General features: G+C 42.7%; 2 protein-coding genes across 3 annotated transcripts; both read left to right on the forward strand.

Moving 5' to 3' along the window:
* The first annotated feature begins 2012 nt into the window (after positions 1–2012).
* Positions 2013–60037, forward strand: Acsl3 (acyl-CoA synthetase long chain family member 3). Of its 2 annotated transcripts, none has more exons than XM_036172717.1 (15): positions 2013–2286; positions 28913–29330; positions 36335–36512; positions 38374–38483; positions 40767–40905; positions 41252–41402; positions 42526–42649; positions 43232–43303; positions 43789–43928; positions 45832–46004; positions 47761–47835; positions 49625–49816; positions 51770–51884; positions 54057–54214; positions 58454–60037. In XM_036172717.1, exons 2-15 carry the CDS (start codon positions 28953–28955, stop codon positions 58609–58611), a joined length of 2163 nt encoding a protein of 720 aa, XP_036028610.1. In that variant the 5' UTR covers positions 2013–2286; positions 28913–28952; the 3' UTR covers positions 58612–60037. The 2 variants fall into 2 exon arrangements, with proteins under 2 accessions (XP_036028610.1, XP_036028611.1); XM_036172718.1 differs by lacking the exon at positions 2013–2286 and adding an exon at positions 7111–7264.
* Positions 7202–12658, forward strand: LOC118572896 (U3 small nucleolar RNA-associated protein 14 homolog B-like). Its single transcript, XM_036172716.1, has 2 exons — positions 7202–7264; positions 8910–12658. Exon 2 carries the CDS (start codon positions 8971–8973, stop codon positions 11326–11328), a length of 2358 nt encoding a protein of 785 aa, XP_036028609.1. The 5' UTR covers positions 7202–7264; positions 8910–8970; the 3' UTR covers positions 11329–12658.
* Positions 60038–71394: the final 11357 nt, after the last annotated feature.

Below are 71394 nucleotides of genomic sequence, written 5' to 3' on the forward strand. Positions count from 1 at the left end.
TGTCCTGGAACTCATTGTGTAGACCAGGCTGATCCGAACTCACAGAGATCTACCTGCCTCTGCCTCCCGAATGCTGGGATTAAAGACATGGCCCCCTGCTGTTTTTAAAGCAACAATAACAATAACAAATAAATAAACCTAGTGGAGGCAGGAAGATTGCCTGGAGTTCAAGGTCAGGCTTCTGGCTCTGTGTAAGGCCTGACACCTGACATAAACAAAGCCTAACTAACATGGTGGATCACACCTGTAATTCTAGAACCACTTAGGATCACCATGAATTCTAGGCCACCCTGGTCTGTATAGTAAAAATCCAGGCCTGTCTGAGCTATCCAAGGAGATCTTGGTTTCCATTCTCCACAAGTAACGAAACAACCACACTAAGAGGCCTAGCCAATAGAAACAATAATAAACAGCGAACAGTGTTTGCATTACAAGAGTATTTTCTGATAGACAGAAATACATGTCCATAAAACACTGTCTAACATATAAAGAGATAAGGAAGAAAAGACATCCCTGGGATCCTATACATGTGTTTTGTGTTTATTAATGTGGGAGGAAGGTTCAATCTTCCTTCTTTCCTGTCTCGAGGTTGCTTAGCTTTTCTAGAGTTCTCTTGTGGCTCTAGGATGACCACGTCTATAGAGCAGAAATTCTGCATTCCACTTGTTGGCAGGGTTTCCTTGGACAAGATGAAAAGCGACAGATATGTCGATTTCCTAGTCGGAACAGGTTGCTTGAGTCAAGCACTGTCTGTTCTTTCAGGCAGTTAAGACTGGCCAGGGGCCGAGGTGCGCGAGCTGAGTGCTTGCATCCAGGCTCCACCTAGCTCAGGTTCGGGCAGCTTCCTGCCCCCCCCCCCCCTTTTTTTTTTTTCAAAGATTGTCCTGGGAAGTGAGCCTCTGCCTTTGCTTGAGGCTACCTCAGCAACTCAACCTTTCACCTACTTCAAGAAAAGTTCACAGACCAACTAAATAATACGTTGTGTTAAGGAGAAAAAAAAAAAAAAAAAACAACAAAAAACCAGAACCAAAAAACAACCCTGCCATGAACAGTCTTCTAATAATACACCGGTTGTTTCAGTCATTTGTGCTTCGATCTGTGTGTGTTTTGTTTGAATGTGGGGGGCGGGGCGGGGGAGAGGCAGCTTTAATAAATGCCTTTCCCTGGTGCGGTATCCAAAAACGATATACAATGGCTAGCTAAACACACACACACACACACACACACACACACACACACACTTCCCGTTCATAAACAATAATTTGGAGTAAACTTTCGCCCTTTGAAAACAAACATGAAACCTGTGGTATGCGAAGATTTGTGTGTGTGTGTGTGTGTGTGTGTGTGTAGTAAACTGGTTACACACTGCGTTAAATGAAGCCCATGCAAGAGAAATAACCCTGGGCATGCTTTGAGCTTTAGAGACTTTTCCCTCCACAGGCATTGCCAGACATCATTTCTTCCCCACCCCCCACCCTCGCCTTGCAAGATTTTGCTAGAAATTCCTGCTCCATCTAGGCTAAGGAATCCATTCCAGAAAAGAATAAAAAAAACACCAAAAAACCCAAAGCATGCTTTTTCTCTCTCGCTCTACATTGAGATTTTTCTGCATCAGGGCAGTGAAAGCGCGTTTTGCAGTCTTCTGCGGGGGAAGGGGGGCACCCTCGTCGCCGCCTCTCCTCTTCCCTCGCACCGCCCCCCTCCCCACCCTCCAGGTCCCGCTCCCCTCGGCCGCAGCAGCAGCAGCAGCAGCAGCAGCAGCAGCAGCCGGAGCAGCCGGTCGGGCCCGCCGCTCCCCTCCCGGAGGGTTCCATCCCCCCACCCACCCCGTGCCCCGCCCCGCCCCGCGCCGGCCCCAGCCCCGTCCAGCCGGCGGCGGGCGGCTGGGCAGAATGACCTATAGTAACCTCGCCCCGCCCCCGGCCGCCAGCGCCGCGCTCCCCCGGCCCGGCATTTGATAGGCCCAGCCCCGCACGCGCCACCGCCCGCGGGCCAATGGGCGGCGGCCTCTTTGCATATGCAACGAGCGCCGGCCCGGGCTGCCGCGTCCTGGACTGCGGCTCAACAGACGCTGTTCAGCCGGCTCCGGGGCAGCGACGCTGCGGTTGTGGCCAGGCCTGCGGGCTGGGACGGAGAGCCGCCAACGACGGAGCAGCGGGGAGGCGGAGCAGGCGGTGGCCGGTCGTCCTTCCGAGTCTCACAGGACGGCCGTGGTAGCTCCGTGGCGCTGGGCAGGAACCGCTCCGGGAACCAAGCCAGGCCTGCCTGCGTGGGTCGGAGCCCACGGTGAGTGCGCGCAGCGCCCGTTGTGAGGAGACGGAGGGGCGGCGGGATGGCGGCGAGGCCTCCCCCTCGGCGTGCACGCGGCCCCGCCGGTGCCTGAGGGGGGAACGGCCGGGCCGCGGCGGGGTCGGGGTCGGGGGAAGGGGTTGGTGGAGGAGGGTGAGGAGTAGGGGGCGCCCGCGCGGGGTCGGCCGGGGAAACCGCCGGCGTGGAGCCCCGGCCGGGGGGCGCGGGAGGAAGGATGCACCGCGGCCTCCGCTGCAGGCGCGGGCGCGGGGGTAGGGTCGTCCCGCTCCACACGACCGCGCGGCGTCCGTGGGAGGAATCGGCGCCCAGCGGTCTCCAGACACCCAGGCCGGGGGCTTGCTGCGGGCGGGGAGGTGGGGGGGAAGCAGAACCTGCGTGTGCGGGGCGGTGGGACTGGCGTGGGGACCTCTCCCTCTCTGGTTTACCCTCCGAAGAAGTGGGTTTTAGTCCCCCACGAGTCAGTCTTGGCGATGCACACACCAGCAGCCCCCTTCCCTCCCCGGGGGTGGGTCAGGTGTGATGGGGTGAAGGGATTTCACGGATGAGGAGCCCACTGCAGTGCCCCGTCTGGTGCTAGAACAGGCAGGCACTCTGATCTCTTCTCCGCAGACCCCCCTCCGAGATAGAAAGGGCAGGGTAATTCTTGGGAGTTATCTAGACACTAGAGAGGGGGCCGGCTTTGAGGAAGTGGTGATAACTAATCAGAATGACAGAGCTGAGATTATTGAGCCTTTATTAAACGCCACACACCGAGTACTTTATGCACAGGTATGTTTACATTGTTCGTTCACCAGGACGGATGCTGGTTCCCGTTTTACAGCCAGAGTTCGCACCGTGGACACATTTAACTTACCCCAGATCTGAGCTAGTAGGAGAAACTGGAGCCTCAGGAGGGCCCGTCTGAATCCAGAGCACTTATTCGGATGGCTTTAGTAGCTTGCAGCTGTTGGCAGCACGAATGAACAGTTTCCACCGTGGCTTTGGGTCTGGGGCGTGGTGGGGGGGTGGAGGTGGGGGTGGGGGGGGTTGGTGGTGGTTCTGCTGGGCTCTGCAGAGTTCGGTGTTTTTCTTGTGTGTGGTAGCCAGTTTTCTATGTCCACGTTGGTTCTGAGAGCTGTTGAGTGCTGTTGAGTTGCCTGCCTCCAAAAGCACAACACGAGAAGCTTATTTCAGAGAGGAAGTGTTGGGACGCCCGTGTCAGTTGCTCAGACTTTGTGTTTTCTGGTATCTTCCTGTGCATTCCTCAGATGTAGAGATCAAGGCTGATTCTCTGATTCTTCTATCATAAAGTGCCTTGATTGCAGTGATGTAAGCCATAGGAGAGTGTCACCAGGAGCCTTTGGAGCCCAGTTACTGGATTTGTAGGACATTTGTGCGGTGTGACTTAAAGCACAAGTATTCTGAGTCCAAGATGTCGTCCTCAAAGAAAGAAGGGCAAAGTGAAGGACATTAGGGGGAACACCACTGGCTCATTCCTGATTCAGTTAGTTGCTCATGAGCCTTCCCGTTTCTGTTATGTCAGACACCTTGTCAGGTGCAGGGAAATACAACAGTGACAGAATTGATGTGATCCTGTGCCCTTAGGCAGAAATTAGACGCCAAGCCAATGATCTGGTAGATTGCAAGCCACGTTACATGCAATAAAGGGGAGGTATTGAGTGAGTGGAGATTATAACCAGGATTTCGATTGAGATGGAAGTCTGGGGAGCTGCCTTTTCAAAATTGATAGTGGGAGATTTTCCTAGATTTCAGCCTTGTGTTCCGAGGCTGTAGTTAAATGTACATAGCACAATAGCTTAAACTCTTTTTTTGAGCAACTATAATTCTTTTTCTTTCAATATCTGTTTCCAGCAGATTGTCATTTCAGCTCACGTTGCAAGATATCTGAGTGAGATAGGGAATGTTTCCAAGCATTTATTCTGCCTGCCTTTAGGGTGCTTAAAATTTAAATATTCCTATAGTACTTTGATTTTCCTCCTGATGAATAGTTCAGGAGCAAGAATCTTTTATATGAGCTTTGGATCTGAAGGTATGATTTAGACAATTCTCCCAATGCTCATGCTAGGCCCAAAGTGACAGGCTTTTCTAATTTTCAGTAAGCAGCATCATAACTTTCAAAAGTATTCATTGTAGTTTATATTCTGGGTAATTTAACATAATTTCAACTCCTAGCTAGAGTTGAAAAGTGTGGTGGCACATACCTTTTATCCCAGCACTTGAGAGGCAGAGGCATGTAGGTCTCTGAGTTCAATGCTAACCTGGTTTTACATAGTTCCACATAGTGAAACCCTGTCTCCAAAACCAACCAACCAACCAAATTTTAGTTCTTAGGAAGCAAGAAAAACCAGGCATGAATTGGGAAATATAAACTGTTAACTATATAAATATTTCAGTCAAGCATTTAAAACTGTCAAATGTTAGATTAGTTGAGCCTTTAAAGAGGTTAATATGATGAGCAGAATTTGAAGAAAGCGGAGGGAGATGTTAGATGTAAAGTGATATAGGGATGATAAGGACATGAACTTCGAGAAGGCACTGTTTCAACTCAGGCCCTGGAGGGTGGTGCCTGCCCTCTGATTCTCTGACCTGAGCCTTCTTGTGAGAGAACTAGGTTTTGGATGTGGGAGAACATGTTTCTAGGTGTAGAATTGTTCCGTTGGAGTTGCCTTTTCTTTAGGGTACTGGGTTAGTATTCAGAAGTAGAATGGACCTTCTGTTGGAGAGGTGATAGTTTCTGAAGCCATGTGCATGTCAGGCTGCCTAGAGAGCTCACAGAAGAGCAGGAAGAGGCTTGTGTTAGTACTGACCAAAAGAGGCAGTTTGCAAAAAGAGCTAGGAAGGTTTGGCGTTATTGTGACAAAAAATGTCTGCTCAAAGAAGGCAGGAAAGATTTCTTTTGGCTCATGGTTTCCAAGATGTCATTGTGTTTTAGTGGGAGGAGAGGGCTTGTTGAAAGAGCATTTCATGTCAAGGTGGCCAGGGAATAGAGAAAGGGAGATATAGGAAGGTTCTAGGGGAAGATAAACCCCCAAGGATGTCCCCCCAATGATGCATGACCTCCAAAGACACCTCCTAGTTATGTTGTGCTATGAATCCATCAAGGATTAGTGGGTCAGTTAGGCTAGAACTCATTGTCTCTGGAAATGCCTTCTAGACCCTCTCCCCTAACCAGAGGTATGCTTTACTAATCTTCTAGGTATTTATTAATCCAGTCAAGTTGACAATCAGGATTAACCATCTCAGGGCAGTGAGAAAATTGCCAGAAGTAATTTACCACTGCAAGGAGGCAGTCAGTACTGAGGAGTGCTCTCTCCTATGAGAAGTTCTTGGTGACCCTTGCCAGTGTGGCAGGATGGGTCAAGCCATAGGTGAGGAAACCAGACAAGTAGATAGATAAATGTTTCCCAGAGGGCCCCCCCCTTTTTGTTTTAAGACAGGTGGTTTGTTGGACAGGGTCTCTCTGTGTAGTCCTGGCTGTCTTCCAGGCTGGGCTTGCCCCAGCACACAGATAGATCCTCCTGCCTCTCTGCCTCTGGAGAGCTGGGATTAAAAGCATGCACCACCATGCCCCACTACTAACAGCTTAAAAATAAATAAATAAATAAAAACCTCGAGACAGGGTTTCTCTATGTAGCCCTGGCTATTCTGGTGCTCACTGTGTAGACCAGGCTAGCCCCAAACTTGGAGATCTTCCTGCCTCTGCCTCCCAAGTGCTTGTATTAAAGGAGTGTACCGCCACTGCTTGGCCTGTTAATAGAGGTTTTGATCTTATACTTTAAAGGGAGGCTTGGTGGAGAGGGTGCTGTTGGATTATAGATGGTTACTTATTTGAGTAAGTTGCTGGGGTATGGGAGGAATTGATACTTTTGTCCTTATAATCAAGAGTACAAAATCTCTAGTAAATCTTTTCCTTTAAGGCTCTCTTTTTGGTAATTTTTATTTTAATCAGTCTAGCTTTACTTTGTTTCTAGTTTTCAAAGTGTTCTTAGTATTTTTCCATTTGTGCATATCTTAATTATTTCACAAAAGACTGGGAAAATTCACAAAGAAACAACTGTTTCTGTTGGTGGCGGCGGTGGCGCACGCCTTTAATTCTAGCATTCAGGAGGCAGAGGCAGGTGGATCTGTGAGTTCGAGGCCAGCCTGGTCAGGAGAAATCTGGGAGGAGATAGAGGAGCAAGAGAAGGAGGAGGACTCCAGGGACCAGCCACCTAGCTACACAGCAAGCCATGAAGTAAGAATAAGATTTACAGAAGGGAACAGGAAATGCACAGAGCAAAAGGTGGATTAAAGTTAAGAAAAGCTGTCTAGAAACTAAAACTAAGGTGGGACATTCATAATTAAGAACAAGCCTCCATGTGTGATTTGTTTGGGAGTGGGTAGCAAGCCCCCCCCACCCCCAAGACCAGAAAACAAATGACATGTGTATACATGATTATGTGTGCCTGTCACAGTACACACGTGAAGGTCAGAGGACAGCTTTGGAGTTGATTCTCCCCTGCCTTTGTGTGGGTTCTAGACAGCGAACTCAGTTCCCCAGGCAAGCCTTATTGGCTGAGCCATCTCACGGACCCCATGATTTCATTCTCTTTTATTTAGCATTAGTTATTTTGGACTTGTGCTTTAATTTTCTTGAGAAAATTAAATTTCTGTGTGTAGCACATTGCAGGCAGGCTGACATTGTGACGATCTGATTTCCTCAGGTAACAGGCATCTACTTTGATTAATTATAAGACTTATGTCATATGACTGATACTAATTCAGGCGGCATTTCTCTCTTTTTATTTTGAAACAGGGTCTCACTGGTAACTCCAAGGTGGCCTTGAACTTGCTGTGAGGCTCAGGTTGGCCTTGAATGTGAGATCCTTCTGCCTTAGCTTCTGAATGCCATATCATCAACTTTTGAGTTGCTGAGTGGAGAAGGCACCATTGCCATCCCTGTATATAAAACTTGGTATGTAAATTGGAGCTAGTCACTTCTTTCTCAGACTTTTTTGTTTTCTTTCTAAAAAGTTTTGTTTTATTTTGTTTTTTTGTTTTTGTTTTGTTGTTTTTTTGTTTTTTTGGTAGGGTGTGGGCAGGGTTTTTTTTTTTTTTTTCTTCTAAATGTAACCCCATACTATCAGCCTTGACCTTAAAATCTGTCTCAGTCTCCCAGGTGCTAGGATTACAGACATGTAACACCGTGTCTCTTAGCTTTCCATTTCAATTTTTTTAAAAAAAGATTTATTTATTATGCCTGCAGGCCAGAAGAGGGCGCCAGATCTCATTAGAGATGGTTGTGAGCCACCATGTGGTTGCTGGGACTTGAACTCAGGACCCCTGGAAGAGCAGTCGGTGCTCTTATCCTCTGAGCCGTCTCTCCAGCCCCCTTTCAGTTTTGTATTATGACAGTTTAAATTCTTACCTCACAGAGTTATGTGGACGGGGAAGAAAACAGTAGTTGAGGGGACACAGCTGAGTGCTTGCTGCTTTCCTTCCGCTGCCTTTCTCCTGTTTTAATCTGCTTTTTTCCTTTCTTCTTCTCCTGTCTCCGTTTCTTATATTACATAGTAACAAGCATTCTAAATCTGGCAGGTTAACAAACTTACAGAAAGTCTACATTTTAAAGGGAATTGATTGGAGGTGTTCCTTAAGTTTTTACAAGCTCCATGAAGGTAATATCAGGCATGGGAAAGGCCAAGTGAGAAGAATGCGGACAGGGAACCCCTGTTTGGTCAGAGTAGCCAGGGAAGGGTCAGCTAAGGAAATGAAGTGAGCCTTGGTGGGTTGGAAGTGGACAGAAGTTTAAGGAAGGTGCTCACAGTGGATGTTGAGGGGCAGTGGGGTTTGGAAGAGCACATCGTCGGCCAACACTGAGGGTCAGCTGCTGAGGACTAAGGAGAGGGGAGTACATCCTTTGGGGGAGGCATGGAGCAGAGGCTTGAGAGACAGATCCAGTTAAGATCCTGCATGCATTTCTTTCAGCGAGTCAACTCAGAGTAATTGTGAACTACAGTTGGATGAATTCTGGGGTCTAGCAAGTGCAGAAGACTGGTGGTCCTTTCACTTGTTCTCTACAGGAAGTACATTGAGAAGCTTGTCTTGAGTTGGTCACCATGATGCCGCTAGGACTGGTGACAGGCCTTGTCCACAACCTTTGGACTTCGTTTCCTGTCTGACTTCTCTTGCTATAAAATCTTTTTTCGTCATGGCTCTTTATTTTCACTTCCCCTTTCCTTTTCCTTGGCTTGAGATTTTTGTTACCTGTGCCATAATTTTTAGGTGTCCATATATATATATATATATATGCACTCATGAGAGAGACAGACACAGAGACTTGAGTCTTTTTTTTTTCCCTGAGACAAGGTTTGGTTATATAGAGACAAGGTTTCTCTATAGAACAGTCCTGGCTGTCCTGGAACTCGCTGTGTAGACCAGGCTGGCCTCAAACTCCAGGCTGGGATCAAAGGCGTGCACAGCCGCCACCCCGACCTGGCGAGACTGAGTCGTATGTAGCCTAGGCTGTCCTTGTATGTCACCATCCTGGCTGGCTTGTAAATTTTATGTTGACTCCATGGAAATTGCCGGGGTATTTATATGGGTCTTTTCTTCTTTAGACATCTCAATAATTAAGATTCTCAGAAAACATCTATGTCAGAGACAGTGGGCAATAAATAGATGGAGCCAAAGAGGAGTGAGACCGGACGCTTCTTCAAGAGCGCACAGCCTGCTAACGGAAAGCAGGCTGCTACCATGAACATGACCAAGAATGTGGCAGAGCTTCTGCCTTTGAGCCACCAGGACGAACTAGTGGATTTGCCAAACCACTACCCATTGAGTACAAGTGAAGATGAGGGGGACAGTGATGGAGGAAGAAAATGTCAAAAGCTTCTGGAAGCAGTCAGTTCCCTTGGCGGAAAGAAGAGTTGGAAATTGGCAGAGAGATCTGAGGCCAGTCTGATAGTGTCAGAGTTCAATGTCACTTCTGAAGGGTCAGGGGAAAAGCTGGTTCTTTCAGATTTGCTGGAGTCTGCTACAGCATTATCTTCGTTGGCTGCTGTGAAAAAGCAACTGCTTAGGGCCAGGTCAAAGACTCTTGCGGTACCCCTGGACAAAAAAGAGGCTGACCAGATCCTCAGGGAAGCAGCATTCAGCAAAACCTCACAGATGCTCTCCAAGTGGGATCCTGTTGTTCTGAAGAACCGGCAAGCAGAACAGCTGGTTTTTCCCATGGAGAAGGAGCCACCCGCTGTTGCTCCCATTGAACATGTATTCACTGACTGGAAAGCAAGAACTCCCCTGGAGCAAGAAGTTTTCAACCTCCTTCATAAGAACAAGCAGCCAGTAACAGACCCTTTATTGACGCCCATGGAAAAAGCCTCCCTTAAAGCCATGAGCCTGGAAGAAGCTAAGATACACCGAGCAGAGCGTCAGAGGATGCGGGCTCTGCAGTCCTACTATGAGGCCCGAGCTCGAAGAGAGAAGAGAATCAAGAGTAAAAAGTATCACAAAATTATAAAGAAAGGAAAGACCAAGAAAGCCTTAAAAGAGTTTGAGCAGCTGTGGAAGGACAACCCAAGTGCTGCGTTGCAAGAACTGGGAAAAATGGAAGAGGCTAGAATGGTGGAGCGCATGAGCCTTAAGCACCAGGGTGGTGGGAAATGGGCCAGGTCAAAGGCAATTAGGGCCAGATATGACCTGGAGGCCCGCAAAGCTATGCAAGAACAATTGGCGAAGAACAGAGAACTGACACAGAAACTCCAGGTGGCTTCAGAGAGTGAGGAAGAGGAGGAATGCACAGAAGAGGGAGTAATCCCTGCCTCTGATGGAACGAGCGACCTACAGATGGATGCAGCTGGTCGAAATCCCTGGATGCTCAGCAGTTGCAACAGTGATGCACCAAGGGGTGAGGTCAAGACCGACCCTGGACAGCTGCCCGAACTGGCGGCTGATGGGTCTTCTGAAAGGGAGAGAGATGAGAAAGCAGTGGCAGAAGAGCTTTTGCTGAAAGAAAAATTCTTTGAAGAAAGAGTTGAGCCCAACAGTGTTAAGCCAATGGGTGGCCAGGAAACAGAAGACTCTGATAGCCAGGAGGTAGTATCTGAATCGAAGTTGCTTCTGAAACTCCACAAGGAAAACCATCAACCTGAGCAGCAAAAAGGGAGTTCAGTGGGAACTGTTCTCCAGACCCAGAGAGAGGAACTTGCTGCGGAGGAGAGCCTGGTGCTTCAAAGGCTAGAGAGGGCACATGTTCTGGAAGAACAAGGGGAGTTGAGCAAAGGGGGACATTATTCAAAAAAGGGGCTTCCTAGACCTATGGGAAAAGGAGAGTGGAAGGAGAGGAACCCACCCAGTATACCTGATGCCTCCAGAAAGAAGAGAAAAATGGAACCAATGATTGATCTACAGAATCTCCTAACTACTAGGCCTTCTGTGAAGTCTTTGGCAGTGCCCACAGTGGAGGAGTTGGAAGATGAAGTGGAGACAGACCACAAGCAGATAATAAAGGAAGCTTTTGCTGGGGATGATGTCATCAGAGAATTCTTAAAAGAGAAAAGGGAAGCTGTAGAGGCGAATAAACCAAAGGACTTGGACCTGACATTGCCTGGATGGGGTGAGTGGGTTGGTATAGGCCTGAAGCCCAGTGCCAAGAAAAGACGCCGTTTTCTTATTAAAGCTCCTGAAAGTTCTCCAAGAAAAGACAAGAATTTGCCAAATGTGATTATCAGTGAGAAGCGCAACATCCATGCAGCAGCTCATCAGGTTCGTGCTGTTCCACACCCATTCACCCACCACCAGCAATTTGAAAGGACTATCCAGAACCCTATTGGGTGCACATGGAACACCCAGAGGGCCTTCCAAAAGCTGACAGTTCCCAAGGTTAGCACCAAATTAGGCCATATTATTAAGCCCTTAAACGCAGAAAATGTGGGCTACTGCTCTTCCTCAAGGTCCGACCTTTCTGTCGTACAGAGCAATTGGAAGCAGCTCTCCAAAAGTCAGCAAAAACAGCTGAAGAAAAGCTCTGCAGATTGAGCTGCCAGGGGACTAGCATCTTTGTTCCTGGGATTAGGAACCTTGAGTGTTTCTCTTGGTTGCTTCATAGGGCTTCAGGGGTATTTCCTAAATTGACAGAACACTTTGTAGTTAAACCACATTGCAGAAATAAGACATTTTTGTTGAGTAAAGAGCTTCCATTCCGTTCTGAGATAGATGATAAAGACAGAAATGATTCATTCATGGGAAAAATGACTACCATAAGTTAGAGTACCTATGTGTAGTACCTGTTCTAGGATTAAAGAGGGATCAGTGAGTGGACAGAGAAATTCAGGCTGGGATAAGGCAGAGGAAATATGAGCAGCTAAGAATGCTCAATTAGTTTAGATATTAAGTTAATAGCTTCTAATGTGGCTCATACATGTAATCCAGCGTTCTGAGAGGCTGAGTCAAAAGAATTATTTACTTGAGTGAGAACTTGGCTTTACAAAACAAAACAAACAACCCCAAAAGCATTTTAGGAAGAGGTAACAGACAGAAATGAACAAATTTAGAGATTTGGAGAACACAATGAGAATAGATAGAGGTGACTAGAGTTTATTTAAGAATAAAGTGTAACAATTGGGGAGGATTGAAAAGTCAGTTTTGGAGGGCCTTAATTGCTTTGCAGAGAAACTTGGAATTACATTTTATTTCTTTCCTCTTAGGCAATGTAGAGGAAATAAGTTTTGTATAGGGGATAGATGTGGTGACATTTATGTTAAAGGAGTATGCGTGCCAAGCTGGCAGGCAGTGTGCATGCAGGATGTATTGATGGGGGTGAGAGTTAAAGACCTCAGTTAGAGAACTTATAAATAGATGATAATGCTAAGAAAGAAATTTATATATTTAATATTTTTATATATTATATTTTATAATTATATATAAATATAAATAAAAGGATTATAGGAAAAGTTGTCATCTAAATTACTAAATTTTGTTTTTTCTTCTCCCACTAATTGGTCCTCAAATCTTGGCCTCAGCCAGTCTAGGCAAGTGCTCTACCACTGAGCTATATCCTCAATTTTGTTTCGTTTTTTTTGGAGAGGGTCTTAATCTGCATATTAGACTGGCTTTGACCTTGATGTGTAGCCCAGGCTGGCAGGCTGGCCTTGAGCTCTCCTGCCTCCCCAGGAAACCTCTGGGATTAGTAATCTTTATGATACTGGGATTGAACTCATGGCCTTATGTATGCTATTTATGAGCTCTGTTGATGAGCTATATCTGCAGCTGCTTACCTACATTTAGAACTGTATCCTACCCTCCTCAGGGAACCCCTCTCCCCTCTTTTTTTCTGTTTTTGGTTTTTCCAGACAGGGTTTCTCTGTAACAGTAGTGACTGTCCTGGAACTCACTCTGTAGACCAGGCTGGCCTCGAACTCCCAGAGATCCGCCTGCCTCTGCCTCCTGAGTCCTGGGATTAAAGTCTGGTTCATTACTGCCTGGCTCTTTTTTTTTTTTTTTTTTTTTTTTTTAAGACAGGGTCTCATTAAGTTGCCCAGGCCAGGATTGAGCTCATGATGTATGTAGTTCAGGCAGTCCTTGAATTTAGAATCTTACAGCTTAAGCTTTCTGAGTAGCCAGGCTTATAGGCATGTATCACTGTGCCCAGTAACTCATTCATTATTCAACATCTCTAATTCACCCATGTGTTTGTTTTTCCATGCCTGCCTTCCATCTATCCATTCATTTATCCACCCACCCACTCCTCCATGTAATTTATGATTCACCAGGTTCTGTGATGATGGCCATTAGGGATAGAATAATGAGTAAGAGACATTTGTTCCTTCATGCATAGAGAAGATGGACATTAAACAGTTTTATAAGCAATCATTTAATTATATAGTATAATAGGTACTGCTAAGGCAAAATGTAGAAGGTGGTGAGAGTGGAAAACTTGGATGAAGTGGTGTTGCACAAATCCAATAGGAGAGGGGTAGTAGCAGGGAGGTAGGGCAGAGTGGGCAGTATACTAGGCCAGAGACTCGCCAGTGCGGATAGTTAGTACATAAGGCCCCCAGAGGGTAAGTACTTTGTGGAGACTCTGTAAGATAAAACTGGGCCTGAAGTATAAGGCACCAGATAAGAGAAAAAAGTAAAAATAGTCTCAAAGGCTATGAACTGAGAGTAGGCTGGGAAAGTTAGGGAGTGTGGAGATTGTGCCAACTGACCAGCAGTGTCTGTCTCAAGTCAGTTAACTCTTTGATCTCACTACAAAAAGGTTAATTTTATTACTGTAAGACATGGAAGGAGCTAACATTTTTCTTCCTGTGGTTCACATTATATAATTAGAAATGTTAGAATTTACCAGTCTTTTTTTAGTCAAAGTATCTATGAAAGCTTAACTATTATGCATAATTATAATTTATTGTGTTAGTTTTGGGATTACTCACTTATTGAGGCATTAGGAAACTTTTCAGCCAGACTACATAAAATTAAAAATTTTATATGTATGCTTTGCTTTTTCTTTTCTTTTCTTTTTTTTTTTTTTAATGTATTCAGGCTGTCTTCAAACTCAGTCTCAAAATCTGCCGGCTTGTGCTACCATACCTGGCTTGAGTTGTTTGTTTTGAGCAAGGTCCCACTATGTAGCCCTGGTTGGACTAAAACTTGTTATGAAGACCAGGCTGGATTTGAACTTAATAGCTATTCTTCTGCTTCACTCTCTCCCTCCCTTCTTCCTTCCTTATGACAAGGTCTCTCTGTGTAACCCTGGCTGTCCTGGAACTTGTATATCAGCCAGACTGGCCTAGAGCTCACAGAGATCCACTTGCCTCTCTGCCTCTTAAATGCTGGGATCATTATGAGCCACATTTCAAGTTGTATGTTTAGAACAGAAATATTTCAGGTTAGTGTTGGATTTTCCAGGTTCTATTTTGTTTCTTGTTTTAAAAAAAAAAGTCAAAAATTGGCTCAATGTTGTGATTTTTAGTATATAAAATTTGTTCCTGTCTGAATGTGTAGAAATCATTATGTATGTATTTCTTTAGGATTTTCCTGGGTTATAACAAATATGGTTTATATGAAAAACAAAATATGTAAAAGCATTAAAGATGAAACATTAACAATCAGTACTAATTTTGCATCTCAAATATGGCCACTGCTGATATTTTGGTGTTTTTGGTTAACAAGTGATACTATATTGTGTATATTTAATATTCAGCCTACTTTTCCTTATTATGTCACAAGCAATACTGTGTTATAGATGTTTGAAATATTTTTAGTGGCTATATAATAATCTAGTGAATGTACATGTCATAGTGTGTTTGACATTCCCAGTTACTGTGTTTGCTTATTTCTTTTTGAATGCCTGTTACAAATGACTAATGGAAAGCTTGAAATGTTTTCTTTATTAAAGATTTCTAGAAGTGAAAATACTGGGTAAAGGATATGAAAAACTTGAGTGCTCTTAATAAAAATCACAAACTTGCTTACAAGTGGTGGTGCTTCATTCTTGTGGCCTCATCATGAGGGTGACTTAATTTTATTGGTGCTTGCATTTGTGTACCCAAAGCCAGAAAGAAGAAACTTTATTTTTGGAGACAGGGTCTCTATTATGTAACCCTCCACAAACAATTTGGCCTCTTGAGTATTCTACTGAAAGATTTGAAAAACAGTACTACTAAGGTGACAGCATAAACCCTTCAGTGATTTGCTGGTTGTTGAGTGAGTTGATAAGAGGATCCAGGTTAACCAGATTTCATATCCCCTTGCTTTTCTTTGAAAATTCTAACCTTTTTCAGAAGCAAAGACATAAGACTCCTTACTGTGTTTTCTGTGATGTTTCTTGTTTTACTCTTTTGGAAATAAGTTCATAAAGCGACAAAAACAAAAAAGTAAAACTAAAAACAGACAGCTGGCAGCCTGGACAGTCATTCAAAGTTCCTCTGTGAAGTTGGGCATCTGTCTTCAGCCCACAGGCCTAGAGTCTCAGTCATTTCTCTCTGTGTCCTGTGTCTGGCAGTTTCCTCTTCAACCCTGGAACCTGAAGGACCATTTCACCAAGCACAGTTCAGTGGTCAGCTTCCTATGGGTCCTGCATGTCCAGTCAATACATCATTTGTCAAGCAGTCCAGGCAAGAACAGTTTCTTGCCCAAATGTCTACTTTTGCCAAGAAGAAGATAAACTCCATATAGTGTTGATGCCCATCCTCTTCTCTGAACTAAATCCGTGCTGCCAGGAGCAGACATGTCTCACTGTCCAGAAAGTCTAAATATTTTAATGCTATATTCTGTAGGTCTTTGAAGTGTTAGATTATTTACCTAATTGAATTATATCTATGTATACCTAGAAAAATTAACATGACTATAAGTTTGACTATTGTAGAACATTCATTATTAATCTGTATTTTTAATTATCCATTATAATCTAAATGAGTTACATAAACAATACCTCAAACAAGAGTAGAAATATATAGTGTAGCAAAATTAAGTTTAAACTTGTATCAATAAAATCCATAGCAATGTAAAAAACATTTCTAAACAAGTTGTTGCTCTTTAAAAGGTTCATTAACCTACCCTTTTATCTGATCATATCTATACTATCCCCTTTTTTTCTTTAGAAAGAGATCGTATTTATAATCAACCTGTTTTAAATAAAAATATTGGTTTTCCTCTGTCCCACACCAGAGGGCTCTTTTGATATGGGACAGAAGAATCTCTCAACCTTTTGTTTTACCAATATGCTTGGATTTAGAGGAGGAGTGAGCCAATTCCATCTCCAAAGCCAGCTTGGTATATTTGGGAATTTGGGTGTGGCTTCTCATACTACTGCTGGATGAGGGCGCTATATTCTTATGGGGACACAAAATTTTAGAATTATGGAGTAGTCAGTGAGGCTGTATTGTCTGAGCCAGTTGCCTTGAAACCGTTCTGGATGTTGGATCATGTGGGCCACAGTGTCATCTGAGACCTTTCAGGCAGTCTTGGCTGGTCAAACCTGATGTATCTTAATTTTGAACAAATGCATAGTCTCTTGCTTTCTGTGGAAACAAAAGAAGAGCCTCCTTTCCAAAGCAACATATCCTTAGATCTGAATTTGAAGTCAAAATACCATATATATTGGTTTAACTGAGCAGCCTTCACAAATCAGATGTCGTTCTACAGTTAAACTTCCCAAAGACAACACAATCCAGATTCTCTGTGATATCCATCTTTATGTGACTTTAAAAAAATATTTTACTTTCTCTTTAAAGACTTTATTTTTTTAAAGCTATTTGTTTATATAAAGCATATATTACTTTTTTCTCTCTTCCAAGCCTATGTACATTTTTACACACATTGTAAATTTTAGAGGTTTATCCCATCTGAATCTGTCTTATTGTGAATCTATTTCTTTAAACTGCAGCATTCTCCGCCCACCTCACCTTGTCCACATGGCAGAACTACGTTTACCGCCAGCTCTGGGTCTGGGAGCCATGTATGTATACCATCAACTCTCAGAAGCAGTGGGTCTGTGCTTCTATCAAAGCTGTGTGTAGCCTAGAAACCTTTCTTTTTTTTGGTCTGTACTAGCAAAGGCTAAATCCACCACACAGTGTAATGTGCGGCTTGCAGATGCCTCATTCCCACCGTGCTGCAGGTCAAGCCAGCACACCACGAACCAGCCATAGAGCAGCTCCAGGCTGCAGCTAACTTAGAGAACTAGGAAGCTGTTTTAGCTCCATTTTAGAATCTTCTTCCTGCCCGGGCCCACAGCTGCTCAGACCCAAATAAACATACAGAGGCTTATAAACTGTATTGCCTAATGGCTCAGGCTTCTTGCTAGCTTGTGGGAGCCCATTTTCAGGTTCCTCGTGGCTTTACCCAGCAGGTCCGCATAGAGAGGATGATTGGACCATGGGCCTGAGTGCAGGTGTCTGAGATGGTCTGCACTCGGATGTGCTGGGGGTGGTGGTGTGTCTTTTGCTTCACCCCTTGGTGTCTCTATAAATACCCTGGGGCAGAGACAGGGCCCTCTCGAGGCTATCCTTTGTTTTCTGTTTATCTCCACAATCTAAATCCTATGAAATATTTCCTGTTGCTCGCACTCAAGAAAACATTGGGGAACTGTGGAGTTGGTGGGTAAACGCCCTGTACTAGCTAGATCTTACGTCTTAAATTAACCCATTTCTCTAAATCTATACCTTGCCACGTGGCTTGTGGCTTACTGGTATCTCTACATCTTGCTTCTCTTGGCAGCGTCTCCTGATTCAGCCTTCCTGTTCCCAGAATTCTCTCTGCTTGTCCCTCCTATACTTTCTGCCTGGCTACTGACAAATCAGCACTTTATTTATTAACCAATCAGAGCAACACATTTACAGTATACAGAGCGATATCCACAGCAGCACTGGGATTCATTGGTGGTGGTGGGGGAGGAAAGTAGGATTTGTAAATCCTCAGAGTATCAGTGACTGTACCCTGTCCAGTTGTATGTGAGAGCGAGCCTTGAGCAGCCCTCCCCAGTGTTGGAGCTCACAGGGGCTCAGCTGTGCACTGAGAAGCATGTCTAGTCCTCAACAGATGCTTGAACACTAGCTAATGAACTTTATGGCTTTAAAATATTTTCTCTTGGGGTTGGGGATTTAGCTCAGTGGTAGAGCGCTTGCCTAGCAAGCGCAGGGCCCTGGGTTCGATCCTCAGCTCAAAAAAATTTTTTTTTACTCTTTAATTTCAAGTTGAAACTAAATGAGCAGAGAAGATATAGCTCTTTGAAGGGGATGGAGTGAATAAAGAATGACCTAGTGGTTTCAAAGTGGCGGTGATGTGAAGTCATGAGGTCTACCCTCCAGGGTGTTCTGGCAGGAGAAATGGGTGGGAGAGACTGAGGAAAGGGTTAGGGAGGAGGAGTCCACTGGAGGATGCAGAAGACGGTGAGTACAGACTAGAGAGGCACAGGGGTGCCATGCGGTGGGAGGACCATGTGTAGGGAGTTGGGGATTGAGAATGGAGCACTCAGGTTGCAGGGATGAACTGAGTCAGGCCAGGAAGGCCTGGAGAGGTCAAAGGAAATGCAGGTACTGATGACATCAGGGAAGGATGGATAGACTGCTAGAATTGGGCTGCTTATGAGTAAAATATGGTTTTGAAAATTTGTGTTTAAGCAATTCTCTTAATAAAATTCACACACACACACACACACACACACACACACACACACACACACACACATATATATATCCCCACTACAGGGTTTCTCAGTGTAGCTTTGCGCCTTTTCTGGAACTCAGGAACTCATTCTGTAGCCCAGACTGTCCTTGAACTCACAGAGATCCACCTGCCTCTGCCTCCCCAGCGCTGGGATTAATGGTGTGCGCCACCACTGCCTGGCTCTTTTTTTTTTTTTTTCTAAACAGAAACATTAAAGTCTTTTATTTGTGTGTATGTGTGCATACTGGTATATGCCATCACCCTCTTGTGCAAGTCACAGGACAATTTATGGGTGTTGGTTCTTCCCTCTGCCCTGCAAGTCCCTGAGATAGAGCTTGCGTTGACAGGTACTTGGTAGCAAGTACTTTTTACCCACTAAGCCATCTCTGGCCTAAAATTATTTATTTTTTTTGGGTTTTGGTTTTTTGAGTCAGGATTTCCCTCTGTGTATCCCTGACTGTCCTGGAACTCACTTTGTAGACCAGGCCAGCCTCGAACTCACAGAGATCCATCTTCCTCTGCCTGTTGGGATTAAAGGCCTGCACCACTCCCCCACTCCCCAACCCCCAGCTTGGCCTAAACATTTCTAATGTCTAAGGGAAGTGCTGAACAGCTCAAACAGGTGTCCGTGTACGTGTCAGGCCTGTTTAGAGTTTTTTTTTTCTGAAGGTCAGTTTTGTAGTTTTCCTTAGAATGTGAAAGGTTAAACAGGTGACAGCCCAGATGGGCAGGCCAGTCTAATTTTCTGGGCTTATTATGTAGTATTGAGATAAAAAGAAAAACACACTTGCTATTTTCCTAAGGTGGCTTTTTTTTTTTTTGGTGAGAAATGCCTGTATTGACACTTATTGTTTAATTATGAGCACTTACTACACAGTTTCCTATTGTCCTTTAAAATGATCTTGGTTATAAAATGATTTTATAGGCATAGGACATGTGGGCCAGCTTCCTTTCTTCTTCTTTCTCTCCTACTTCCCACCCTAGCTTTGCATACAGCAAATTTTAGTTATCTATATTGATATTTCATGGATGTTTAGTAAAATTTTCGGCTAAATTATGAAATGTTGCTTTTTCTTTTTCTTTTGTTTTTTCTGAGACAGGGTTTCTCTGTCATAGCAGCTCTGGCTGGCCAGGAACTCGGAGATCTGTACACCACCACTACCTGGCTTGAAATGTTCCTTTAAAGCACAAGGTTTATTATTATTTTTGTTTTTTTATTTTACACAGTTTGCTTTTATTCAGACTGTAGTACCACAATGCTGGCCTTGTCACCATAAAACTAAACATAAGACTAGAAAGTCCTCTTGTTCCTGTGGACTTGATCACTGGGCTAGGTTCCCACTGTTTGAGGCAGGAGAATGTTGCCAAGTTTCTTCTAAAATGAAGCAGGAAGTTTTAGTTTAACAGAAAACCAAAATGACCCAGGGTGATTAATCTAGCATTACAGGTACACACACGTCAAAAGAGGATCTCTCCATGTAGCCCAGGCTGGTCCTTCGTGCCACAGCCATCATACCTGGCTCCTAGAGGTGTTTTTGATTTCCTTTTTCTTTTGCCATTCTGAAATAGTCTCATGGTTTTGAGTAAGAACTCAGTCACTGAGCTACTGTAACCGTAGTCTGAAGTGTAGGTAATTTTAATGTAAACAGATGAAATCAGTCTTACTAATAGGGACAATAATATATGGAATATTTTTTATGTGGTCACTGTTAGTATTTCCCCAAGCCATTTATTTATTTATTTATTTATTTATTTATTTATTTATTTATTCATTCATTCATTCATTCATTCATTCATTTATTTATTTTGTTTTTCGAGACAGGGTTTCTCTATGTAGCTTTGCGCCTTTCCTGGATCTCGCTTGGTAGCCCAGGCTGGCCTTGAACTCACAAAGATCCGCCTGCCTCTGCCTCTCGAGTGCTGGGATTAAAGGCGTGCGCCACCATAGCCCCGCTATTTATTTATTTATTTTTATTTATTTATTTTTTTACTATATCACGTAACTTTGTATATTGGGAGACTTGTAGAATTTGTATTCATCATTCATTCAAAGTAGCCACGACATAAGCATTGAAGCCTGAGGCCTTTAGACACTTACACAGTAAAGCTGTTTAGTTTGTATATTATTTTTTAGACATGGAAAAAAAATATGCTGCGGGAGGGAGCGACTACTGGGGCCGAGAGAAGGTCTGGGATGGAGAAAGCCATTGGAGTGGTAGATGGATACAGACGAGCTTGAAATCTGAGGCCTCAGCGGGGTTAAATCCACAAGCCTGGTTCCACATCATTCTATTTTATGACCATTACAATTTCACAGCGACCCAGCTGCTGCTGCTGCTTCCTTTTGGAGACAAGAGTTTGCTCTGTAGTGTGGGCTGGGCCTTGAGTGTGCCCCTGGCTCTCCTGTTGCTTCCTGAGTGCTGGGCTTACGGCATGTGCCACGATACTGGGCCTGAAGAGAGCTTTAATTTTAATTTTAGTGTGTATGTTTCTTTTTGTTTGTTTGTTTGTTTGTTTGTTTGTTTGTTTTGAGATAGGGTTTCTCTGTAGCTTTGGAGCCTGTCCTGGAACTCACTTTGTGGATCAGGGTGGCCTTGAACTCACAGAGATCCGCTTGGCTCTGCCTCCCAAGTGCTGAGATTAAAAGTGTGTGTGTTTCTGTGGTGTAAGTGCCTGTGTTTCCCTGTATGGGTTAGTGCAAGCACAGCCTGGCTTGTAATCTTTTTTTTTTTTTTCTCGAGACAGGGTTTCTCTGTGTAGCTTTGCACCTTTCCTGGATCTCGCTCTGAAGACCGGGCTGGCCTTGAACTCACAGAGATCTGCCTGCCTCTGCCCACAGCCTGGCTTGTAACCAAGGATGACCTTGGACCTCTGAGTCTAGTTTGGGAATACATGAGACCCTGTGTCAAAAACCTTCACATAAAGACAATAATCCCCCCAAAATTTGAGCTGCTGCAGCTTTTATTCACAACAAGCATTTAAAATCACCTCAAGAACAGCAGTTAGATACTTTATTTCCCCCCTCCCCCTCCAAGACAGGGCTAGTCATGTAGTTTAGTGCCCATCCTGACTCTCACTGTGTAGACCAGGCTGGCTCGAACCCACAGAGATCCGCCTGGCTCTGCCTCCTGAGTGCCGGGATTAAAGGCATGCGCTACCGCTGCCCAGCTTTCCTTTTATATATTAAAGACTAAACATACCCAAAAAGCTGTCTTCTGTAGGACAGGCCGGCTTTACTTATTCATGTATTTTGAGAGCATTTTGTATTCACTTTTGGAGTGTTTGTATTTTTTTGTCTCTGACCTTTGGACTTTTCCTTCCTTCCTTCTTTCTTTCCTTCCTTCCTTCCTTCCTCCCTCCCTCCTTTTTTTTAAAGATTTATTTATTATGTATACAGTGTTCTGTCTGCAGGCCAGAAGAGGGCACCAGATCTCATTACAGATGGTTGTGAGCCACCAGGTGGTTGCTGGGAATTGAACTCAGGACCTCAGGAAGAACAGGCAGTGCTCTTAACCTCTGAGCCATCTCTCCAGCCCCTGGATTTTCTTTAATTCATCTTTTGTTTTTCCTATCTCCTTCCTTCCTCCCCTCTCTCTCTGTAGCCCTGGCTGTTCTGGAATTTATTCTGTAGTCCAGGCTAGCCTTGCACTCAGATCTGCCTCTCCTGAGTGCTGGGATAAAAGGCATGCTCCAGGCTTTTTTTTTTTTTTTTTTTTTTTTTAATATTTAGGAAAGAAAGTTAAAGTTCAGAAATTGAGTTATTTATCTGCTTAAAACAGCCTTCATCAAAAAATTTGACCCTTTAATGGGTATGGGTTCATGGAATACTGAATGTATTACTTCTCTGGATTTAGAATTGTTAAGACACAAGCAGTTGGATTGTCATGTAGCATAGCAGCTAATGTTCAGGGTTGTATGTATTATATGCATGTATATATGTTATGTATCTGGCTCTCACTTGCAGAAAATGATTGAGTACAATCATTTATCCTATCTCTCAGGAGACAGATCTGTGTGAATCTCTGTGAGTTCAAGGCCACACTGGGTTACATGAGAGAAACAGAACCAGGCAGTGGTGATACATACCTTTTTTTGTTTGTTTGTTTTGTTTTGTTTTTCGAGAAAGGGTTTCTCTGTGTGCTTTGGAGCCTGTCCTGGATCTCACTCTGTAGACCAGGCTGGCCTTGAACTCAGAAATCTGCCTGGCTCTGCCTCCTGAACGCTGGGATTAAAGGCGTGTGCCCACCACTGCCTGGGGGCACGCACCTTTAATCCTAGGAAGTAATATGGTAGGACAGGTGAGGAAATAGGAACCCGCTCTCTTTAGACTGAGAATTTCATATGCAAAATAATATACAAAGCATACATAGTTCTAGTCATTATTGTCTGAATTTACAGGGCATTCATTCAGTTATTGGCTGGTTGGCACATTACTGATCAACACATTTGCTGTCAATGAGATATGAGTACCCAGCTCCAGTCACTCTGCTTTTACACTTGACATAGAGATGGTTGGACATACCATTCCCTTCCTTTAATCAAACAAATCCTCATATAAACAAATCCTGGTATAAAATTGCATCTTTGAATTGAGACAACTTCAGACCACTTCCTTTGGATAGAATATGAAGTGTGGATTATGGTTTGGAAAAGTAAATTAGAAAGAAGAGTAGGAATAGATTTTCCTGGGGTAAGCAAGTTGAAACAAGGTGATTGAGAATTCAGTACTGAATATAAGTATTTTTTTTGTTTACCAGTGGTGTGTGTGTGTGTGTGTGTGTGCACGCGCGCGCATGTTGCACTCAGTGAAGCAGCTAAGATAGCAGAGTGACCACAGCACTTGGGGGTTCTACTGTATTATGTACTCCAATAAAGCTTACCCAGGATAAGAGGACAGAGCTAGCCTCTAAATTAGACACAGAGGTCAGGCAGTGGTGGTACACACCTTTAATCCTATCGCTGAGGAGGCAGATATCCATGTGGATCTCTGAGTTCAGGGCCACACTGGGCTACAGGAGAGAAACAGAGCCAGACAGTGGTGGTATATGCCTTTAATCCCAGGAATTAAAGTGGCAGGACACAGAAAGGTATATAAGGCATGAGGAAACAGGAACTTGCCCTCTTTAGAATGAGGATTTCATAGAGGTAAGAACTAGTGGCTGGCTTACTCTGCTTCTCTGATCTTTCAGCTTTTTCCCCAATATCTGGCTCCAGGTTTTCTATTAATAAGACCGGTTAGCAGTTTGTGTTATACTCTGGGCCTTAAGGATGCTTCTTAAAGCAACATTGTTGAGGAGATTGTGTAAGTAGAACTGGTCAAAATTGGTGTTGAAATTTCTCTGAATGCATCTTCTACTTGTGGGATTGTAGTGAGGTTTAGAAAGTAGTGCTCAGCACTTGTTTTCATAGTTGTGTGCTATAAACTCTAGTGATGTTTAACTTAGCATGGAGTACTGGACATGGGAAGATGAGTAGTGTGTGAGTATATATTACATTTTAGAGCCAGGCACGGTCACTTGCATTCTCCAAAAGCTGATGAATGTACAGATCTGTAATCCAAGCATTCAGCAGGCTGAGGCAGGAAGACTGCCTTGAGTTAGAGTAACTGACTGACTGAAGCTCATGGAGAGAGCTCAAAGCAGAAGAGTACTAATTTCTATCCAAGATACTTTGGAATTGTTTTTCAAAACCAAGCCTGATTTGTCGCTGAGGATGGGCTGGCAAAAGGCACCTTTGGGCATTAAGGCTCTGGGCCATCTGCTTTCCAGGCATGTGGGGCTGGCTGGGACCCTTGCCTCAGTTGTACAGAGCGTGTTGCTGCTGCTGCGGAGGCTGTTGCTGCCTCTCACTTGAGTGAGTGACTTCTTGTGATGACTATTTCATGTCATAAGGCACATCATGGGTAGACACATGACTTCAGTCTCTTGTACGGACCTAAAAGCTTAAGGGTGGCAAACAAAATGGATGGTGATAGAAACGTGCAACAGACTTGAAATATGTTAATGACTTAATCCTCACAATGACCTCATGATATGAGAGTTCTCCACTTTCTGTAAATGAGAGATAGAAACACAATTTGGGTGACATTTAGTAAGTTGAGTCAATCCTGGTATTTGGCTTCCTAGTTTAAGTGCTTAAGAGTGAAGTTGAATAGACTTGGGTGTTTTCATAGTGAGCAAGTGTGGGAAGTCTTACAGTCAAGTCAGACTATTGGAATGGGAGTGTGATAGGTGGAGGTGAAGCCCTAGCAGCAGATGCATTGCAGTTTGCAGTGTATGTAGGGATTGTGCCATGTTTTTCTTGTTTGCTCCTAGGAGGAATTTTGTGGGGGTACTTGGTATTGTCTGTTTAGCCTTCCAGCTTTAGGATGTTAGTGACATACCATATTTCCATGATGAGTAAATGGCAGCCAGCATTAAACCAAGTCCTTGTTACCATTGTTCTCAAAGGAACAAGTCTTCTGAAGTTTTTGGTTTTTCCAGACAGGGTTTCACTGTGTAGCTTTGCGCCTTTGCTGGATCTCGCTCTATAGACCAGGCTGCCTCTGCCTCCTAAGTGCTGGGATTAAAGGCATGCGCCACCACACCCAGCAGCACCCCAGCTTCTTAATTAAGTAAAAACATGGAAAATTAAGTTTAAAAGAGAGTAGCTGGATGTCTTAGTCAGTGTTCTGTCTCTGTGAAAGAGAGACACCATGACCAAGGTAGCTTACTTGTGGCCTTGCTCATAGTTTGAGTGGTTTAATCCATTTTCATCATGGTGAGGAGCATGGCAGCACTCCTGGAACTAGGGCAATAGTGGCTGATGGCTACATCATGATCCACAGAGAAGGGGGAGATAGGAGAGGGACAGAGAGAGAGCCTAAGACTGGACCTCAGTGATATATTCCTCCACTCCGAGCCATACTTTGTAGACTTCCTGAGCTTTTCAAACCGTCCTAGTCCCTGCTGACTAAATTCAAATACGTGAGCTCATGGGGGCTCTTACTCATCCACCACATTACATAATACCATTGTTTGGAGTTAGTAGGGTATCTTTGTTCTTTCAGACGCTTATGTTCTGGGAACGCCAAGACCATTTGTTTTCATGGTACCACTTACCTATAGAGAAGCTATTAGTGTTAGTTATTCAGGTGGCGCTCTTACCCCAGAGGAACACATTCGAACACGACAAATCCACAGAAGAGCTGTTTATTAATATAGGATAGAGGATAGAGGTAACAGGCCTGTGTGAAGCACACACGTGAGTGAGGAGAGAAGAGAGGAGAGACCTGTGCAACATGGTGCCGGCTTTTTAAAGAGTGGGCCGTGCATGCGTACAGGACCACACGTGGCTACTCCACGCATGCACGTAGATTACATGGCCTCACGCGCTTTACGCAACCAGGTAAAGCCCCGGAGTCCTAGCTACGCGAGATGTTCTGACCTGGAAATGGCTATTTTGGACCGGAAATAACTTGGCGGTCCGCTGGGAAAGCCCAACTGTGTGGACATGTTGTGATTTCCTATCAATTAGTGCCACACAATCTCTGCCCCCTTAGGACAAAAATCCATATTCTGGTCTTCATAATACTGTGCAATGATTGTCAACAACAAAGCAAACGTTAGCCTGGAATGCTGACAAGGGAGCTCAGTGGAGAGCTCTGGCTTCCCACTAGTGGTATAGAGCAGGTTTGGATTCCTCCCTCCCTCCCTCCTTCCCTCCCTTTCTTCCTTTTCTTTTTTGGTTTTTAGAGACAGGGTTTCTCTGTGTAGCTTTGCACCTTTCCTGGAACTCACTTGGTAGCCCAGGCTGGCCTTGAACTCACATAGATCCGCCTGGCTCTGCCTCCCCAGTACTGGGATTAAAGGTGTGCACCACCACCGCCCGGCTGGATGTCTTTCTTATTCTGTAAGTTAGGCTGGCTGACTCCCTCCCTTCCATCTTACTATAAATGTTTTGAGAATTTATATGCAAGTATTATGCTTACATCATTTCCACCTTTCATCTTAAAATGCCTACCTTGTTCTCCCACTCAAATCCATGTTCTCTTCAATTAGTAAACACAGATACAGAGAGAGAGAGAAAGAAAAAGAGGGGCGGGAGAGAGGAAGGAGAGTGCCTGCTGAGTCCATTTAGTGTTTCTCACACAGATACTCGTTTAGAACTGGGCATTTGGGATTGGGTAATCTATCAAGGACCTCATCCCTAGAGAAGACTGATTCTGTCTTTCTCAGCAGCCATTACTTTCTCTGCAATTCTTCATCTAGGGGTAGGGTCTTTTGAGATTTTCATAATTCACACTGGCATGTCAGTTGCTGTTGAAATTGTACAGGTCCTGTTTAAGCTGCCATATTTTGAAGACAGCTTTCCTGTCATGTCTAGAAGGCATCTCACAGATGGTGTCCAGAGGCTCCTACGGTCTTTCTGTCCACTCTTCAATGATGTTCCCTGAGCCTTAGGTGCAGGGCTTGTATTATAGTTGTATCAGTTGGGCTTGAGCATTACATAGTCAGTTCTCAGCATTTTAACCAGTTGTGGACTTATGTAATGAAGTCCATTTGCAGCAAAAAGAAATTTCTTTGATGAAGAGAGAGCTACACTTATCTGGGTACAAGAATTAAGTATTTAGAATACAGTTAGAATTATATTGGTTTAGGAAGGGGGCAGTAGCATATTCTTTAGGGTCCATAACCCGAAGCCACAGGTAGTTGGCTAGGGTTACAGCTAGGCACAAATTCCTTGAAGTTCAGTTAGATAGTTGTGGTTATCCCAAGTTTGGGTCACTATTTTACCTTGAGAAGTTTGCCGTGCTGGTCTTCGTGGTTCATAGGCCATCACGGCTGGGTAGGACTGCTGATTACTTTTCTCCCTTGGCAGCTTGCATAGCACCCTTAGATGCTACGAGAGCTAGTCCTCAGTGAGGGGATTTCCAGGTCAGTTCCAGCTTGATTCTTCTAACTCTGTCGGAAGTATGTGGTGGTGTTAGCAATAGTGTCTTGCCTTTAAGTTCTGGGAGATTACCAAAGGCAATGATACTAGCCTTTCTTGTTGGGAGCCTTTCCAATTTTTCTGACCAACTTGAAGGTTTCCCCTGCCTGGCACTGGGGTTGTTGTTAGGTAGTATATAGCTATATTACCTCAAGTGGCATAACTTCATTCAAAGTATGTGTGTGTATGTATGTATGCACACACATACTAGATACATATATTTATAAGTAAACCTAAAATGTTTCCCTATGGCTTTCAAGCATCCTTAATGTGATTTATCTGTCCTTTCTCTCTCTCCCTTTGCATTTATTTCCACGTAAACCTCCCACCTCCATCCCAGTTTTCCCATTTCTCCCTTTATAGTTCTTGTGTCCTACTATTTCCCCACTGCCATAGAAATGCCCCTTTCTAAGTATGGTCTCGTTTTAATTTCTGGTTTCTGTGGTTACTCCAGGGTATATACTCCTATCTAAAGATTCAGAGATCCATAAATCCATAATTAAGAGAGAACATGTGATATTTTTCTTTCTGGATCTAGCTTATCTGCTCAGTATATTTTCTAGTTCCATCCATTTACTTGAAATTTTATGATTTTTATTTTTCTTTACAGCTGAATAAAATTCCCTTGTGAATATGTATCACATATTATCCATCAGTTGAAGTTAGGTTGTTTTCTTTTTCTAATTAGAGTGAATAGAGCATCAGTGGATATACTGAGCAAGTATCTATGGAGTAGGATGTTGAGTCCTTTGGGGTCATATCTTTCAGCTTTTTGAGAATTCTTCATACTGATTTCCATAATGGCTGTACCAGTGTTGATCAGGAAATTGGTGAATGCTAAAGACACAATACATACTTTACCATCTTGCGCCATAATTTTATCTGCAAAAATTGACCAACATGTAGAACTACCATGGAAAATAAAGTTCAGTGTACATGTCTGCCAGTCCATTTCCTTGCTACTACATAGAGTACAGACGGGGCTCACTGGGAAATATGCAGTTTGTATTTACAGTGGCTGATGCTAGTGTAACATAAGAACATGAGGTGGGCAAATTTGTGGTTTCTTTTCCTCTTCCTTGTCCTCACTGCTTGAAGTATTTTTGAATACTTAAGGTTAGGTTGGAAAGGCTACTTTTCCCAGTATGTGGAAATTTTTCATGTTGATAGAATAAGTTTCTTTTCTTTTTCGGTTTTTCCAGACAGGGGTTCTCTGTGTAGCTTTGAGCCTTTCCTGGAACTTGCTTTATAGATGAGGCTGGCCTCGAACTCACAGATCCGCTGCCTCTGCTTCCCAAGTGCTGGGATTAAAGGCGTGTGCCACCACCGTCTGGCTAGAATAAGTTTCTTAAATTTAGGATATTAACAGAGGGCCAGTATACTAACTCAGTCTGACACAAAGACAACTCTAGTTGCCTAGCTAGTATTGAAGAGTTTTTCTTCTAAAGTGATTTTGAACTAACCTATTTCTTTTTCTTCCTTCTAGATTCTTGTTGAAATCTGTTAATTCTATTTTTTGAACACTTATGAATAACCACGCATCTTCAAAACCATCTACCATGAAGCTAAAACAAACCATCAACCCCATACTTTTATATTTCATACATTTTATAATATCACTATATACTATTTTAACATACATTCCATTTTACTTTTTGTGTGAGTCAAGACAAGAAAAATCAAACAAAATTAAAGCAAAGCCTGTCAATTCAAAACCGGATTCTGCATACAGATCTACTAACAGCTTGGACAGTTTGGCTTCGGTATTGTATCCTGGCTGCGATACACTTGATAAAGTCTTTGTATATGCAAAAGATAAATTTAAGGACAAAAGGCTATTGGGAACACGTGAAATTTTGAATGAGGAAGATGAAATTCAACCAAATGGAAAAATTTTTAAAAAGGTAAGATGATTTCTGCTGCCTTGAATCCCCTCCATACTTTTACCCACAAGCCTCCTCTCCTTGTACACTTAGCATTGTGGGAAGTGTAGTCTCCTGCAGGTAGAACCTGCTGGTGGTGCAGGAGAAAGTCTCCCTCCAGGGCCATAGACTGCTTTTAGTCCTATGTCTTCATGTTTACTGATTTGACCATATTTTTCAAAAAGATGGAGAATGTGCCCTGGTGTGGGGCTCCTGAACCTGATACCTCCCTGGCTTGGGATAAAACTTCTAGGGAGTAGCTCAGCGGTGGTGGCACACACCTTTAATCCAAGCACTCCGGAGGCAGAGGTGGGGCTACAGCATGAGCTCCAGGAAAGGCTCCAAAGCTACACAGAGAAACTCTGTCTTGAAAAACCAAAAAATGGGGCTGGAGAGATGGTTCGGCAGTTAAGAAGAGTACTGGCTGTTCCTTCAGAGGACCCAGGTTCAATTCCCAGCACCCACATGGCAGCTCACAACTGTCTGTAACTATACAGTTCTAGGGGATCTGCACATAAAATAAATTATTAAAAGAAAAACCAAAAACCAAACAAAAACAAAACCTAGGTAGTTTGGGGTGGGGAACCCTAACTAGGGTGCTTGGCGCCATGTGACTTGTTCTGATTTTTCATGGAAATCACAGTGGGTGTTAATATTTTGGTACTTTCGTTATAGCAGTTTTATGGCATTAATTTTTTTTAAAAAATGATTTATTATGTATACAATGTTCTGCTTGCATGTATGCTTGCGGGCCAGAAGAGGGCACCAGATCACATTACAGATGGTTGTGAGCCACCATGTGGTTGCTGGGAATTGAACTCAGAACCTTAGGAAGAGCCAGTGCTCTTATCCTCTGAGCCATCTCTCCAGCCCCCCCTTTTTTTAAACCACTGCAGAGAATCTTGCCATTGGCTTGAAACAGAAACAAGCTGCCTTTACAGATAGAAATAGTGTGGTTAAGAGCCTGGGCTTTGGCTCCACACTGCAAATTGAATTTGGGTTTCACCTCTTACTAGTCTTGTGGCATTAGAAAAGTTATTTAATGACGGTGGTATTAGTGTTTATGAGCCAAGGTGTTTTAATTAGTACCAAGTTCTTTTAAAACTGGAAGTAACCTTATGGGTTAGATGATGTCATCTCTACTTGCAAGATCAGAACACTGAAGCATGGATGAGTTAACTAACCCAAGGACCCTAAAGCTACTGAGTGGAAAGCTGAGATTTGGACTCAGGCTTTTGCCTCAAATGCATACTCTGTAACTAACTACAGGTTGTGAGAGAGGAGGAAAAAAGCCAAACAATTATGTCATTTTCCTATTTATTATTTATAAATTAAGTCTTGGAACTCTGTGCAGGCTGCTTTCAAACTCAGAGATCTGTCTACCTCTTACCTCCACAAAGTGCTGGGATTAAAGGCCTGTGCCTTTAATTCTTTGTCAGAAGATATGCCTATTATTAGTACTTGCTGTTAAATTTGCATTTGTGGTTTATCAGTTTTTTCTAAGGCTATATATAGATGGACAAAAACATACTTTTCTTGTCTAGAATCAGCTGTTTTGGGGACCTAGAATTAATTTTTAGGTTTTGTATATATAATAAATGAAACATACTGTCTGTTGTCTGTATTAGAGTTAGCCAAGACTAGTGTTTCTCTTGATGTGTGGTAGCTGTGGGAATGGGCTGCAAGCTAGAGACTGAGTTAAACAAGCTCACCCTGCACCCACCCACATGCTCTGGGTTCTCGTCACACCCATTGTGTTGTGTCAGGACCAGCATCTGTCACGGCAGGGTATCTGGTGACATAGCTTAGTCTTACTGAACGGACAGCAGAGGGCAGGCAGAAGGCTTTTATTTATTTTTAGAGTCTCATGCAGCTCAGGCTGGTATCAAACTCTTGATCCTCCTGCCTCCCTGGGACTTGAGTGCTGGGACTGATTGCATTGCTTTGTCTACCACAGCAGACAGAAGACCTGTTTTTGGTGACTTGTTCTCATTAGAATAGTTATCACATTTAAAGATAACCTTCGATTTGAGGAGCTTATGTGTATTAATATCTAAAAGTATACTTACTTTGAGAAGTGGCAGCATAGAATATTATATAGTTAAAGCAAAGTTTTGCGAACCTCATTTCAGATTAGTCCACGTGTGTGTGTGTGTGTGTGTGTGTGTGTGTGTGTGTGTGTGTGTGTGTGTGTGTTTCTGTCAGTCCATCCGTGTGTCCATCCTAGATGGAACATAGTGTGCTGTAGACAGGAAGAACAGGGAACGGCTAGATTGCAGAGCCTTCTTCTGGTGCAAGTGTGCCTGAAATCTTGAAGAACTAAAACATTAGACACAAACTGTTTCAATAGTCATTTTGTTAAGTGTGAGACACTGTTGATGTTTTATACATATTCTAAACACATTAGAGAATGAGAGAATGTAGTTAATGGTGGTTGTAGATTTCAGACGGTTAACATGAAAGTCAGTAGACATGCTTTGTTAGTTGATGTACCTTCCTCTTTTGTTCTTTCTCAGTGCTGGCTTTTGTGTGGGCTTTTTCTTCAGGGTCACATTTTTATCATTTCTGTTTATTATGATACTGACTTTTGCAAAGTCGGGCTTGGTGACATGTGCTTGCGATCCTAGCAGGTGAAGGGTAAGGTAGGATGATTGTGAATTCAAGATCATCCTGGGCTACATATGAATATCCTGTCTCAAAGCACCAAAAAAGAAAAAAAAATGCTGAAGTTACAGCTTAGTAGACCAGATGCCTGTTATACTCAAGACTTCTAGGTTCAATCCTCAGGTGGTTCTCCACCCCAAATAAATCCAAACAAAAATATTGGAGAACATCTTTCCTCTTTTGGCTGGGTTCACACTACTGATAAGCATATGATTCAACACTCAGGAAGGAGACAGGCAGAAGGATAGGCACAGGTTCCAGGCCAGCAGGGCTACATAGTAGAACCCTGTGTAAACATGCCCCCTCCTGTAAACAGTCTTTTCTCTGTTCCACACTGTTCTGCACTCACTTCCAAATTTATCACTCGGAGGCTTATAAATGCTTGGCTGACTGCACAGGCTTATTACTAGCTATTTCTTAATTTAAATTAACCCGTATTTCTTATCTGCGCTTTGCCACGTGGTTCGTGGCTTGTTACCTCATTTTTCACACGTGCTCTTAGTCTGGCTGTCCAATTTCTTCCTGCCTAGCCATCAGTCAATCAGCTTTATTATTAACAATGAGTATAATCCACACTACCCTCCTGCACTTTCTGGGTTGTGGGGACATTTACATCATAATTTATATTAAAAGTAGTAGCTTTCTTGGCCTGGGATCTGAGGCTTTGTTCTTCACTCTCCTATGGATCTCCCTTCCATGGTTGCTGTCCCTACTTCCTGTTTGTTAACTGCATGTCCCAAATCACAGAAGCCCAAAACACAGAGAAGGTTAAAGAAAGCCAGGCACACTTTGTTGAAGACAGGAAATGTGTAATTCCTCTGTAGTTCTGTTCTAGATAGTAAATGAGGAGAAAAACCAACAACCTCCTTCTTAAAAGGGGTTTGAAACAGCTGCCTGATTTCTATTAGAGTGTCGCATCTGCCAGAGGTCTGAATGGTTAAATATTGGTGTGCTTTGGTTTTAATAACTTCTGTATGCTGTCACCATTTATTATTTTTCTTTTGAGGTGCAAGACAGTCATCAAAAAGCATTGCATTTTTTTATGTTCCTGGAAAAGCTTTAAAACACTAAGGTTCTACATTCCAGGAAGTTATACTTTTTAAGATAGTATTCTCTGAGTGATAATTGATATTATGACACATACAGTGATATTGTGTCACTCCTTTGACAGAATAAAAATAGCCAAGTAGGCAAGAACAAGTGAGCCCCAAGGTTACCACGAGGACTGGGGATCTGTAGCTCCATGAGAGAATGCTTACATGAGGTTCCCACGGGGAAGTGGCTCTAACTGTACTGTCAGGAGTCCTGAGCCTGTTCGCGTTGTAGACCAAATGCATGGCCACAGGACTGGATGGGGATGAGAGCAAGCATTGTTAGGGCTCCAGCTACTCCACACACTGAGCGAGCCATCAGCCGAGTGTCTTAGCCCTGAGAAGACACACTCGTTAATCTTGGCATGGGTCTTAGCTCATCAGTAGTGTGAAAAGACAAGCAGACGGGCGATTTAAGGAATGCCTGCCTGCCTGAATAGGTTGCAGTTAAGATGAGACCTGAACAAGTTCTAGAAAACTTGGATAAAGAACCTTCTGGGCAGGAAGACAATAGTAGGGGGTCCCAGATAAGAGTGAGCTCAGCTGAGTGAGGGGCTTGGGATGGATCATTTAAGGATCCTGGAGAGGGCACCCTTTCCCCCTATTCTGGTATTTCTAAAAAACAGAAAGGATGGGGTTGGGTTTTAGGATGTGAGTTTGGAAAGGGGGTTTTGCAAGGGTCACAGAGGCGTATAGCTTCCGGGCCTTCTGGGCCTCAGTGCTACTAGAAGGGAAGAAGCCTGCAGTCTGAAGTAAGGGACCTTGTTTGTGTGTTTGAAGGGGATAAGAGTGGTGTGATTTGTGGGAGGGGAAGGCTGGAGGGGTTGGAGGGGCTGGAGGAGGGAAGAGAGGGGGATCTGTGGTTGGTATGTAAAATGAATAAAAAATTCCTTAGTAACAAAAAAAAGGTGGTGTGAATTATGGAGAAGATGGCCTGGTCTGACAGTAACAGACGAGAAAGAAATGTCTGGGTTCAGGCTCTATTTTGTAGATAAGTTGGTAGACTGTGCACAGATTTAGAAATGAGACTGGAGATGAATGGAAAGCTGGCAGCTTCCTGTGTGGAGCAGTTGGTAGATGGTGTGCCCCTCTGCTCACATAGGAACGGTGTAGAGATGGGCAGTGGAAGCCGGGTGAGGGAGAGAACTTTGGGGGACTTGCTGAGTTTGGTCGGTTTGTTAGACACCGTGTTGAACAAGTGAAAAGCAGCTGGCTGTAGTGGAGGTGGAAATTTGAGGAGCTGTTTAAAGTAGTCCTTGGGAGTCTGGCTTTTGTCAGGGACATGTGGACTGCAGAATGTGAGTACCAGTGTATGTAGGTTATTAAGTTTGGTAGTAGAAGGTTTACGAGTGTCTGTTTAATTTCTGATGGTTTAGTGAAGACAATGATTGTCTCCAGTTAGAGGGAGGATATTTAAAGAGAGAAAAATCTTACAGTTATTACAGGATGAGAAAATGAATAACTGAGGAAGTGTTTTAGACTTCCTTCCTTCCTTCCTTCCTTCCTTCCTTCCTTCCTTCCTTCCTTCCTTCCTTCCTTCTTTCCTTCCTTGTGGCCTGATTTTTCATTATGTAGCCTAGGCAGGCCTAAGATTCAAGGCAATTCTTTCCTTCAGCCAGCTGAGTACTGGGATTTTAGATATGAGCACTTCAATTAAATTTTAGAATTTCATGTCTTTTTGAGATGGTGGCATCATCACATGAGTTTATATATTTGGGTTGTATATTAAGTGATTTTTATCCACGTTCTTAGACATTGGTAAAGCTGGTCATTTAGGTTTAGAATCTAAGCAGGTGCCCCATTCTTATCTTGGAGTTTATAGTTCTTAGTAACTGTAATCCGGTTCCCACACATTTTAGCCAAATTCTCATCTATCTTACCCACACAGAGCTCCTTTTGAAGTTTCCTGGGGGTGCAAGAGCAAGGTGAGAGTTTGGGACTGCTCCAGTTAAAGAAGTATAATCTTACATCTATACTGACTAGAACACCAGAGGGCACCATTTGTTCCCTCATCTATCTAGCCTCTTAGGGGAACATTGCATTTTTAGAAATAAATGTTCAGATGGTTTTAATTTGGTATGTATGAGTGTTTTTATGCACTACTTGTGTGCTAGGGCCAGAAGTGGGTGTTGGATTGGATCCCCTGAACCTGGAGTTACAGATGATTGTGAGCTGCCGTGTGGGTCCAGGGACTCACACCAGGGTCCTCTGGAAAAGCAGTCTCTGGGCTATCTCTCTAGTCCCTGTACAGATGATTTTTAAGATGCTTGAGACATAAATTAACACAGTCATGCTTGGAAACCAGCTGTATGTATTTGTAGTTTGCTTTTTGTTTAGTTTTTACATATAATGGGGGAAAATCCTGATTGATTGTCTTTAAGTTGAAAATCCTTAAAGACAGAAATATTAACCAGCTTTAAAAGAAGCTTATTATTAATGTAAGCTTGGGTTACCTGCACTTCAGACAAATCCAAGTAAAAGCGGAGTTTTCGACAGAGGGATAATATAACTCAGTCTCCACTTAGTTGTAGAGAGACTTTGTACTTTGTTTATCGTGATGGATAATTATTCAAATTAAATAGCCATAAATATTTCTGTGAACTTGGGCAGTAAGGTCACATTCTAGCTATAGATCACATACCATTTGTTTTTGAAATCCAAAAATTCTCATGCAGAGAATAAATCAAAATTTTCTCTAAGCAAATTATTAGTATAGGGCCATTTGTCTAGGGAATTGACCTTTGATTCCTTCAAATATGTTCAGGGTTCTCCCCTGCCTCCATCTTATTTAACCTCCAACTCATGGTGACCTCGAACCTTGCACTTGTGAAGTGCTGAGATTTCAAGCATGTGCCACCACACCAGCTTGTCTTTTTGGTTCATCAAAATAAGGCCGCACTGCATAAAATAGTGCCTTACTGTATAACTGCTGGTCGTGAGCCATATAGATCCTGATGTTTTAGCTCAATTCTGAATAATTTAAAAAACCAGAAATTACGCCAACTCCCACTTCTGTCATAGTTCAACGCTAACATAGGATTTGGGTTGTCATAGACAGTGTCACAAAGCTATTTTTTAGAGATACATCTTTACTTGAAGCTAATATGTCTTATATTCATATAACTTTCTGGCTATATAAAGTCTGAAATTTGCTCTAATTTCTTCCTGTAAATTAGTATTTTGGCCATGTTAAAAGATATTTGTGTTTTATACTTTACTTTGCTTTATCAGGTTATCCTGGGGCACTATAATTGGCTTTCCTATGAAGATGTCTTCATTCGAGCCCTTGACTTTGGAAATGGGTTGCAGATGTTGGGCCAGAAACCGAAGACCAACATCGCCATCTTCTGTGAGACCAGGGCTGAGTGGATGATTGCCGCACAGGCCTGTTTCATGTATAACTTCCAGCGTACGTATGGACGACACTTTATAAAATAATGGTTCTTTTTTCTTTTGTTTTTGAGACAGAGTCTCTACATAGCCTTGGCTGTCCTGGAACTCATTGTGAGGTCACCAGGCTGACTTCAAACTCAGAGAGCCACCTGTTTTTGCCTGCTGAGTGCTGGGAGTAAAGGTGTTTGCCACCACACTTGGCCCTAAAATAGTATTTAAGAGAGAGGTTAACATTCTGATACCAATTTTTTTCCTTTATCTACTTAGTGGAGGGGTGTTTTTTAGGGCTCAGATACTCATTCATTCATTCGTCTATTTTGAAAAAAGAATCAGTTTAGGAAGAAGCCCTGATGGTCAGATGTTAAGGAGGGGGTTTCTGCATCTGGAAAACTAGACCTAACTTACAGAGTCCCTTCTCGGTTACCATCCCTTAGGGTCCTTTTTGAACCTACTGCCATTCTGTTAATCCACTTCTGCTAGTAGCTATAGTTAACCTCTAGAATACAGCCTATCGTAACTTGGACTTCCAAGCGCTAGGTGACACGATAAAGAATCTTAGTATTGCTGAAGTTTTTCAGGGTGGTCATGGTGGCTAGCCCTGCAAAGCAGTCCTGGACGGTCGGTTGGGAAGTCTTGGCTCCAGTGTCATGGTAAATGAACATGAAACAAAAACAACCTTCAGCAGACTTCTTGTTAAGAATTCCTGTTTTTCTTTTCTTTTTTTAAGAGTTATTTTATTTTATGTGATGGGTGCTCATGGAGGTCAGCAGAGAGCACTGGATTCCCTTGGGACTGGAGTTAGCCACCATGTAGGTGCTGGGAATTGAGCGTGGGTCTTCTGCAAGAAGAGCAAGTGCTCTTAATTAACCTCTGAGCCACCTGTCCCACAGCTCCCTTTTCTTTTTTTTAGTTGAGACAGGGTGTCACTGTGTTGCCCTAGCTGGCCTGGAGACCAGCTGGCTTTGAACCCTTGAACCCTGCTTGGGATTAAAGATGTGTACCGCTACACCCAGGCAACTTCTGCATGTAAACTAGGGACTGCCTTTGTGTTTCCAAGGTTTGAGTTTACATTTTTATTATTATTGTTTGTCATTTCACATCCACGTCCAGTCATATGGGAAGTAAAAAACAAAACAAACAAAACACCAAATTTCTACTTTTGAGTTTTGGTTTTTCAGCTTTAGAATGAACTCTACCATGTATGAATTTCTTTTGTGTTTTTTTGAGCCAGGCTCTCATGTAGCTGGATCAAACTCGCTGCGCTGTGTAATGGAGGGTGACCTCTAGTCTCTCCTCCACAAGTGCCAGGGTTATAGGTGTCATCACTACTCCTGGCTTGTGGTATTTGTTGACATGTGATACTAAAATCTGACATTCAATGTGCTGTCTTACTGGCTTGTCTGGTGGTTCTCAACCTGTGGGTCTTGACCCATTTGAGGGTTGGGGGTGGAATGGCCCTTTCATGGGTTGTGTAAGACCTTTGGAAAACACACATTTGTATTATGATTCATAACAGTAGCAAAATTGCAGTTTTGAAGTAGCAATGAAAATAACACTATGGTTGGGGGTCACCACAACACGAGGAACTATTAAAGGGTTGCAGCATTAGGAAGGTTGAGAACCACCTGATTAGACTCAAGAGGCCATAGGTCACTTCACTTAAATCTTCACTTAAAATACTAGAGACCTTGGGAAGGTTAGAGGAAGGTGAGTAGGTAGGATACTGAGTAAGTAGTAGAGTGATGTCCACAGCCATGGCAGTTTCTCATGGGCTGTGCATGAGAGCACTCCTTTGTGATTCACGTGCACTTCCAGAGGTGCTGCTATGTAATAAGTGTGCCCTTTTTTACGTGTGACCTGTATTCTTTTCCTCGTAGTTGTTACACTGTATGCTACCCTGGGAGGTCCAGCCATTGTTCATGGACTTAATGAGACAGAGGTGACCAACATCATTACTAGTAAAGAGCTCTTGCAGACAAAGCTGAAGGTGAGGACCACTTACAACTCTTAATGTAAATCTCTTTGACTTTTGCATTGACCAGTCATACTGATCCTCAGTTAACTATTTTTGTGAGATTTTGTTCTTTTCTTTAGAACATAAAATTGGATTTAGACCAGAAAAATTGTGTACTATGCCAGTGTCTGTTGAAAGGATAGCAACTTTATTGTGCTTGTTTTTATAGTGTATTTAAGTAAGTTAATAGTTTTGAATGTCTGTATTTTTTGAATTTGTGTTTCTGTGCTCATGGGCATGCATTTGTGTGGTTACATGTGTCATAGCACACCTGTGAAAAGTCAGGACAACTGTGATGATTCCCCTGCAGCCTTTGCAGCAGGCAAGGAAAAAGCAATCCATGAAGAAACAAGAATGAAATTCAGCTTAACCCAATTTTACTGTATCCGGTGCTGGACCAGGACTTGTGGAGTCTGGCTCAGATCATTTTACTTTAGCACAGCACACTTTTTGAAAAATGTATTCAGATAACTCAGTCCCAAGTGCACAACAATTTAAGATATGTTTACACTGCACATCTGGCTTCTTTCACAAGAATAGGTACTGTTTACTCAGAGATAGTGCCCAAGATTTAGGGTCTAGGGGGCTCGTTTGAGCTAAGCATAATGCTTATGGGTGTCCTGATTGGCCTGGCCTAAGACAACGTAGAAGTCACTTAGGCTGTTGTAAAGCACAAGTGACCTCACTCCTGAGGGTGGGTTGATAGGGAAAGGTCTTGGACAAGTAAAAACATAAAGTCTTGTAGATACAGTAGAGGCTGTCAGACAGCCAAGGCTCACCAGGTTGTAAAACTACATCCTGCCTAGCATTCCAGGAAGAGCAGCTGCGCATCTCATTCCATTGAAGAGGTGAGCTGTGTGTTTTAACTTTCCTGGCTTGTCCAGTGCTTATCTATGTGCACAAAGCCTTTTTGTCCTCCCCAGACAACTATAGGAGTCAACTCTCCTCCATTCACCATGAGATTCCTTGTGGGTTTTGTTGAATTCAGGTCGTCAGGCTTGGTGGCAAGTGTACTTACCTCCTGAGCCATCTTGCTGGTCCCTCAGCATTTTATATTTTATGTGGATATGTGTTTTGCCTGCATACATATATATGTACCATGTAGGTCAAGTGGAATGCTTGCCTTTGTAAGCACGAGGACCTGAGTTCGATTATAATAAAAGTGTGGTGTACCTGCTCACAATTCCAGCACTGTGTGAGTGGAATAGGTGGATCCCTGAGGCTTATTTGTCATGTTCCAGGTCAGAACACCCTGTGGGGGAAGGCTTGGAGAGCACAGAATTGTACATAGGCATCCACAGGTGCACACAAACCTCAACATGGGGAGATGGAAGTAGGCAGATTAGTAGTTCAAAGTCAGCCTCAGCTACTTAGTAAGATTGAGGCCAACCTAAGGGGCATGAGATCTTATCTCCTGAAAGAAAGAAAGAAAGGAAGGAAGGAAGGAAGGAAGGAAGGAAGGAAGGAAGGAAGGAAGGACAAAAGGAAAAGCAAGAGGGAGGGAAGTAGGGAGAGAGAGAAGAGAGAAAAGAGGAAGTAGGGGAAGGAAGGATTGGAGGGAGGGGTGCCAAGAAGTATACAGTGTGGTCAGAAGCGGGTGTTGGATTCCCTGGAACCAGAGCTACAGGATGCTGTATGGGTGCTCTAAACCACTCTCCAGACTGCTGAATATTTTAAATTCATTTATGAATCACTGAGTAAATGATTTGCTTAAAGATTTTAAGTACTAAAATGGGAGATATTTTATGAAATAATAGGCAAAGGATTCTTGTAATTTCTAGGCAATTTCCCCTGAAAACATTGCTGCCTCAGGCATTCTTTTTTCTTTTTTAGTAAGCATACAAGTGATTTTCTCCCTTCTCCCATATATTCTTGAGGGACTATGGGCTTCCCTATATGTAGTTCAGGTGTTCTGTGTTTATATGTTCATTTTGTGGAGCAGTAACCTTGATCAGGATTTTTATCAAAGAACAGAATACATAATACTATAGAATAGTGAGTGCAACCCCCCACCTTCCTCTCTTCCATCCTTTCTTTACTCACCCCTCCTTCCTTCTCTCCCATCCTCCCATCCTCCCTCCCTCCCTCCCTCCCTCCCTCCCTCCCTCCCTCCCTTCCTTCCCAGTCCCACCACTTAACTTTTTTGGGACAGGAAATCATCAATTGGTTACTCCATGTGGTGAGCTACTCTCATGTGTTTGAACTAGTCACTCACACTTGGTTAACACATTATGGTGAATGTTGGTGTTTCTTCAGGATATAGTCTCTTTGGTCCCACGTCTGCGGCATATCATAACTGTTGATGGGAAGCCTCCAACCTGGTCTGAGTTCCCCAAGGGTGTCATCGTACACACCATGGCTGCAGTGCAGGCTCTCGGAGTGAAGGCCAACGTGGGTATGTTATGTGCTCATCATTCCATATGTGCATTCTCTGCTCACCTTGTTCTCTAGAACCAACCAGGGGTTTAATCCTGGAGTTAGATAACACATCAGCTTTCTAGACTGTCAACTGTAGAAATGGAATTTTCTACAAATACTTTTATCTAGCCTTTAAAGAAAGACTGAAGGAAAATGCCAGCATTTACTCATTCTGTTCTTTAAATGTTTGTCCTAGTATTGCTTATCCCTCCTTATGTGTTGACTGTTATTTATTTTGGTTGAATTATATAGATGAGTGAGAAGAAAATTGATGATGTAGCTGAGTTCATTAGCAGTGTATGTTTTTCTTTTCTTCGATATAGAAAACAAAGCTCACAGCAAGCCAGTGCCCTCAGACATTGCGGTCATCATGTATACAAGCGGGTCTACAGGGATTCCGAAGGGAGTCATGATCTCTCACAGCAACATCATTGCTGCTATAACTGGGATGGCGAGAAGGATTCCAGGGCTGGGGTGTGTATGTCCTGGTAAAATGCAGAGCAACTTTGTACCTGCAGCTGTTGGAGCACAGACACTTGTGCCAGTTTAGTAAATGGCTACGCTGTTCCCATTTTAAAGTGTACGTGTGTGTATGTGTCTCCCATCCCTGCTCATGAAGCTGCAGAGGTCAGAGTATCAGATTCCCTTGGAGCTGGAGCTGTGAGTGCCCAGCAGAGGTGCTGAGAACCAGACTGAGGTATCCTGAGTGGTTAACTGCTGACCCATCTCTCATCCTCTCAAAGTAGTTACATTCATGTAATTTTAAATGATAGTTCAGTGGTTTAATATCTTAACAGTGCAAAGTTAAACTGAGTTTGTAGTATTGAATACCCTAAATTTAAATTATTTCAGCCAGTTAGTATTCCTTCCTCCTGTACATAGTCATTTTTATATGTTAAGTGCAGTTCTGGTGGGCAGAGAGGTATTCATAGTCAACTGATGGATTCTGAGAGTGGAGTGGAGTGGAGTAGGCAAAGAAATGACCGAAGAAACCGGACGGGGTGAGAGGAGTTGAGAGGGTACTTGAGAGCTGAAGTCTGTTCTGGTAACTGAGCTGGGACTCTGCTCTGCTGTTTTGTTGCCCTTATGCACAGACATACATACATTTATTCACGTGCAGTTAGCGGTGGGACTGAGTTTGGGAGCAGAGCTGGAAACCGCAGCAGCGCTTTCCCTTTGGCCTCTCCTGAGTTGCTGTTGATGTTGTAGATGCAGGCCGTTTCCTGAAAACTGGACGAATGCACATACTGTCTTGCATACCAAGGATCCATCTCCTGGAACAGGCATCTGTTCTATGAGTGTCACAGTAGGTGCCCACCATCTCCAAAGGTCATCTGCTATGGTGACATCCTGTCATTTAAAAGACGCACTAACTAGGCCCCCCTTTTGCCTTAGCACTTTGCTTCTGCAACAGACCACATTTTGAAAGTGCCTACCTCTGTGTTTTTGGATTGAACTGTAGTTTTTTTTTTGTCTGTCTTACCTGAACCCTACTAGCAGGGAGCTTTGCTGGGTGCATAGCTATTCCTGTGTATCTGGAAGCCTGCTGTGTGAGGAGACCTCTGTCACCATTGCTTTTATCTGTCATTTCTTTCAGAGAGGAAGATGTATACATTGGATATTTGCCCCTGGCCCATGTTCTAGAATTAAGTGCTGAGCTTGTGTGTCTTTCTCATGGATGCCGAATTGGCTACTCTTCACCACAGACTTTAGCAGATCAGGTAAATTAAGTATTTGTGATTTGATATACTTACTAAAACATGTTTAACATTTGTTTCCCTATCAGTTTACAGTATATTGCTAATTATTATTATTATTATTATTATTATTATTATTATTATCATCATTTTTGGATTTTTGAGACAGGGTTTCTCTGTTTAGCTTTTGGTGTCTATTCTGGAACTTCTCTGTAGACCAGGCTGGCCTTGAACTCACAGATTCACTTGTCTCTGCCTCCCAAGTGCTGGGATTAAAGACATGTGCCACCACTGCCCGGCCTTGTTAATTATTTTGAAATAGACCTTTTAGAATATAATACAATGAAAGGATAAGTTTATCTTATTCTTAGCTTTTGAGCTAAGAATGCCGTCAAGTTTTTAAGTTAGATTTTTTTTTGTTTTGTTTTTGTTTTCAAGATTTCTCTGTGTAGCCTTGGCTGTCCTAGAACTTGCTCTGTAGATCATGCTGGCCTTAAGCTCACAGAGATCCACCCACCTGCCTCCCTTGTGCTGGGGTTCAATGTTTCTACCACTACCCGACTAAAGTTAAAGATCTTTATATAGGTTATTTTTTATGTTTTGTAGTCTTCAAAAATAAAAAAAGGAAGCAAAGGAGACACATCCATGTTGAAGCCAACACTGATGGCTGCTGTGCCGGTAAGAATTGCCTGTTGTTCACCTGTTGTTCACCTGTTGTTCACCTGCTGTTCACCTGCTGTTCACCTGCTGTTCACCTGTTGTTCACCTGTTGTTCAGTATTGAGTGTTCAAGAAGTGCTGTCAGCCACAGGCGATGGACTGAGAGTATCACTTCAAAACCAATTGTGACTCCACTTAAGAGTTTTTAGTTCTGATAGAATATATCTTTAAAATGGCTTAGTATCTTGGCAGTAAGGTAGCTGAGTGGGTAAAGTACTTGTTTGTTATACAAATCTGAGGATCTGAATTCAGATCCTAGAACCTACATAATGGTGCAAGAAGGAAGAGACTTAGCTCCATATAGTAGTCCTCTGAGCTCCTCGACATACATACCATGGCACATGTCCCCCAAATTGCCCTACATCATATATACAATAATTAGAAGTATTAGTCCTAAAATGTGAAGATTGCCTATATAATTAATGAACTTGTTTATACACCTAGGAAATCATGGATCGGATCTACAAAAATGTCATGAATAAAGTGAATGAAATGAGTAGTTTTCAGCGAAACTTGTTTATTTTGGCCTATAATTACAAGATGGAACAGATTTCAAAAGGGTATAGCACTCCACTGTGTGACCGGTGAGTAAAGCCACTTCTCTGTGTTAACGCCAGTTCACTTGGACAGCCCAGGGAAGGGAGGCATAAAGAAGTAGTACATTTACTCTAGCATGGGTGTGGTGGCACAGACCTGAAATTTGGGAAGAGAGGGAGGAGTATCTAGAGCCCAAGGCTGAGGGCTGCAGGTGTCATTCAGCCTTACTGCAGAAAGGATGGACGGTGGGAGAGCGTGAGAGCTGGACTCCAGCGCCACCTTCTGGCCTACATGTGTGGGCACACACGATCTTAAAAAAGGTCCGAGGCTACCTGGGTTCTGTAGCAAGTTCCAGGCCATTTTGGGCTGTTTAGCAAGAAATTCATTTGAAAAGTCGAAGGGACTATAGCAATCCATCCTACATAAGAACTGGAAATTTTTCAGTTATTATTTTGCTGTTTAATATTGTACTTTTTTAAAGACTTCAAAACACTATTTTACAATGTATTTGGATATGCATATTGCTGAAAATTACCAACTTTTATTTTTAAAGTTTTAAAAGTTTGTCTCCCATACACTTCACCTACATTTTTATAGTGTTAATAGAGTAGTAGCAAATAGTTTGAAATTATAAAGTGAAAATAGGCTTTTTTATTTGTTTGTTTTCCAAGACAGGGGTGGTTGTCCTGGAAATCACTCTATAGACCAGGCTGGCCTTGAACTCACAGAGATGTGCCTGCTGCTGCCTCCCAAGTGCTGGGATTAAAGGCATGCACCACCACCACCACCACCACCACCACCACCACCACCACCACCACCACTTGCCTATATATGTTTAATTTTTTTAAATGGGAATATAAAGATAGTTTTCCAATGCCTTACTTTTTTTTTTTTTTTTTTTTTTTTAACTTTTATCTGTTTAGGAAGATATGTAGGTTGAGAATGGAAAATCTAATACATTTTTTCCCCCTTCTGAGTGCTAAGGTTAAGAGACTGGATAGCTCACTTGGCTTAATACAACTAATAAAATGATAGCCACATAGTCTTCATCCTTTTCAAAATGTTAACAAATGTGAGTTTCCGTAGCCTAACCCTAGGGTGTGCTTCTGGGTAAGCGAGCACCACCACTAAGCTATATTCCCAGCATCCAGCCTTGCTTTTTCAGAAACGTATCAAATAGATATTTGAAATACTTTCTTTTAAAAATTTCTGCCAGATAATTTGCCATATTTTTAAAACTATAATAAACATTTCAAAGCTTGCATTAGAAAATTTGCATAAGCCAGGCGGTGGCACACGCCTTTAATTCCAGCCCTGAGAGGCAGAGCCAGGTGGATCTATGAGTTCGAGGCCAGCCTGGTCTACAGAGTGAAATCTAGGACAGGCTCCAAAGCGACACAGAGAAACCCTGTCTTGAAAAACAAAACAAAACAAAACAAAAGCATAAGTTTCTAATGAATTAATATAAGCAGAGAATTAACTTTCTTTTAATAAATTTTTGAAGATGCGATATATGCATTTATGATAACATTCTGTGATCCTTAAAAAAATCTATTAATATAAACAATTAAACATGCCAATTTTATATTTGAATATTACATGCAAAATAACTGAGAGGAAATGACAGTTTCTTTGCTGCTTGTACCATTTATATTTAAGACAGAATGGATCAAGATAACTCTTTAATTGACTATATCACTTTGATTACTTAATCTCAAAAGCTCCATATAACAAAGCTGAAGGCAGTTTATAACAGAAAGCATTTAATCAAAGTCTGCTCATAGTGACACCCCTCCTCCAAAAAGAGCACACCTACTAATCCTTCCTAGACAGTTCTAACAACTGGGAACCAAACATTCAAGTACATGAGCTTGTGCTGCCCATTTTCATTTCATTCATAAATTACTACTCTGCTTTAAAAAGTCTTAGAATTTCTGTTGGTATTTTTAGCTTCGTTTTCCGGAATGTTCGAAAGCTGCTGGGTGGAAATATTCGTCTTTTATTGTGTGGTGGTGCTCCACTTTCTGCAAAGACACAGCGATTCATGAATATCTGTTTCTGCTGTCCTGTTGGCCAGGGCTATGGACTCACGGAATCAACTGGGGCTGGAACGATTACAGAAGGTAGGTGCTGTCATCTGAGATGTCCCCTGTGTGCCTGTCAGAGGCTGGAGTGCAGCATAGCTTCCCCCTGCCCCCCAACTTGGTATGAATTATTTGTAAAAATACATGAGTAATCAAGCTTTCAAGGTTTTAAATAATAGAATTGGGATTAACTCTGGGTACTGTAAGTATTGATAGATATTTTTAGAATGTATTGGATGAGGTGGTAGTTAATTCATCTACTGGGGCTTTTTGTATTATATTGCCATACGATATTGCAATTTCTGGGAAAGAAGTTTTCCATGAAGCATTGGTTTGTACATTTATTTTGTCCCAGCGGTTATTAGTGGTATTTTTTTTTTTTTTTTGTAGTCATTTAGGTAGCAAAGCTCAGACTCAGAAGTGTTTATTGGACCTTGTGTGTAGAGAAACTGGAGGCAGGTCTAGACATTGAGTGCTGGAGCTTACCCTGTGAGGTGGCGAGTGGTGTGGAGGCAAATCCACTAACTACCATCAGTGCTTCAGGTGGACCCCGCATGCTCTGTGCCTCCCTTTATAGAAGCGCTGTTCTGCTTCCCAGTACTGGAAAATCGATGCTTCTGCCTCATTTTCTAGATACTGTCGGTCACTGAACTTGTCAGCTGAGCATCTGTGGGGCTTGTCGTGAGTGCTTCAGTGCGCCACTCTACTTACTTTCCATTACTTCTTCGTCGTCCTGCTCCTAGTATGGTCTTTGTAGTTTTGAAAGCTATTTGTAAGTCCTTGTTTGCAAGGAATCAACGACAAATGCATATATATGCAATTTCTTCTTTGAATCTTTATTTTTCTTTCAGCCAGGCTCTCACTTAGTAGCCCGGGGCTTCAGTTTCATAGCGATCTTTTTTATCTTAGTCTCCTCAGTGATGGGGTTGCAGGTGTGAGCCACCACATGTTACATAAATCAATCTTAATGTGTTAAATATCAGCCTTTTGTTTCTGGTATTTGAATGGTCTTTGTTGAGGAATCACAGTGTACTAATACTCCATCATTCTGGGGTTCTGCTGCTAGATCTTGGGGAGCTATCATCAGTTTTCTCCTGGCTTCCAGCATAACTGTGATAGGGTATGATAGCTAAAGATGCTGTCAGCGGTGCTACAGCCTTGAAATAGTGATAGGGGAAGATGGGAGAGGTCATCAGCATCACCACATGCTGTAAGACCCAACAAGGAGGAAGAGCAGGTATAAGCTGTGTGCTCCACTGTCTGTAAGATAGGGACTCCCAGCTATGAACTAGGCAGCCAGTCATGAGTGAGCTAGGTCTGTATGTGAGGGCATGTGATGGGCAGAGAGTCTGGGTAGGCGTGCCTGATTTCACAGGACTCTCAGTTGCTAATGTAGAGTCCAAACCATATGAAACTTCTTTTTTTCAATGGTTATAAGAGGTAACCCTCTAAGAGAAGGCTATGCCCATGTACCTGGGTGTCTTCCACTTCCTGAGGGCCTCTCTTTCTCGTAACTCTTGCTTAAACTCTGTTTGAAAATGTCTTTAGTAAACTCCAAACTCTGCTTCATAAACACAACAGGTGAAATCAGTGTCAGTAATTTAGGTCTTAAAGTTCTGACCAAGCAGTATACCTGTGCTGAGCAGAGCAAGCATCCTGTGGTGTGCTTGTTTATAAGGAGTCTCTTGGGGATGGGGACGGCTATCTAAGGTTTAGGATGATAAATCATCATTTTAAATCACTTAGGAAAAGGAAGCAATTGATTAACTAGTCTTCAAATACTTTTTCTTCTTAGTGTGGGACTACAATACCGGCCGAGTGGGAGCACCATTAGTTTGCTGTGAAATCAAATTAAAGAACTGGGAAGAAGGTAACAGCTTACTTTAGTCAAAGAACATTAACTTGTGTAAGACTGAAATGAGAAATGCACTCTATTTCCTTTTGCATAGTTTAGAATGTAAAATTCTAAGTGTTCATTCTGTTGATTATATTACCTGTGTTTTATGTAGAGCTGAGGGGATGTGCTTAATTTGCATGTTTTAGAATTGATTCTGAGCCGGGCAGTGGTGGCGCAAGCACTTGGGAGGCAGAGGCAGGTGGATCTCTGAGTTTGAGGCCAGCCTGGTCTACAGAGCTAGTCCAGGACGGGCTCCAAAGCTACAGAGAGAAACCCTGTCTCAAAAAAACAAAACAAACAAACAAAAAAATTGATTCTGAAGAATAGAATTATTTTTATTTTGCGTACTATTATGTGGTGTGTGTGTGGTGTATGTATGTGTGTATGTATGCTCATGTGTGTGGAGGCTAGATATCAGTCCTGGGTGTCATTCCTCAGGAGCCTTGTCTACCTTATTTTCTGAAACTGAGACTCTGGGTTAGGCTAGACTGGCTGGCCAGTGAGCCCCAGGAATCTGTCTCTACCTCCTGAGGACTGAGATGACGAGCCTAGGCACCATGCATGGCTTTTTAAATAGGATTTTGGCACTTGACCTCATGTCTTCTACTTGGACAGTAAGCTCTTTACTGACTGAGCACTCTTCCTAGTCCTTGCTTATCATTTTATTATATAAATTACATAAAGTAAAAAGGATAGCAGAAATTTGAGAACTGTGCCAACAAGATGATTCATCAGGTAATTTATCAGATTCAGCAGGTCTCTGATGCTCAAGACCCGCGTTCAATCCTTAGAACCCACGTGGTTGTCAAATAAAATTAACTGACAAAGTTGTTCTGACCTTTACACATACGCTGTAGTTTATGTATGCACGTGCACACGCAGTCACATGGGGGTGGACGGGACGGAGAATATAAAAGAGTGGTCTTAATTTTACTTTGTAGAAGAAGAAAAAACCACATTTGTTTCATGGATTTTCTTATTTTTCCTTTTTCCTGTGGGCTTCAAAATTTTTTGAAGGAAAAATTGCACTATAATTTTATAAGTTTGTTGTTTAGTCTGTTTAAAATAAAAAATCACTGTAAAATGTTTGTGTCATATCAAAGCATATAGACCATCTGTGATTTATTGGGACATAAAGGTTCTTATAAAATTTCTCATCTTTTTTGCAGAAGTTAGAAAAATATTCAATGAAGTTTAAGCTCAGAATCAGTCTGAAATCTGAAAGAACAAACTTCTAAGTATATAAAAGTGTGATTTTATGAAGGGATTTGTTCTATTTAATATTAGGCAGTTCTTTTATAATTTTGCTAGCATGATAAATGGACTGAGTAGGAACCTTGTAATTGTTCCCCCACTCCCCACCCCTTCATTCCTTTTTTTTTTTGAGAAAGGATTTCTTTGTGTAACAGCCCTGGCTGTCCTGGAACTCACTCTGCAGCCCAGGCTGGCTTTGAACTCACAGAGATCTGCCTGCCTCTGCCTCTCAAGTGCTGTGATTAAAGACTTAAGATACCACCGCCTGGCTAAAACTTTGTAATTATTTTACATAGTAGGTGGAGGATGCTGAGATTTAGAATGTACTTTTTTCTTGGAATAGTAGCTTAAAAGCACACAGCTACTCATTACTGAACAGCTGAGGTTTGTCTCTAGTTTATTGAGAAGGGTTAGCCACAGCGTCTACTCCATTGTTCCCGGGACTATGATGGGTTAAAATGAGACATGTACTTTGTAACACCTCTATGGTTTATTTTGTGTTTATTAGGTGGCTATTTTAACACTGATAAACCACATCCCAGAGGGGAAATTCTTATTGGTGGCCAGAATGTGACAATGGGATACTACAAAAATGAAGCAAAAACAAATACTGATTTCTTTGAAGATGAAAATGGACAGCGGTGGCTCTGCACTGGAGACATTGGAGAGTTTGACCCTGATGGTTGTCTGAAGATTATTGGTGAGTTTAGTCTGTCCTTTCTTCTTTTTATTTTCCAGACTGTCTTATATTACGTGGATGACTATATGTTTTGCCTACATGTATGTTTGTGCACTACATGAGTGCATGATGTCCATTGAGGTTAGAAGAAGGTGTTAAATCCCCTGGAACAGAAGTTACAGATGCTTGTGGGCCACCATGTGGGTGCTGGGAATTACACAAATGCATGTCCTCTGTCAGAGCAGTACATGATCTTAAAAGCTGAGCCATCCTCAAGGCCCTGAATCCTTTCTTGAAAGTATTTCTCAGATGCCTTTACAAAGAGGTGCCGTGTTTAGAGAGACTCTTTAACAGTGAAGGAGCTTGTCTTTGTAATAATGAGGCGGTCTCTTATATCAGCCTCCAAATGCAACATTTTAAAGATGGACCAAGTGTTCCTAAAGCTTGACACATTCTGGATGAGGTTGTAAAAGCTGTTCAGCCACAGATTCGTAATCATTGTCAGTTACCTTAGTTATTCTCCATGGTTTGTGTAGATACTGATCACTAAAGTCCAACTTAGTGCACTAAGGAGTTTTACTGGACTCAGAAGAAGGAGTGTGGGTGAATGGGTGAGGGATTACTTACCGAAGCAGGAATGGCTCAAAAACAGGTGCATCAACAGAGGTCCACCCTAGCATGAGTGAGAGCTCCCAATAGCTGGAACTCAGGAGCTTCCGGCATGACTGCTGGAGGTCTCTTCTTGGCAACTCAGTTGGCCTAAGCCTCTTCTGGGCAGCTTGGCTTATCTGAGAGTGTCTCTTAGTAGCCTTTACTGCTTACATAAGCCTCAGGAGGGAGGGGTCTAGTGCATCAGGGACTTCCCAGAGCAGTGGTTCTCAACCTTCCTAATGCTGTGACCCTTTAATATGGTTCCTCATGTTGTGACCCCCAATCATAAAATTATTCCATTGCTACTTCATAACTGCAGTTTTGCTACTGTTATGAATCATAATGTAAATATCTGTTTTCTGATGGTCTTATGCAACCCCTGTGAAAGGGTGTTTGATCCGCGCCCCAACCAAAGGGGTCACGACCCACAAGTTGAGAACTGCTGTCCTAGAGATTTTTCATTACTTCTTAAGTGAGCCTCCCTTTGTAATGTCTGAGTCTTGAGGCCTTTCCCTGCCGGATGGAAAGTTTCACTGAGTGTTTTATCTTGTAGGAAATTTCTGCACAACACCTGGTCTTAACTTGAAGGCCAGAAGGGTGTCAGAGGCTTCATTTCTATCAGCTCTGCATCCCTAGTTCATGTACCACTTATGGAGAGGTGCCTCAAAATCTGTCTGTCTGTCTTTCCACACTTGGAGGCCGGGCCTGTGCCTTCTGCCACCCTCCTGCCTCTGTGCACCTCTCCAATCCTCTTTACTTCCATCATGCATGGGGACCTCCTTGTTCTCAGAAACCCCGAATGGCTGCTAGAACTTCTTCAGTTCAAGATGTGTCTTTCCACAGCCACCATTCACCTCCCTGCCTCTTTCAAGTTGTTTACCTCCTCTTTCCTGCTTTAGTGAGTCACCGGCATGGCCCTTGCCAGTGCTGGTCCACCTGGATACTTACTCTTGTCAGTAAAACTCATCCCAGGCCCCACTTGTAAGAATTCCTTCCAGTCCACCGTGGCCGTGCTGTGTGTAATGCTGTTTTGTGTTACTTTTCTCTCTAGGTAGTATGAGTTTGCCCATTGCCTTGCACGGCTGCTTTACCTGCTGGGTACGAATGAGTGCCAGGAGCTTATGGCTCAGTAGAATATACTGAAGTCCTCAGGATGATGTCCCTTAAGTATAGCTTTTTCCACTAAAGGGTTTATTTAATTGTAGAAAATTAGGGTCTGATCAATGCTTAGTTGAGAAAAGTTTTGAATAACTTAGAGTGTTTCTGTATGCTTGAGGTGTTAACTCCTGTTCTCAGTGTTTCTTCTGCCTTTGTTCTGTGCAGATCGTAAAAAGGACCTCGTGAAACTGCAGGCCGGGGAGTACGTTTCTCTTGGGAAAGTCGAGGCAGCTCTGAAGAACCTGCCATTAGTAGATAACATCTGTGCCTATGCAAACAGGTAAGCACATGGAATCCTTGTGTGTGCCATGGGCAGTTGCAGCCCGTATGAACTGCTTGTGAGGTCACTCTGGGAACTCTGTGATTCATGGGCCCACAGCTAGTGAGCTGGCACTTACCTGTGGTGCTCTCTCCATCTTCCTGTGTTTGTGCACTGCTTTCCATCTCTCTCTAAGTTCTGAGTGACAGAGTTTTTAGGAAAATAAATTCTTCTTCCTGCTGCCTCAACACCTGGCTATCTGTCTGCACAGGGAAGCTTCGCAGACCCAATCGGAGACAAGGGAATAAGCAGTGTCTTCCTACAGGCCCGCCCTTCCTCCTTCCTGACCTGCAGCTTGAGTATGCTTATACTTCTTTCTGGCTGTGGCTTACCACAGCCTCACAGCCCATGGTAACATTGGCAGCAGGGAATGGAAATTCACATTTAGGAGCCTAGTGCTGCATTGAGAAGTGTGATGGAGAGTAGACGTGACTGCAGAAGTTACAGAAATTGTAATGGAGTGACCATTACAAAGTTACAAAGAATTGTAATTAAGTGACAGTTCTCCAGTGATCATGGTTGCTTATCTGTGGGTAAGCCTAGAAACCTGTCTGTAGCAGTTTTGATACAGTTGTGGGTGTCATAGGGAAATCAACTTAGAAGTAGACCTCTGGGTGTACCCCAAGTAGTAGATGAGCTTCTGGTGGAATAGTTAGTTGTCTTCTGAAATAATTGGGACAAGAAATGCTTCAGATTTTGTAGATGTGGATTTTGTGATTTTGAGACAGGGTCTCTCTACATAGCCCTGACTGTGTAGCAGTCTAGTCATCTTTGTTTTACATCTAGTATCCTCCTATGAGTGAGTACATACCATGTTTGTCCTGAGCCTGGGTTACCTCACTCAGGATGATTTTTTCTAGATCCATCCATTTGCCTGCACACCTCATGATGTCATTGTTTTTCTCTGCTGAGTAGTACTCCATTGTGTATATGTACCATATTTTCTTTATCCATTCTTCAGTTGAAGGGCATCTAGGTTGTTTCCCAGTTCTGGCTATTACAAACAATGCTGATATGAACATAGCTGAGCAAATGCCCTTGTGGGCATTAAAATGTTTGTCTAGACTTGACCAGTTAGCACATGGGCTCATCAGTGACGCTGCACTGTAATCAGCCGTTTGTTTCCTTCAGCATTGTTTCAGAGCTGGGTTTTACTTATTTACGAATAACTCCAAACCTGGCAGTTGTGGCACACACTTTAATCCCAGTACTAGGGAGGCAGAGGCAGGTGAATCTCTGAATTCCAGGCCAGCCTGCTTTACAAAGTGAGTTCCAGGACAGCAAGAGTTATATTATACAAAGAAACCCTGTCTCAAAAACAAAAACAAAACAACAAAAACCTCCAAATGTTTCCATTCTTCACGATGCTGTTATTTTTTTCCGGGTTCAGGCTGGCTTTGAATTCATGGCAGTCCTCCTGCCTTAGCCTCTCCGGGGCGGGGTCCACAGACTTTCTGCCCAGCAAGCAAAAACAATGCCTGTCTTTGTGCATACCAAGTTCCTTTGGTAATACAAATTCTTCATCAGAAGAAAATGAACGTCTTTGCAGGACTCCCTCCCTCCCTCCCTCCCTCCCTCCCTCCCTCCCTCCCTCCCTCCCTTTCTCCTTCTCTCCTTCCCTTCTGTCAAGGCAGGGTTTCTCTGTGTAGCCCTGGGTGTCCTGAACTCACTCTGTAGACCAGGCTGCCTGCTTCTTCCTCCCAAGTGTTTGATAAAAGGCATGTGCCACCATACTTGGCTCATCACAAGATTTTGACTTTTTGCTACATTTCTTCAGAAACATAATTTACAGGTTTTATTTACTTTTCTTAACGTGTTTCCAAGAATTTACTGATCATTTCAAAGAATTGGGAAAAGATTTAATTTTCCTTTAAAAATGTGTACATTAATTACATTAATACTTATAATAGTTAGGCACACTTAGTTTACTTGCAGTGAACTCTGCCAGAGCTCTCCAATGTACAAAGTAGAGAGAGGCATTGCAGGAGATAAGTATGATGGTGGTTTTAAATGCATGTTTGTAGTTTTTCCAACAGTGAAGTGTTGGCTATAGAGTGCCAAGGGAACCCTTACATTAGTAAGCACGGTGCGTGCTATTTTGGTCCTTTCTAAATTATCCTTTCTGTGTTTCAGCTACCATTCTTACGTAATTGGATTTGTTGTGCCAAATCAAAAGGAGCTCACGGAGCTAGCTAGAACAAAAGGGTTTGAAGGGACTTGGGAAGAGCTGTGTAATAGCAGTGAAATGGAAAATGAGGTCCTTAAAGTGCTTTCTGAAGCTGCTGTTTCAGGTGAGTGTTCTGGTAAACTGATTTCTTAGAACTGAGATGTGAAAAAGTATATGCATTTATTTATTTTAACCTGTTATGTTACAGGGGCTGGAATGCAGCCTTTTCAGATCTCTTTGCAGGACATTCAAATATTTGCTTCTACTAAACTGTTTTTGTTTGGTTTTGTTTTTTTGAGACAGGGTTTCTCTGTGTAGCTCTGGCTTTCCTGGATCTCACTGTAGTCCAGGCTGGCATTGAAATCAGAGAGATCTTTCTACTCTGCTTCCCAAAAGTGCTGGGATTGCCGGGCGGTGGTGGCGCACCCCTGTAATCCCAGCACTTGGGAGGCAGAGGCAAGTGGATCTCTATGAGTTCGAGGCCAGCCTAGTCTACAAAGTGCTGGGATTATACCATCACTGCTTGGCCCTAAACTGATTTTTAAAAATAAGTTTAAAATGTACTAATTTTCTTTTAAAATGTGTGATTGCACTTTTATGTAAATATGGAATTTATCAGTGTCTTAGTGTCTTTTTCTGTTGCTGTAATAAAATACCCTGCTAAAAGCAGCTTAAGGGAAAGTCTGTTTTGGCTCATAGCTGAGTACAGTCCATCTTGGCGGGGAGGTCATGGTGGCAGAAAGTTTGAGGAAACCAGACACATCGCATCCATGTCATAGTCAGGAAGCAGAGAGGTGAATGTTGGTTTTCCAGTAGCTTTCATCTTTTTTTATGCTGTGTAGGGAATGGTACCACTCATAGTGGGCAGATCTTCCACTTGAGTTAACCTAATCAGGATAGTCTCCTGTTGCTGTTTTTGCTCTTTTGGGGGGCCCACCACCCAGCTCCCAAATACATACACATAGAGGCTTGTTAATAATTATAAATGTCTGGCCTTAGCTTATTTCTAGCCAGTTTTAATTATCTTAACTTTAATTATCCCGTCTACCTTTCGCCTCTGGGACTTGTTTTTTCTTCTGTAATCTTACTTTCACTCTTATTCCATGGTGGCTGGGTAGCTGCCTCTAACATCTTGCTCCTCCTCCCTTTCCTCCCAGATTCTTTCTTCTGTCCTCTCTGCCTGCCAGCCCCGCCTATCCTTTCTTCTGCCTTGCTACTGACCATTCAGCTCTAGACAGTTAGGTGATTTTTAGACAGGCACAGTAACACAGCTTCACAGAGCTAAACAAAGGCAACATAAACAAAAGTAACACACCTTAAAATAATATTCTACAGCAGTCTCCCATAGGCATTATTAGAGGCCCGTTTTCCAGGTGGTTCTAGATCCTGTGAAGTGGACAGTATTAAGCACCACCACAATCAGGAAATGCCAAGTTGGGATTTATAGTCTCTTGGCTGGTCTCATCCTGTTAGCCTTTGTGTTTGCCTTCACCTTTTCTCGCTTGCCTCTGCTGTTCTGCGAGCCCTACTATTTCCAGGGCACGGGAGACCCTAGCGAAAGGTCACTAGTATGTTATACTGGGGTGTCCTATACCTTCTTTTTGTATCTTTAAAGATCTCTATTAGTTTATGTTAACTATATGTAATAATAGTTCTCATGGCATTTTCCTACATGCTATGATGTTCAAATCCCCCTATTCCCAGCTAGTTCCTCTTCTAGGGGAGGTAATTAGGGCGACTTAGAGAAGCGTGGATGAGGGGCTGTTATAGGAGCAGGAGCGTTGCACTAGTGGCCACCCCACTGGAGACTGCCCCTGCTCTTGGCGGGCCTCTCTGTTTCTTTCTGTCAAAGACTGATGTTTGTTCAGTAATAAACATCTGTGTCTAAGTGAAATACTAAATATCACACAAGCATTGCATTCTATTTTACCTGGATCTGTTAGATATGATTTTTAAAAAAATTAAATTTTCATTTTCCAAATGAGGTCATTATTTTGGTCCATTATTTCAACTGTGATTAATTATGTTTTGGAATTTATGAACTTGAAAATAGTTTCTAACCTTTTTTTTTTTTTGGTTCTTCGAGACAGGGTTTCTCTGTAGCTTTGCGCCTTTTCCTAGATCTCGCTCTGTAGACCAGGCTGGTCTTGAACTCACAGAGATCCACCTGGCTCTGCCTCCCAAGTGCAGGGACTAAAGGCATGTGCCACCGCCTCCTGCCTGGCTCTAACCTTTTTTAGTAACATAAACTTTGGACTAATTCTAAATTGATTTAGTATGTATCCAACATTAATACTATAGTTAATTAATATTCATGAAAACATGCCATTATTAAGCAAGGTAGAATATGGAAACATTAAGGCTTGTACACTGAGTCTGGAAAGATGGTTTAGCAGTTAAAGAGGGCTTGCTGCTCTCTTAGAGGATGGAGGTGGTTCACAGATCTAAGGCATGACATGTTTTTCTGGTGTAGGGACTTGTACTTACATACAGACACACACATATAAAAGTATATATACTCCGTACTTATTTTTACATGTAACAAGTTTACTGCAATGCAATGAACATACCATACAACTTGCCTATTTGATATGTATAAATACATGGTTTTTATATTCAACAGCTTGCACAACTCTTACCCTAGTTAACTTTCATCACCTGCCTCTACCCCTAGAAAAAATCCTCACCCATTAGCAGTCACTGTTCCTTAGCCTCTCGGGTTTCCTGTCCTCAGAAACCACTAATAGACATTCTGTCTTGACAGACTGGCCAGTTTGGGAATGTTTATGTAAGTGGAGTCATACTGCAGGATTTGTAGATGACGTCTTAGCATGTTTTCAAAGTCCATCTGTGTTGTAGCATGGATCAGTCTTCAGCCTCTTTTATTGTCTGTCAGTTGTGTGGATGGATAGATACCACCTTAAGTATTCATCAAGGACATTTTCCTTCTCACCTTTGGCTCTTGAAAGAGGAGCTCATATGACCATTCATGCTCCTGCTTTGATGTGGACATGTTTTCTCCCTCCCTGATGCATACCCTGTTAGTGAAAGCAGTGGATCCCAGGTTAACTTTTCATAACTCCTTTTAAAGAGTAGCATACTTTTTCTCTAAAATTATTTCATCATTTTCTATATGATTTTCCAAAGTGATGCCTTTTAACCACTGGTGTTTAAGAATTCCAACTTCTACACATTCCTGCCCTATGACTGCTCTTTTGATTCCAGGCACCTTTAATTGTTAATCTTCTTATGATCACCATTTTTAATGATTATTGGTTATCTTTCATTGCACTTACTGGCCTGTATGTCGTCTTTGGCAAATGTTTTTTCAGAGTCTTTGTTCTTTCTTACTTGCTTGTTTTTGAGATAGGGTGCAGCTCATGCTGACCTTGAACTCGCTATGTAAGCTGGTATCTTTGTCTCTTTCTCGATTAGAGGTGTATCCGACTCTGGTATCTGCCAGGATCCATGTCTTGACTGTTGTAACAGTAAACACTGAGGTGTGTCTGTGGTATGTTGATTGTAATCATTTAAGTTTATAGTTTCCCAGGAGTAGTTTAGCCAGAAGATGTAGTTTTATTACTACTTAGCATGCAGATTAACGTTCCGTTGTGACACATTTGCACATACACTTCACTATACATTGCTTTCCTCCCTTGTTCCTTTGGATCACAGTCAGTCCTCCCATACACTTCCCCTCTGCTGTAATGTCATGCATAGCCTGTACCATCTTCCCTTTCAACTTACGGCTTTTCCTCTCCTCACACTCCCTTTCTCACCTGCATGTTCTACACACACAGACATAGAAATTCAAATGAGCTTACGGTTATGTGAAGGCAACATGTAATGCTTGCCTTTCTGAGTCTAGCCTGCTTTGTTTGACACACAATGTCTAGTTCTTTGCATTTTCCTGCAAATGGCCTGTTTCCTTCTCTTTGTCCTTCCTCCTTGGGTCCAGCCCCCGGAGGTGCGTGGCGTAGTTTGGGTGTGTCCCTGTCCAGTGAGTCTGTATGTGCTCTTGTCTGTCTAGTTAGTGCTGCGTGCTGCACTTTTCCAGCCCAGCAATGGGTTGGATAACCACATGAGCGCAATTGTTTTAATGACAGAACTGCCTTCCATTAATACCCATATCATGTATTTAGTTTATTCTCCTATGGATAAATTTGTTAAATGGTTTTTGCTATTATAGTTCTCATGGGTCGAAGACTTGTATGTCCGAGTCTCAGAAGTGAGACTGATGCTGATGGGTTGCTTGTTGTTTGGGTGGGTATGCCTCGATCTGTCCTGTTGGCTGAGAATGTTGCCTGTGTTTCTAAAGTGTGGATTCTTATTGTTGTCTTTTCCTTTGTTTTCATCATCTCAGCAAGCCTGGAAAAGTTTGAAATTCCAGTGAAAATTCGTTTGAGCCCTGACCCATGGACTCCTGAAACTGGTCTGGTGACGGATGCCTTCAAGTTGAAACGCAAAGAGCTTAAAACACACTACCAGGCAGACATTGAGCGGATGTATGGGAGAAAATAATTCGTTTCGGCATCAGTTTGCTAAAGTGAGCTCAGATCAAATAGGAAAATACTTGAAATGTATGTCCTCATGTTAGCCCAGCTGTTACTTCTCACTCCACCATTCTAATGGACAGGATTAGGACAATGTTAAGACAGCAAACCTGTGTCTGTCTGTTTCTTCCCTCCTCCAGTTTGCTTCGGCATCTATGACTGTGTTTGTCAATAGGAGAATTTTTCTGAATCATACTGGGGAAGCAGTGATTTTAAAACCTCAAGTTTTTAAACATGATTTATATGTTCTGTACAATTGTTCAGTTTGTAACTTTTTAAAGTTTGGATGTATAGAAGGATAAATAGGAAATATAAAAATTGGTTATTTGGGGGGCTTTTTTACTTATTGTATTTAAAAATAAAAGGGTATCAATGTGAAATTATGTAAATTTTAAATGCTTATGAATCAAGTCACTGTTGAACAAAAGATTTGTTGCTGTGTAATTATTGTCTTGTATGCATTTGAGAGAAATAAATATACTCAGACTTATGTTTTAAGAAATTGAGACCTTGAGCATACCTGCCTGACACTGTTGGTTTTGTATACTTATTTCCTCTACTGGGAAGACAGTGGGTTGGCACTGCATGAAGTAGCAGGAGAGGGACAGGGTTCAGTGACAAGGCCAGTGGTACTTCAAACATTAGATAGTTCTCATTTTGTTATGAATTGTTTTAATAGTAGTGCACATGTTCAAGAGAGAGTGAGTGCAAGAGATAGAGAGATGGGTAGACCGATATTTCAGTGGTGGAAGCTTGTTAAAATCACAATTCCTTACCCTTGTAGCATTTCATATTAGAACATGAAAGTTTAGCCTGTCTGTGAATACTACTTACTGCGTCATTTCTAGTGAAGAGTCCTATTGCATCAGCTAGGATACCTGTGTGGTAGTGTACTCATCAGACTGTCTTTCCTCCTCTCTGTCTCTCTCTTATCCCTCCCTCCTTTCTTGACAGGGTCTTGCCACGTAGACCAACATGGTCTGGAACTCAGAGATCCCCTTGCCTCTGCCTCTCAAGACATGCTGGGATTAAAGTAGTGTACACCACCATACCCAGCCAGACATTTTTCTTGATCTCAGTTACTTTAGGCGTCAAAAGTGCAAAAGAGGACATAGAGAACAAAAAGAACACGAGAATGCAGGCCTGTGTAGGTGAGGTTTATGTGTGTGTCAAGGGTGGGCTGCAGTGGTGAGAGGAATCGGGTCCTTGGAGTTCCCCCTCATGTTATGAACTACTTATTTGGAGATATCTTATACTACAGTGTTTTGTGGTTTTGTATATTGTTTTGAATACTTTTTTCTTTGTTGAAATTTAACTCTTAAATGATGCTTGAAAACTTTTAAACTTTCCAAAGAAGAAGTGGAGAAAGAAGTAAATGGAGCTTCTCAATATCAGAATGTGTGAGCTGATAATTAACCCATGGTGGGTGGAGAGCATTTGTGTCTGTCTTACCTTCAGAATAATTGTGTTAAAATGAAATGTATGTGGAGGTGGAGGGGGGTATGTGCATGAATGCAGTTGATTGAAGAGGTCAGAAGGGGACATGCAGTCCTCTAAAGCTACAGGCTACTGTGAGCCTGATGTGGGTGATTGGAACCAAACTCTAGCCCTCTGCATGAGTAGTACATGCTATTAATGCTAAGCCATCCTCCCAGCCCTTGTTCAAGGTTTTGTTTGTTTTGTTTTGTTTGTTTGTTTTTAAAGAGATTAAATGTAAGCTTCAGTGTATTTGGAAAGATACTAATAATTGTGATTTGAAATGTCAGATTAAGAGGTAGTGTCTCATCAGGTCAGAGGAATGGCTGATTTCTATGAACAGCAAACAAAGCTGGTTTAGGCTATCAAATTCCATTCACTTCCTTGCATGAATTAAGTTTAGAATTATGTTTAGTTCTAAAATATCAAAGGCAAGTCTTAAATGCCACAGTAGAACATGATAATGACCCATTTCAAACAAACCATTCTCTAGCCCAATCAAGGTGACCTGAAAAACTCACAATATATATATATTTTTGTTTCAAGGAGAAAAATCTTTCAGTTTAAAAAAAATAAAAGACACGAGAACCTATCCCCCAAACCCAAACTAACCAAATGAAACCAATGGATTATTAATTAAAGACAAAAACTAAGGAATTTCAAAGTAAGCTCTTCAAATATGTCCATGTGTAAATAATGTAGATCCTTAAAGAATGAGTCTGAACCACTCTGACTCTTTTCTAGAAATAAGCTAAGTGTGGAATAATTGAATATCAGTAAGTAGCTGTCCTGGTGGCCACCTCTCCTCATGCTTATACTCAGCCTTTTGTTGTTTGCTTGGTTTTGGGGTGGTGAAATTACACTTAACAGATTTTGCTGACTCTACGGAAGAGCTGAACTGAGCACCTGTTATTAAAACCGAGTTTGTGAGCTTTCATCAATGTTTACAATGTTGCATAAAGTTTGTAATTTTTCAGCATTGCTTAAAAATAGATGAATCCAAAATAACAGCAGCTGACAGAATACTAAATGTTTTACAACCTTAAAACATATATTCCCTGTGATACAACTTTTTAAGACATTTAGGAAGATACCTGCCTTGTGAGTCCCTTTTATAGGAAGAGTATGTCCATTTGCTGTGCTCCAAAGAGCCGCTATTAAACACTGCGTGCTGGACCACATTCAATGGCCACAATGCATCCTGCCTGGATCTACTGCTTGCCTACTGTGAGCTGATTTCCAGTGTGTTCGTGGGTCTTGCTGTTTTTTTTGCTCAAGAAAGTATGCATCCTAAACAAGTTGGTTGTAATGACAAGAAGTTTGAAGATAAAGATATTTAAGAGTTTCTAGCAAACTGATGTTCTTCTAAAGAAGGAAAAGCTCTATAAAAGTTAAACTTTGACTGACATTCCTGAAGTATTGGTTGAAAAAGGAGCTTGAAGAATTTTTCTCTGTGGCCTAGCAAATTGTGCTCTTAATATGTTGTAGCATTCTTGTACTCAAGCCTGCCCTTAGTTCCTCCTTCACTCCTTTTGGTTACAGTACTGATAAACATAAAGACTGTGAATTTACCATTAAAATTGGTTGGGTAAAAATAATGGCTATCTTTTTTTTCTTTTTCTCCAACTTTTAATGCCATGCTTATGGTAGGAAGACTGTATCAGGCCAAATATCTCAGAAGCTAAATCCACCTTGCCAGTAATGTTTATTTTTGGTAAGACAGGGTATATGTAACTTGATAGTAACTTATGCTTTTAAGTTTTTTTAAAATTTTTATGTGTATAGGTGCTTTTTTCTGCATGTGTATATGTGTACTATGCAGTGAGTACAGTGCTCACAGAGGCCAGAAGAGGGTGTTGGATACCCTGGAACTGGAGTTAATACATGGTTGTGAGCCACCATATAGATGTTGGGAATCGAACCCAAGTCCTCTGGAAGAGTAGCCATCTCTCCAGCCCCAACCTAACACTTCTAATAAAAGCATTTTTTATGTTATCCTGTAGTAGCCAAGGTAAGGTATTTTAATGTATCTGGAAGCTTCAGTATGTTTTACTTGTTAGTTGCATCAACAAAACACCCGTGTCTCATTTTCAATAATTTTGTTCAGAATATTATTTTAAAACATGATTGTTAGCACATCAAATTTGTATTTGATTTTAGCATAAGGTAGTATTGTCATACAAAGATTCTGTGTTAGCTTTCTATTGCTCTGACAAAATACCTCGGAAAGTTAAGTTGAGGCAAAGTTTGATTTGGCTTCTGGTTTCAGAAGTTTCAGTTCGTGATCCGTTGGCTTTGTTGTGCCTGGTTCTGTGGTGGTCAGGAAGGTAAACATGGGTAGATTTTCCCACACCTTCAGGTAAATGTCCCCAGCAACCTAGCATCTTCCCATTAAGCCCTGGCTCCTTACCATCAGCTGGGATCTAACCCTTCAAAACCTATGAAGGACATCTGAGATCCAAACAGTGACATACTGTATTAAACACAGCAGAGTGTATATATCTATACATCTTGGGTTCAGTGATTTTTTTCATTGATATGTCCCCAAAACATCCTGTTCCAGATTACTTTTTAAAATACATATTTATTAATTCTTGAGGAATTTCATACAATGTATTTTTTTTTATCAGGTTCATTGTCTCACCCTCCCCGCCCTCCCTCCCCCCCCCCCCCCCCACACACACACACACCGGGTTTCTCTGTGTAGTTTTGGTGCCTGTCCTGGAGCTTGCTCTGTAGACTCGGCTGGCCTCGAACTCACAGAGATCCACCTGGCTCCCGAGATTCACCTGGCTCTGCTTCCCAAGTTCTAGTATTAAAAGCATGTGCCACCACCGCCCAGCACGTTCACCCTCTTGTTCTAACTCCATCTCTTTCTAATGCATCTCCTCCTCACTATTTCTTTCCACATATAAACTAAGGGCCTGTCCATTCTGAATTACCTCAGTAAACCCAGTGCCTTAACATGATGTGTGGCCTCTAGAGACAGGATATGGAGCTGGTGAGTGAGTTAATACATATGTATCTTCATTCAGTGTTGTGTGAGCTCTTCAGCTAGCCCTTCTCTACCCATATATCTCCCATTGGTGATTCCTTTTCATATCGGTCCTCAGTTTCTTGTGATGAAAGGGTTTTCCTCCCATGTGGGTTTTGTTAGCAAATACAAAAAGATTCCAGCTTGAAGACTTCCTTAAGGATGCCCTTCATAGAAACTTCCTCTCTAATATGGCTCTGTGGGTGTTGCAAGTATGTATGAACAGATTTTCTTTCTGGAGAGCTTCCTCAGATAAAAGGGGACAGCCCACAGCTACAGCTTTCCCCATGCCTTCACAGTTTTTCTTACTGTGAATTATTTTATATTCTGTGAAGGGCACACTAAAAGGAATATCTCCCCAGACTGGGCATCTTCTCCAGTTTGAACTTTGCCGTTCATTGAGGATGTGGTACAGGACAAAGATTTCTTTACTTTTTTCCATATTTGCAGGTTTTAGGGGTTTGTTGCTTTCTTTATATTAATCCTTGTTGAGTAAGAGAAGGATAGTTGAAAGAAACAATACAATTATAGGAAGAAACATGGCAGCTTGAAAGGGTACTAGACCAAGTTCATCCTGTGTTACATTCTTGAATAAAACATTTTTAAAAGAAGATCACCATGTCTATATACTAAGCTGAGTAAAATCTGAGCCAAATTATCAGGAAGAAGGGGACAGACACCACATGTAGAAAGATAACAGGTTAGTTACCCTAAGATTGTACATTATTTATGGCTATTGTGAAGGGTGTAGCATAGACACTGAGATCAACAATTAATAAATAGGACCTCCTGAAACTAAAAAGCTTCTGTAAGGCAAAGGACACTGTCAGTAAGGCAAAACAGCAGCTTACAGAATGGGAAAAGTTCTTCATCAACCCCATATCTGAGAGAAGGCTGATATCCAAAATATAAAAAGAACTCAAGAAACTAGACATAAAAAAACCAAATAATTCAGTTAAAAAATGGAGCACACAGCTAAACAGAATTGTCAACAGAAGAATCTCAAATGGCTGAAAAAGAATTGTTCAACATTCTTAGCCAACAGGGGAATGCAAATCAAAACAATTCTTACACCTGTCAGAATGACTAAGATAAAAAACAGCTTATGCTGGAGAGGATATGGAGTAAGGGGAACACTCCTCCACTGCTGGTGGGAGTGCAAACTTGTATAGTCACTTTGGAAATCAATATGGTGGTTTCTCAGAAAATTGGCAATCAATCTCAAGACCCAACTATACCACTCTTGGGGATATACCCAAAAGAAGCTCAATCTTACCAAAGGACACTTGCTCAACTATGTTTACTAGCATTGTTTGTAATAGCCAGAACCTAGAAACAACCTAGATTCCCTCAACTGAAGAATGGATAAAGAAAATGTGGTACATTTACACAATGGAATATTACTCAGCTGTTAAAAACAATGACATCAGGAAATTTAAAGGCAAATGGATGGAACTAGGAAAAAAAATCATCCTGAACAAGGTAAACCAGACCTAGAAAGACAAACATGGTATGTACTCAGTTAAAAGTGGATATTAGCTGTAAAGGATAAGCATGCTACTGCTGTGGATATCGCTCTGTATAAATAAAATGCTATTTGGCCAGTGGCCAGGCAGGAAGTATAGGTGGGACAAGAGAGAAGAGAATTCTGGGAGGTGGAAGGCTGTGTCTGCAAGACACCTCCAGCTGCCGCCATGACAAGGAGATAAGGTACTGGTAAGCCACAAGCCATGTGGCAAAGTATAGATTAATAGAAATGGGCTAAATATAAGAGTAAGAGCTAGACAATGGTAGGCCTGAGCTAATGGCCAAGCAGTTTAAATAATAGAAGTGTCTGTGTGTTTATTTTACAAGTGGGTTGTTGGACTAACAGGGCTTGGTGGCACCTGGAGAGAAGCTCTCCAACTACATGCTACAATCCACAGCCCTAGAAAGACTAGGTAACAAGGAGGGCCCAAAGGGGGAATAGAAGAAATCTCTTGGGTAGACTGGGGGAGGGTAAAGATGGGAACATGAGGGCTGAGGGGTGGGTGGAGCGGGAGAGTAATGAAAGAGATGTCTTGATGGGGGGCATTTCAGGGTCAGGTAGAAATCTGATGCAAGGGAAACTCCCTTGAATGTACGAGGATGACCCCAACTAAGACTCCTGGCAATAGTGGGTAGGTAGGCTGAACTGGCCATCTCCTGTGATCAGATTGGTAACTACCCCAATTGTCATCGGAGAGCCTCCGTCCAGTAGTTAATAGAAACAGATGCAGAGACCCACAGCCAAGCACTGGGCCGAGCCCAAGGAATCCTGTTGATGAGAGGGGAGGAAGGATTATCTGAACCAGGGGGGTCAGGGTCATCACAAGGGAACCCACAGAAGTAACTGATGGGCTCATGGGAGCTCACAAACTACGGACTGATGACTCAGGAGCCTGAATGGGACAGGCCTAGGCCCTCTGCATATGGGTGCTTGTTGTGTGGCTTGGTCTGCTTGTGGTATTCCTGGCAGTGGGAGCCAGGCTGTCCCTAGTGCTTTGGCAGGCTTTTGGGAACCTGTTCCTAATGCTGGGTTGCCTCGCCCAGCCTTAATACAAGGAAAGGAACTTAGTCCCACCCCATCTTGATAGGCCATGCTTTGTTGGCACCCATGGGAGGCCAACTCCTTTCTGAATAGAGGTGGAAGAGGGGTGGATCAGGGAGGTGAGTCAGAGGGGAGGTAGGGGGAGAGGAGGGGAAGGAGGAGGGGAAGCTGTGATTGGGATGTAAAATAAATGAAAAAATTTAATATTTTTTTTTTTTTTAAAGAAGATAACAGACCTTGCCTTGGACCCCATTTCAGCCATCCATCAGACATTTGTCATCTCTAGAGAGGAACTCTTAGCAAAAGTGGCCTACAAGTTTCTGTTAGGTAACCGAGGCAACGGTTATCATAACTCACATCAGAGGCGTTATCTCCAGCAAGCTAGTGGGAAGCAGATCACATGCTGCTCAACTGAGCGAGCTCCAGATTTATCTAGTTTTGAGTCAGCTAGGCTAACGTGGCTTTGCTGTAGTGCACTGGCATCCAAGCCGACTCCAGGGCCTTTCGTAGGATGAAGTATTTTCTTGGTAGCAATCCCCACTTGTTCTGCTGGTCTGGTCTTGAGGATCCTAGATGTAAACATTCTTTCTCTGTGCGTGTGCTTGTGGAATCTGACTCAAAGGCCTCACCTCTCTTTCTTTCTTTCTTTCTTTCTTTCTTTGTTTCTCTCTCTCTCTCTCTCTCTCTCTCTCTCTCTCTCTCTTTAAAAAAAGATTTATTATGTATACGATGTTCTGCCTGCATGCCAGAAGAGGGTGCCAGGTCTCAATACAGATGGTTGTGAGCCACCATGTGGTTGCTGGGAATTGAACTCAGGACCTCTGCGGCAACAGCCAGTGCTCTTAACTTCTGAGCCATCTCTTCAACCCCTCACCTCTATTTCTTGACCTCATTCTTCATTCCATGACTGCGTGGCTTCTCCCCATCGCTCCAAGGAAGCAGCTCTTACGTACTGGTACCCCAGGGCCACTATGTCAATGGATCCGAGGTTTGAAGTTGGCCTCTGTCCCCTTTAAGTTAGCCCTGAGCCTGAGGTATTGTTTTCACTGGGAGGCCTCCCTTGCTTTCTCCTGACATCTTGGCTTTCCTCCAGCATTTCCCACGGTGCTTCTCATCCTCTGGCTCTCCATCAAAACTTGGAATCTCAGTCTCAGCCCCAAGCTGCCCTTTCATCAAAAGAAGCTTGGTCTCCTTGCTTTCTGCTCCAGTAGAAGGAATGAAGCTTCATGTCTACCCTGTGACCACCCAGGAACGTGGCTGGCTTCATGCCGCACCCATGCTCAGGAGCCAAGCAGGCACCAAGACCTGGGTGTGACACCTTGGTCTTCCTCAAATAGTCCCCTCCTTCTGCACCCCTGTGGTCCAACCCATCAACAGATACCTTGACCTTTTTAGGATAGGCTCCTCATTGGCTTTTCTGTGTTCATTTTTAAAAATACTTCTCAGATTTTTTTTCCCACACTACCACCAGGGTGACCTTTCCAAAGCATAAATTGAATTATGCCTTATAAAAAATAACTTCATTGAGATATAATTCACCCACTTAAAGCTTAAAGTTCATGCCTAACATTAAGGGATGTGTGCAAACAGTACAACATCTAATTTTAACATTTCCCTGTACTCATTAGCAATCGTTTCCTGTTCTCTTCCCTCCTCCCTCGAGACTTCTGAGTTACTTTCTGTTTCTATGGATTTACCTATTCTGGACATTTCATATACATATATAACATGTGGCCAATAATGATTGGCTTCTTTTTGAAAAGGATTTTTCAAAGATTTTGTGTCTGTGCGTGTGCACATGTATTCACACTGTGGCAACATAGAGGTTTCAAGACAACTTCTAGGTGTGGATTCTCTCCTCCCACCGTGTGGGAATTAAGTGCCTTTACTCACTTAGCTAACCTGCCCAGCAAACATTCTTTCTCTTTTTTCTGTTTAGAAAACATGACTTTATTTACAAACTTTATTTTTATTTTTTACTTTTTGATTAGCATATGAAGAAATAGGTTTTATCTTCACATTTTAATATGTATATCATTATACATTCAAGTATTTTATTAGCATATATCAATTATACATGATAATGGGTTTCATTATGGCATTTTCATGCATATACATAATGTATTTAGGTCATATTTACCCCCATTGCTCTCTCAGCTTATTCTCATTTCCACTAAGCCCCTTTTTTCCAATATGCCCAAACTACCTCCATGCCTATCTCCCTCTCTAGTTGATTCTTTCCAAATAATATCCCTCTCTACTTTAATGATACCTATATTCCATTATCCTCCCTTGTTCCTTTCTCCCTTTAAGCCTCTTCCTACCCATCATTGTCCCTTTCCTTCTTTCATGACACACACACACACACACACACACACACACACACACACACACACACACACACGTTTATCTGTTGGTGCATGTCTACAGGAGAAAATGCAAGTACGACCTAGTAGTCAGCCTCCCTGGCGCCCTGTGCTTCTAAGTAAGAAGCACGGCACAGCACGCTCCTGAGTATTTCCAGAAGCCAGAACATTGATTCTGAAGTAGTGTGAGTAGCCTGCTGATGAGTGTCCTCTCTCCATGTCTCCTTGTATGTGCTTCTTCCACATTGAGACCCTGATGGTGTCAGGACACACTGTTCAGTCTGAGGTAATGTACTGATCAATCAGTCAATAGGCTTTAGCTACAGAGCTGTTTACATGCAATAAAGCAGATGCTGTTTCCTGAAACCATCTCCAGAGTGGTTCATCTCTGCACCCTTTACTGACCCAGGGTATTGCTATCTTTTTTTTTTTTTTTTTTTTTTTTTTTTTGTTTTTGTTTTTTTTTTGTTTTTCGAGACAGGGTTTCTCTGTGTAGCTTTGCGCCTTTCCTGGAACTCACTTGGTAGCCCAGGCTGGCCTCGAACTCACAGAGATCTGCCTGGCTCTGCCTCCCGAGTGCTGGGATTAAAGGCATGCGCCACCACCGCCCGGCTGTATAGATATATTGTACTTTGTTTACCTCTCAATCACTTGCTAGGCATTTGAACTGTTTCCACTCTGGAGCTATTTTGACTGATGCTGATACAGACATTAATGTCCATGTTTTTGTGTGAGGTCCATTTTCCTCTCTCTACAACAATGACTTTATCACCCCAACCCCAACTCCAGGGCTCATAATCTAAAGGTCCTCAGTGCCGTGCTTAGAGGTTGTTTCCAAGAAGTGATTGGATCATGAAGTGTTGACCTAATCAACAGATTAATTGAGTGATGGTAACCACTGGTTATGGTGGAAAAGGTGGAGCCGGAATGGAGGCAGTGGGTCACTGGGATGTACCTTTGAAGGGTATATCCTTCTCTTCTTGAGAGGATATCTTTGACTACCTGGGCACTTGCTCTGTAGACCAGGCTGGCATTGAACCCTCAGAAATTCATCTGCCTTTGCCTCCCAAGTACTGGGATTAAAAGTGTGCCCCACCCTGTCCAGACTATTTTATTTTAATGTTGGAGGCACAGTCTTTATTGGGCTCACACAGAGTCCATTGGCTTAGGGGACCTCTGTGAACTTGGCTTTTTTTTTTTTTTTTTTTTTTTTTTGGCCTGTTTCTGTAGTCTCATGAGTGGCTGCTTCTTCAGGTAGTGTATGTCTTCTCCTCAGCTTCTTTCTCTCTGCTTCTGTCTACCATGGCAGGGTTTGCCTCAAGCCAAACGCAATGGGGCCAGGGCGGCCATGGGGGAAACCTCTGTCAGCATGGGCCCAAGCAGACCTTCTATCCTCTTAAGTAGCTTCCCTGAAGTATTTTGTCACGTTGATAAAACAGTGCCTCTCAGTGATTTCAGTTAGAATATGTCACGGATATGGGTGATAAAATGGCATGCCTTTCCCAAAGACCACCCCAGCAGCTGAGCAGAATTTTGCGGTGGGAGTTGACTTTTCAGCAGGACATGGACTCATGAGGCTTCTGGGAAAGTAAACTCACCAGGAATAAGAATTCTGTTTCCCACGGAGCCGAGAACTCCAGGATCTGCCACTTAACGGGATTGCTCTGGGGTGCGGAGCCCAGTATTTCTCACACAGAGTCAGGAGCACACTGCTGCATTCTGACACACCTCCATAGACTTCCTGTCTGAGTCCCCGCCGATGCCTCTGAGGGTCTAACTTAATTAGATCAAAATGTAAGCTGAACGTCGCCTTTCCTCCATTCAACTGAAACAAGCGAATTAAAAAAAGAAGCACCATCCTCCCCAAGTATGTTTTGGGAAACTGGAAGGAGATTAATGTGGCTCCCTGGGAGCAATTGTCCGGCTACCCTCTGAACTTTGAAGCTTCCTTCTAGCTTTGTGAATCATGGGACAGGAAACCCCTTCAAGGTGGGGTGGCTCTGAGCAGTTTTCCTACCAGCTTAGAGAAGTCCCCCGGAAAGAGTGATGAGGGAGGGCTGTCCCCAGATCTCTTGCCTTCTTGATATTTCAAGAACCCTGGTGACAGCATCCTATCTCAAATCTCAGTAAAAGGATGCCACATACATCCTGTGGAGGTTATTTTGCCAAGAACCGTGGCCTGGAGATGCTCTGCATCACATTGCACCTGCCCTGACCATGTCTTCCCTCTTTACCTCCCTCCTTCTTGCTGTCTCAGCTTAGAGTCCTCCAACACGGATGCTGAGGTGAAGATGTGTGTGCAAGGGCTGTAGTATGGAGGACCCCTGGGAAAGTGTGGTAGGAGACAGACAGACAGACAGACAGACAGTAGTACACACTAGGGAGAACCCACAGAAGGAAACTTCTGCTAGACCCTGCAAAGACCCCGGAGTATAAAGCCTACTGCAGGGATGTCTGACTCCAGGCTGTGGAGGGGACTATTCATGTCCTATTTATCTTGGGTAAGGGCCTGTGGGGTTGGAGTTCCAAGAACCTCAATTTCTTTACCTTGCTTTTAGACGCAAGCCCACCCCAGGAACAGGAGTCCCAGCCTCTGAAAAAGAGCCCCAAATGCTGTCATTAGAATCAGAGCCCAACAAAGTGGGATATAGACCAGTGATAAAGATGGATCCTGGGGGGAGAGCATGGACACTGTAGCTATTTCATCGGGGTGTATAATATGACTAAAGTGCAAAAATGGATTGAGTCTACCCGTCCCTGCTGAGATATATTTGGGTCCACAACCGCATGGAGACCTGACTTCATGCAGAAGTGTGATATGATGAGGCCTTTTATTTTACCCCAGACCGCCCAACTGCTGCCAGCTAAGGCTTCCACAGCACTCTTTCTCCATGCCGTTCACCTTTCACAAGCCCCCTACGGCTTCCCATTGCCATAGCGACGCACCTAAAACCCCATAATATTTGAGTCTTCAAACAAAAGATTTGCTTTCATGTGTGAGTGTTTTGCCTGTGTGTGTCTGCACCACATGCATGTCGTGTTCACAGAGGCTGGAAGAGAACGTTGGACTCCCTGGAACTGGAGTTGCAAATGGTTGTAAGCCCCATAGGTGCAAGTGTTAGGAACGGAATCTGGGTCCTCTGCAAGAGTAGAAAGTGCTCTTAACTTCGGAGCCATCTCTCTGATCCTGTTGTGGAAGCTTTTGAACATGTAATCTATGTTACATGTTTTGACCTGTCTAGTCAGAGTCCTCGTTTTCATCCTGAGGACCTTCAGTTCCAGTCAGATGAGTAAGTGGGGCACATA

Source organism: Onychomys torridus, chromosome 23, assembly GCF_903995425.1.
Source record: "Onychomys torridus chromosome 23, mOncTor1.1, whole genome shotgun sequence".
Taxonomy (NCBI): Eukaryota; Metazoa; Chordata; class Mammalia; order Rodentia; family Cricetidae; genus Onychomys; species Onychomys torridus.

Coding starts and splice junctions, on each gene's coding strand:
- LOC118572896 (XM_036172716.1), top strand. CDS start 8,971: ATGGAGCCAAAGAGGAGTGAGACCGGACGCTTCTTCAAGAGCGCACAG.
- Acsl3 (XM_036172717.1), top strand. CDS start 28,953: ATGAATAACCACGCATCTTCAAAACCATCTACCATGAAGCTAAAACAA. Junction 29,331..36,334: donor ATGGAAAAATTTTTAAAAAG/GTAAGATGATTT, acceptor TTGCTTTATCAG/GTTATCCTGGGGCACTATAA. Junction 36,513..38,373: donor TTTCATGTATAACTTCCAGC/GTACGTATGGAC, acceptor TTTTCCTCGTAG/TTGTTACACTGTATGCTACC.